Source organism: Castanea sativa, chromosome 8 (assembly GCF_040712315.1).
Source record: "Castanea sativa cultivar Marrone di Chiusa Pesio chromosome 8, ASM4071231v1".
In the NCBI taxonomy this organism is placed as follows: Eukaryota; Viridiplantae; Streptophyta; class Magnoliopsida; order Fagales; family Fagaceae; genus Castanea; species Castanea sativa.
Window position 1 is genome coordinate 13,476,263 of NC_134020.1, and position 72,089 is coordinate 13,548,351.

A 72,089-nucleotide genomic window follows, 5' to 3' on the forward strand; every position below is an offset into this window, starting at 1 on the left:
CTAGAGGCCATGTATCATTTGGGAACGAAACCATATGCACGCAACTTTGAAGAGCTGTCCTAGTGTTTTGGGCACTTGTTGGAGGAATCAGGACAGTAGACGCGTAAATAAAGATGAGTTAATTTGTTTATTAGAGCATCCACAGCAGTGGAGCTAAATTTTTAGCTTTTTAGCTACACACAAAGTTACTTTATCTATTTTCCCTTCTCACATCCTACAGCAGTGGAGCTATTTTTAGCTTTTAATAGAATAAAATAATATAAACACTACAATAAAATAATATTTCATTCATCCACCACCTTCCACCCACAACCACCACCTTCCACCCACAACCACCGTCAAACCCATAAAAATTACTGTACAACCACAACCCACCGTGCCATCAAATCCCATCAAAACCAGTGAAGAAGAACAAAACAAACACTTAGAAAAATCAACACAGCACCGAGGGGCACGATTTTAGTATCGGTGGACAAGACCCATGCCCGATACTCTGTCCGATTCAGTATCGGTGGACGATACCTGCACCGAGGGGCACGGTTTCATGGTCTTCACTGACGAATCGAGCCTTAACTGATACGGACCGCCCGATTTTGCTGCCAACGGCGTGGCTCTGTCCTTCACGATCGAAATCGGAGCAAGGCAACACAGTGGATTCAACACAGCCAAACCGAAACCCATGCCCGATACTCTGTCCGATTCGGTACCGGCCGACGAGACTTGCGCCAATCATCTCTCTTGGCTTCGATCTCATCGCTCTACTCGTGGGTCTGAGGCGGATGGCGGATCGGCGGCGTGGGTCTGAGGCGAATGGCGGATCAGCGGCGTGGGTCTGAGGCGGATGGCGGCGTGAGTCTGAGGCTGATCGGCGGTGGGTCGGTGACGTCGAGCTTCGGAGTTGAGAGAGATGAGGTTCAGAGATGAAAGCTTCAGTGCACAGAGCACAGAGATGAGAGTGACTGAGAGAGAGACAGAGACAGAGAGAGAGAGAGAGAGAGAGGCTTTGAATTATTTTAATCAAACCCGAATAAAATAGTATTTTTTTTTTATAACTTTCAGCTACAGTGCTCATGTATTGATACATGAGCACTGTAGCGCAAAGCTAAAAAAATTTAGCTTTGCCTCCACTGCTGTGTATGAGATTTTGTGGTTTGAGTGGAGCTAAAATAGCAATATAGCTATTTAGCTCCACTGCTGTGAATGCTCTTAGTATGCTCTGGAAGCCAATTCTGGTGTCAACGCCCTTTCTCGGTTTTCTCGTTCTTCTGTCAATCAACACCAAGCAATGGGCAGGAGTAGGAGAGAAATATATCCCATGCTCATAATACTGTGATAATTTCTTTTATCATTGAATAACTATTCTATCCTTGACTTAAAAAAGGAAAAAAATTGATTTAACGTTCGTTTAGGAACAATTTATTTAGTTGAAATTAAAAAAATTTCGCTAAAAATACTGTAGATAAAAGTAAAAGTTAGATGAAATAATACAGTAAGATCCAGAAATAGTACCAAAAAATAACTTTGATACTATTTATGATGATAGGTTATTCAATAAATATTGGATCAATAATTTAAAATTTTTAATATCAGATTAGAAAAATACTATTCTTAACATGAATATCAAATTTAATGTTAATTAGATATTTATTATTCATTTAATAAACTCATGTTTTGTGTAAAATTTTAAAAAGCAAAAGCATGAACTTTATAAATTTTATAATTAAGATATTTATTAATCTATAATCATCTTGAAATTTTATAAGTATATAGTGTAAAAATGTAATGTAATGTAATCGTTGTGTTATAGTGTGCGGCTACTTAAGTACTAATAGAACTTGCTATTACTCAAATCCATAACCTTTAAATTCACAGATGTTATGCGTTACCCACCCAAGTGGTACAAAGTATTGTAACCTAGTTTCAATTTTGTTGCAAGCGGCAACCAAATTAGAATTTAGGTATTTGCAATAAGTCCATTTTTTGGGGTTGTTCATTGTCACATTTGTAAAGTCCTCTTGATAATTGGAGTATTAATGAACATACTTGACCGCAATTCACTTCTTGAGTGGGTGAGGGCTGTTATTTTCCAGGGAAACTTTCATTATTGGGCTCACAAGCAAGGTGGTTGATACCATACTATACTGGCCAATATGGCCAATATGTATCGGTGCCGAAATGTCAAAATTTCTTACCATTTTAAATACCAGCCATATCGGCCGATTTCTAGCGTTTTTGATAGTACTGGGCGTACTGGCCGATACAGAAATAAGCTCTCTCTTTTTTTTCCAGTTTTGTAAATTTTGAATTTTTGTAAGAGTAAAATGGTAACTTATTTGCATTAAGTATTATTTGTTTTCTTAGTATGTTAAAGTTTAAATTCTGAAATCATAAATAATTTGTTTTCAATTGATGTAATGTTTTATGGTAAATTTTTATTTTTATTATATAATATATATATATATATATAATAAACCCGAAACGGTACACCGGTATTGACCGGTATCAAAATATATCGTTCCACTAGGCAAACGGGTATAGCCTCTGGTACAAAATTGACTCCCTCGCTCACAGGTCATGCATGCAAATGTGTCCATGCAACATAGTAGGCAATTGTCCTAGATGATGCCAAAATCGTTAGTCGAATTGATCATCCAAATAGAATGCAACTCAAGCTCGTCAGGGGTCTTACACGAGAGCAAAAAGAAAGCTTTGCTCAAATGGTCGCCGGTGTGGTGCTGGCCACTAAGCCTCCGATGGCAAAGTCAGATAAAGATAGAGTAGTAGTAACAGCAAGAGCTTTAATCTTAGTATGTGTGAAAATGAGTGAGAGTACCTATTGTTAGGATTTGACATTGTATATATGTTAGGAAAAACATAGTTTGTATTGCATACAAAACATACACAGCGGAAAATCAACGGATCTACTTCATTCGCGATAGATTACATGTATCATGTAAATTTCAGAATTTAAGAACAAGAGAGCGTACCTTGGGAACGAATAAGACTCTAGCTCCAATAGGTCTTGGGCTTATCTGTCAACTCTTGACAAGTTCAAAGTTACCATTAATTATATTTAATTCCACTATATAAATATAATTGCACTCTAGGCCTTATTAATAAATTATATCCCAAGACTTTATTATACATGCAACCCCTTCATTAAAATATTCGTAGCAATACAAAGTCATGAATGTTAACTGCCACTTTGAAGATTACTACATCTTAATCCTTGAGTATCTGGTTTAATCCTTTAAGTTATTCATCATGTATTTATGAGATCCAATTTCATAAATATATACTTTAGTAACTTCTTACTAAAGTAGTTAGGCATAACATTGTGAATAACCAAACCCATAAAACTTATCTCAAGAGAATATTTTATATCTCATTTAAGAGACTATGAATTCCATCTTGAGAATATATGTTCCATCAACATTAAATGCGACTACCCAATATATTGAGGTTTTAATCATGACTTAAGATCTCACTCCCGATATATCAAAGCAACCTACACTTCATGATTATGTTCATTATTCTCTTAGGATTGAGAGTTCATGTAAATAGAAGCTGTGAGATTTATTATTCATTTGACAGTCGTTAGTAGAATAATAAATCTCACAACGGTCGAGTTCAATATGTCTTAACTCTTAAAAGCTACGAAAAATTTTTCACCAGTAGCCATGCTTAAATCTACTAGAATTCTCATATTCATTGCTGGTCATTATGATTATGAGATTTGGCAAATGGATGTCAAGACTGCATTTCTTAATGACAATCTTGATGAACCATATGTGTACAAAAGACATCGAGATAAGGTAGTAATGTTCCTAGTGCTTTATGTTGATGATATTCTACTCATTAGAAATGATGTAGGGGTTATGTTATCAGTAAAGGTTTGGTTGTCAAGCCAATTTGACATGAAGGATTTGGGCGAAGTTAACTTTATTCTAGGGATCAAATTTTGGCGAGATCAAAAGAATAGGATATGTGCCCTTTAAATTCTATTGTATGACGCTATGTATGACATTATGTTATGATTAACAATATTTTTTTGCTATTATCTAAAATAATGGTAACATGAATATTTGCACATTATCATATAGTTCATGAGATGCATAGTATGTGATTTATGTGATTTAGTCACAGAAGATATAAATCACAAGTTCTTTGTAAACTTAAAATTTTAGTTTGTAATCGGTGATGAAATTGGGCATTTCATATGCGAAGACTATAACATATTAACTAAGATGATTTGTCTTGATCATGAAAGTGGAGACTTCTAGTTGACATAGAATCTAATTCAGATTTCATAGCTTTGACCCAATGATGTGCATCTATATCTTTCATTGCCTCTTCATAAGTGTAAGGACCAGATTCAACCTCTTCTAGGATAGCTTCATAAGTTTCTCCCAGACTTATAAATCTTATAGGTGGCTAAACAATTCTCCCACTACAACGAGACACCTGTGTACTAGTCATCTCATGAGTAGAATCTTGTGGTGTATCTAATACAACCACATCATCACTAGTTTCATCCATTGGTTGTTCAATTACAATGTCATCTATTTCAGCCACGACAACTTTACTTTTAGAATTAAAATTATTCACATAATCATCCTCCAAAAATTTGGCATTGCTGCAAACAAACACTTTGTTATCTTTATGATTATAGAATAAATAACCCTTAGTTTCCTTTTAATATCTTAATAACATGCATACTTTTGTTTTTGCTTCCAACTTATCAGACTTTTCTTTCAACACATGTGTCAAACATCCCCAAATGTGGAGGTATTTCATATTAGACTTGCACCTACTCCACAATTCCTTACGTGTGTTGAGAATTGATTTTGATGAAACTAAATTTAAAATATGCATTGCAGTTTTTAGTGCATATCTCCAAAAGGAAATTGGTAAAGTTGAATAACTCATCATGGACCTAACCATTTCTAAAAGAGTCCTGTCCTTTCTTTTTATTACACCATTTTGTTGGGGAGTTCCAGGTGTAGTCAATTCGGACACAATCTCATTTTGAGTTAAGTAATCCTTGAAATCCCCAAAAAGGTATTTGCCACCTCGATCAGATCGAATGACCTTTATGCGTTTACCTAATTGATTCTCAACTTCAGCCCCAAACTTTTTGAACTTTTCAAAGGCTTTGGACTTCCATCTCATTAGGTACACATAACCATATCTTGTATAATCATCCATAAAAGTGATGAAGTACTCATAACCTCCTTTTGCTTGGGTTGACATAGGACCACATACATTCGTATGAACTAATTCAAGCAACTCTTGGGCTCTTCTACCTTTTGCATTAAAAGGTCTTTTGGTCATTTTACCCTCCAAACAAGATTCTCAAATTGGAAATCCATCATAGTCCAATGGCTCTAAGAGTTCGTCTTTGATTAGTCTTTGAATTCTGTTTGAATTAATATGACCCAAACGCAAGTGTCAAAGATGTGCATCATTAGTAGAAGAAAACTTTCTCTTTAATGATTTTACATGAGAGTTATTATCTAATTTAGAATTGTATAATTCATGCTTATCAGGAGTTAAAATATAAAGACCATCAACAATATTGCCAGAACAGATAAACATTTTATCCTTTATTACCACATTGTCCTTTAGGATAACATAATATCCATGTCTACCTAAATAAGCTGCAGAAATTAAATTCCTACGAACATTAGGTACAAAAAAACAATCTTCCAATATTAAAACTCTAGAATCAAAACACAAATTAAATACTTCAATAGCTACAACTAAAATTCTGCTCCCATCAGCCAAAGTAAGAAACATTTCCCCCGCATTCAAATTTCTGGTCTCTTGGAACCCCTGCAAAGAATTGCAAATATGATTAGTACAACTTGAATCCACACACTAAGAATCCATGGGATTCTATACTAAACATGTTTCAAGAAGGAATGAACTTTTCATACCCATATTCTTGACAGCTCTGAATTTTGGACAATTCCTTTTCCAATGACCTTTCTTGCCACAATGGAAACACTTTCCTTTGGCGTGGTCCTTTTTCTTTCCATTGTTGGCAACTCCTAAGACAATTTGTTTACCATCTTGCTTGGTAAAGTCCTTCTTCTTTTTCTTTTTACCCTTGCCTTTCGACTTAGTTTGAGAAGAATAAGCTTCAACTATATTAGCATTAACATTGGATGTACCAAAAATGCCTTCCGCCACCACCAATTCATTCATTAATTCAGACAATGTATAAATCTTTTTGTTCATGTTATAATTAAGTCAAAATTCCTTGAATGATTCTGGTAGTGACTAGAGTATCATATCCGTTTGGGATTCTCCATCAATATTGGCACCTAAAACCTCCAGTGTATTCAGATGAGATCATCCTAAGACAATGCTCCCTTACTGAAGTACCTTCAACCAATTTAGTATTATAAATCTACCTCATAGTTTCTTGCCTAGCAGAATGACCTTGCTCACCAAACATCTCCTTCAGACTTAACATTATGTCCGAAGCTAGTTCTACATCCTGCATTTGATACTGTAGAACATTTGAAATAGATGCTAGAATATAGCACTTGGCCATCTCATTAGATTTCTGCCAACGATCATATCGTTGTTTTTCCTCAAGAAGAGCATCTAATGATGGAAAGTTAGGACAAGGTTGACTAAGTACATACTTGTGCTCTTCAGCAGTAAGAACAATGTCTAAATTTCTTTTCTAGTCAACATAGTTGGATCCAATGAGTTTGTTTTGATTAAGAATAGCAACAAGTGGGCTAAAAGATGCTATGATTTAAATCTGAAAATAACAAAAATGAATATAATAAGTAAATCGGACATTATCAATTTAGTATATAAACATATATTATGGAACCTTAATAAAACTATAACATAAAATGTGCAATGATAACCCAATCCTTGTCTATAATTCCTTGGTAGAAAGTATATTATAAACATCATGATTGATTGAGAACTATTCTCATTATTAGTGCTATCATGATAACTCTTATCATACACTAATAATATGCCATATGAACTTTAGCCTCAAGTTATAACGACATAGCTCCTTTGGGAGGTTAACATTACACTTAGTCTAGTGTACACCATTATCTACAATCAGGTGTATCCACATTTCATCTCCCTTATAGTGTTTGAACTTGTAGTACCATGAAACAAAACACCCTCTTTTGGGATCGCGAGACATATATGCCAAGACGAGGTGCTTGTTCACACGACTTTAAACGGGCAAGTTCAATCTTGTAGTACTATGAAGTAAACACACTTCCTTGGGATCACGAGGCATATACGCCAAGACGACGTGCTTACCCATACTACTATGAACTGATAATGGAGGTCGTGAGATCCAACCCTTGTATCTCTCTCCCACTAGATATTTGAAAAGAAAGGTTTTTAATTAGAAATCATGTATAATCTCATCACACATAGCCTTGCACTTCACCTATGTTTTAACACTTAGTGAAATTTAAAAAACAGTTCATTTCGATCGGTCAAAGATATTTCTCGATCGATCAAAATCTTCATCAAATCCATTTTAAGGTTTCTGGATGACTCGATCTGTTCTTGATTCCTATTCAATCGATCGAAAAAAGCAAATCTGATCAATCAAAAGGAAATCTCGATCGATTGAAAAATTGAAGTAATTCATCACAAAGTCTCGGGTTAACTCGATCGATTCTCGATCGCTACTCAATTGATTGAAAAAGAACATTTGATCAATCGAAACTCGTGAAACTGAATTTTTTCAAATTTTTCTAGTAACCATTTTTGACGTTTCACTTGAACAAAACATGGTTTCTTGATCACATCAGAAAGAGATTGAGATCAAAATTGAATTCCATTGATGATATAGCCTTAAAGTTCAATCTAACATATTTAATATCAAACTTAAACAACATCATAACATCAATATCAGTTTTTATCAAACAATACTTTCAATAACCATGTAGAAAATTGATTGTAGAATCTTCTAACATCATGAAATTACTATCTTTCATTCCAAAACTCACAAAACATGTTATACAAATTCGAAATTGAAGACTACTCTGATACCAATTGTTTGGAAAAACATGGTTTGTATCGCATACAAAACATATGCAACAGAAATTCAATGAATCTACTTCATTGACAATAGATAACATGTACTATGTAAATTTTAGAATTTCAAGAAAAAGAGAGCATATCTTGGTGCGGTGAAATTCAAAACCAAAGATTGAAAGTATTCGGGAACACTTTTAATCTTCACTCAAATTCCACTTATGCTCAAGAAGTGTGGTCTCTCAATTAGTTTACACGTATTTATCCAAGGGAGAATAAGATAGTGACTTACACTCACATACATACCATTTCATTCCATACAAAACTATGTAGCCTTTTGGGCCATTCCAATTGGGCTTTAGTATGTGGCTTGGAGTGGGACCAAAAGGGAACGAATAAGACTCTAGCCCTAATGGGTCTTGGGTTTATCTGTCAACTCTTGAAAAGTCCAAAGTTACCATTAATTATATCTAATACCACTATATAATACCACTATAATAAATTATATCCCAAGATTTTATTATACATGCAACCCCTTCATTAAAATATTCATAGTAATACAAAGTCATGAATTTTGGCTATCACTTTGAAGATTACTACATCTTAATCCTTGAGTACCCAGTTTAATCCTTTAAGTTATTCATCATATATTTATGAAATCCAATTTCATAAATATATAATTTAGTAACTTCTTACTAAAATAGTTAGGCCTAACATTCTGAATAACCAAACTCATTAAACGTATCTTAAGGGAATATTTTATATCTCCGTTAAGAGATTATGAATTCCATCTCGAGAATATATGTTCCATCAACATTAAATGTGGCTACCCAACATACTGAGGTTTTGATTGTGACTTAAGATCTCACTCCTGATATATCAAAGCAACCTACACTTCATGATTATGTTCATTATTCTCTCAGGATTGAGAGTTCATGTAAATAGAAGTCGTGAGATTTATTATCCATTTACCAGTCGTTAGTAGAATAATAAATCTCACAGCGGTCCAGTTTAATATGTCTTAACTCTTAAAACGTATCAACATATTAATTAGAAGTCTCCACTTCCATGATCAAGACAAATCATCTTAGTTGATATGTTATAATCTTAGCAGATGAAATGCCAAATTTCATCACCAACTACAAACTAAAATTCTGAGTTTACAAAAAACTTATGATTTATATCTTTTGTGACTAAATCACATACTATGCATCTCATGGACTATATAATAATGTCCAATATTCATGTTATCATTATTTTAGATAATAACAAGACAACTTTATTAATCATTACATAATATCATACATAATGTCATATAGCATCATACAATAGGATTTAAAGGGCACCTATCCTAATATATTATATATATATATATATATATATATATATATTGAGCTCTCTCTTCTAGCCGTTGGTGGCATTCAAGGGTGCCTTGAATGCCCTCTTGTTACATCTTTGGGTGGTTTTAAGGAGGTGATTTGATATCCTCTTCGGCGGCTATATCTCCTACATTCGTTGGCATGCGATGTTTCTCATTTAATGTACGCTTAATGGCTCTTTCCTTTGTCCAGTGTGGGCTTATATGGACGAAGAGATTTATTTGCTTCATCAGTTGCCCCTATTCTGTTATCGTTGTTATGAGTAATGATGATCTTAGGAATACGAAGGGTCATTCTTTGCTGGTTATGACTTTTGAGATTCCATCCCTTTTTGCATTTATTGTGACGTGATGGCACTGTGCGTGTTGTGGCCTATGTCATGTTTTGATCGATTGGTAGTAACATTTTTTTCGAGGAAACTCTTGAGCTTCCTGCAGTTTCCATTTTTCTAGGGAACTTTCTAAACTTCTTCTTCTTCTCTTTCATTCAACTCTTCTTTGTCTTACGTTTTTCCTAATTTAAGGTTGATTTCCCTACTTCTCAAGTACGGCCTTTTCTCCTTTTTTCTTTTTTTAGAAAATTTATTTTCCCTTCATTCTGATTAATGGTTGATTATTTTGAAGTTAGATGTTTTTCCCCTTCTGTTTTGTTCTTATTTGCTTGCTTAAGAGCCTTTCTTAGTTCTTCTAGTGGTTGTTGTCTCCAAATTGAGGGCTTTGCTTTAAGGAATAGTAATTTTGGTTTGATTTTGGCTTATTTGTACCATTTGTTGCATTAGTCTTTGAATTGGTTTCAGTCTTTGCAAGGGATGTTTGTGGAGGAAAGGATGGGGTCTGAGGTTAGGTCGAGTGATTTAGAAATGGGTTAGTCGTCTAGCAGCGACACTGTTGAGGCCGAGACAGATACCACTGCTTCGATGCCTTCATTTTCCCAACCTTCTATTTCAAAACCACCAAGGTCCTTCCACACTCTCAAGGAGGAGCGCTTTTTAAGCGAGGAAACTATTAGTAGGTTTAGGGATAGGTTTCAATTACCTGATAAGACCAGGGTTCATCTTCCCCATTTGGGTGAAAAATCTTGTGCCTTTGTCCATGGCGAGGTATGTTTTTATGAGGCTGCTTTTTTGTGCGGCCTCTAGTTTTCCGTCCATCCTTTTATGATGGAACTTCTCAATTATTTGAATATAGCTCCTAGGCAACTTGTGTTAAACTTATGGAGGATTGTCATTAGTTGTATGGAGATATGGACAATCGTTATTGATGGGGATATGATCAGGTTGGATGAGTTCGTTCACCTATATCGTTTGAATGAATGAATGAAAGGAGTTCAGGTATTATGAGCTCGTACCTTGGGACAGGAAATCTTGGCATATTGTCGATCTTCCTTTATCCTTCCGCTATTGGAAGTCTAGGTATTTCTTCATGTCAGGTGATGGTTGGGAGACACTTTTCGACGATTTTTGGGGTGAGGTCCCTAGGCTTCTCCATAGGTGGGAAACCCCTCAACTTAGTGCATCATCTTTTCATGAGAAATCTTTCACTAATCATTTTGGTCGTCCTTACTTGGTTTTGACCCTCCTCCTTTTTTTTTGCAGTTAAAAAGTGCCCAATGCTCAAGGGTAAGTTTAAGGGGTGTTTCCAGGAAGCCATTGAGTACGTGAAGACTAATGGCTACTCCATAGGTGGGAGACCCCTCAACTTGGTGTGTCATCTTTTCGTGAGAGATCTTTCACTGATCATTTTGGTCGTCCTTACTTGGTTTTGACCCAACTCCTTTTTTCTTTTTCTTTTTTGCAATTAAGAAGTGCCCAAAGCTCAAGGGTAAGTTCAAGGGGCGCGTCTAGGAAGCCATTAAGTACGTGAAGACCAATGGTTGCTCCGTAGGTGGGAGACCCCTCAACTTGGTGCGTCATCTTTCCGTGAGAAATCTTTCACTGATCATTTTGGTCGTCCTTACTTGGTTTTAACCCTCCTTTTTTTTTTCTTTTTCTTTTTTTCTTTTTTGCACTTAAGAAGTGCCCAAAGCTCAAGGGTAATTTCAAGGGGCGCGTCTAGGAAGCCATGAAGGACTTTGACGAACTTGTTGATCCTCGAACTTTAGCTCGTCACTGCCTAGGTCCTAAGCCTTCTCATTTCGTTTTGCGGGCCATATGAAGGGACGAGAAAAGTAAGTTCCTCAGGACTAGATCCTTTCTTCATTTCTATTTTCAGCTCTCTTCAGGTTATTTTTTTTTTAGATATGACAACGAAATTCAATCAAGAGATGTATGCTCGAATGAAAGCGAAGAAAAACAAGCTACTCTTTAGCATTGGCTAGAGGCAGGTTCGAGTCATCTAAAAGGAGGCCGTCGAGAAGACATTGTCCACTCCTACACTTGATAAGACCCGGACTACCTATCCTGCTATCTCTCTTGAGGAAATTACTCCTTGTCCAAAAAGATGTCGGAGTAGAGATAAAGGGAAGGAGAAGGTTGGGGCCAGCATTTGGGATGATGCCTGGATGGCCTTGACGAGGGCTCACAATGCTGTCATAGCAGAGGAGTGGAAGGAGATTTTAGGGGTACCTTCCCATGAAATGGTGAATCGCCACATCCATAATCTCGTCAAGATAGTCATTTGTTGTTCGTACTTTCTATTTTGGGTATCGCTTCCATCCTAATAGAGGTGATTGTCAGGTGCTGGGAGAGACGATTCACTTTACCTTGGAGTATTTGGCTCACAAGGAGAAGGTCGTTGTGGCTGGTTCTAAGGCAGAGGCACTTAAGGCCGAGGGTTCCTGTTTCATAATGGACCTCAAAATAGCAATGGATGATAGTAACGCTACCAAGGAGAATATCAAGGCTCTGGCCGAGGAGCTAAAATTTAAGAAGCTTCTGACGGTGTAGAAGGACGAATAGCTCTAGTCAGCCAACGAGAAGATTAAGACTATGGCTGCCAAGGCCATCCAAGCATTCCAGCTTACTGAAGAGTACAATATTGTTTTGTTCAGCTGGTACTACAAGGGCTTTAAACTACTGAGGAGGTATCTAGTGAAGCACGATCCGGAGGTGGAATTGGAGAACTTGGACTTTGAGTCCATTGATAAGGAGATGGATGCTAATGAAGCTGCCTAGACTACGGCTATGAACGATGAGAATCCAGCTAAGCCTGAAGGTGAGGCTCCGAGGCCTGATAAGGGTGAAGTTCCTGATGCCTGACTAGCTTTTACAGCCTTTATTCCTGCTTTTTTTCTTTTTGGTGGTGCCCTACATGTTTTTGAGCTTTTGAACAATCTTAGATAATTTTTAATGCTTAAATCTCACTTTACCTTTCTTGCATATGTCTACCTTTTCTTTTGCTTGCATGAATGTTCGCAAACCATTTGCCATCGTCACTTGATTTCACATATTTGGCTTCGTTAAGTGGCTTGCAAGAATTTTTAGGTATTCTGTGCTTGCCTTATTATTTAGCCTTACTGAAAAAGAGAAGGTCTTTTCGGTTAGTGAATCCCATTACTGGTCTTCGTCACGCGATTTACATCTATCTAGGGAATTTTATTGCTTTCGCTTCGTCAAGTGATTTACATCCGTTTAGGGAGTTTTATCACGTTGGCTTCGTCAAGTGATTTACATCTGTTTAGAGACTTTTATCACTTTGGCCTTACCATGTGATTTACATCCATGTAAGAAATTTTACCACATGTCGTCATCAAGTGACTAACATCCGTTTAGGGAATTTTATCACTTTGGCCTTCCCATGTGATTTATATCCATTTAAGGAATTTTATCACTTTAGCTTTGTTATGTGATTTACATCTGTTTAAGGAATTTTATCACTTTGGCCTTGCCATGTGATTTACATCCGTTTGAGGAATTTTATCACATGGCCTTGCCATGTGATTTACATCTATTTAAGGAATTTTATCACATGACTTCATCAAGTGATCTACATCCGTTTAGGGAATTTTATCACTTTTGCTTTGTCATGTGATTTACATCCCTTAGATTAGGGAATTTTATCACTTGCCAATTTTGTTTCGAACATTTATTTGAATGGATGTGCAATGAGAATTACTGAATAGTACATTTATTAATTAGCTTTCACATCACAAAAAATTGTTAATCATTTACAAAAGAATTTTGACTCCTTTTGAAAATACCTTTTTAGGTGTTCAACATTCCATAGGTGGGGCAGCTTCTTTTCGTCCAACCCTACCAGGTGAAAACTCTCTTGTCTCGAGTAGTGGACGACTCTGTATGGGCCTTCCCATGTTGGCCCCAGCTTGCCTTGTGCTCAATCTTTCGTTGCTGATGTCACCTTCCGTAGGATGAGGTCTCCAATGCTAAATCACTTGACTACTCTCTGAGATGCTTTGTCTCTTACTTCGTCCAGGCAGTCCAAGTTCAACCTCAATTGGTCGTCGTTACCGTTTTCGCTAAAATACTCTCATCTTAAGCTGGTGACTCCTATCTTGACGGGGATTACAGCTTCCATGCAGTATGTGAGGTTGAACAGTGTCTCTCCTATTGGGGTTCTAGCTATGGTTCGATAGGCCCATAAGACACTTGGTAGTTCATCGTGCCATGCCCCATTTTCCCCCTCTAGTCGAGCTTTGATGATCTTTAACAATGTTCGATTTGTCACTTCTGTTTGCCCATTGGCTTGAGGATGTCCTAATGAAGAGAATTTGTTCTTGATGCTGAGGTTCAAACAGAAAGAGCAGAAACCTTGGCTATCAAACTGACGACCATTATCAGAAATGATCATCTTGGGTATTCCAAACCTGCACATGATGTTCTTCCACATGAAGTTCTGGATCTTTGCTTCTTTGATTGTTGCCAATGCCTCTACTTCTACTAATTTCATGAAGTAATCAATTGCCATGAACAAGAATTTGACATGTTTCTTACCCTATGGTAAATGACCCATAATGTCGATCCCCCACTAGGCAAATGGTCAAGGTGAAGTTATGGCTATCATCTTTTCCCCTGGCAGTCGCTGAACGTTTCCGTACCTTTGGCACTTGTCACATTTCTTGACTAAATCCTTTGCCTCCTTCTGCATTGTGGGCTAGAAATAGCATGCCCTTATTATTTTCCCTACCAGAGACCTTGCACCCTTATAATCCCCGTAGATCCTTTCATGGACTTCCTCCAAGATATACTTGGACTCATCCTTTTCAACGCACCTCAAGTACGATACTGAAAATCCTCTCTTGTAGAGCACACCATTTAGGATCGTAAATCTGGTAGCATGTTTCTTGATTTTTCTTGCTTCCTCTGAATCAGAGGGTAATTACCCGTCCCTGAGGTAGAACAAGATTGGGCTCGTCTAGCAGGTGTGATCATGTATCAAAAAGGTCTGAAATTATTTGATGCTAGGGGATCTTTACATTTCCAGTTTCAGGTTTGGCAAACTTGTCTTATCTTCCGATGATGTATATCTGGCTACTTCATCAGCCTCTAAATTCTGATCTCGCGCGATTTGCACAAAGTTTACTCGTTCAAACTCTCCTATTAGCTAGTTTGTTAAATTTAGGTACTTCCGCATCATGTTTTCTTTTGCTTCAAATTCCCTATTGATCTACCCTACAATGAGCCTTGAATCACTTTTCAAGAGCGCATTCTTGGCTCCTAAGGCTTATGCAACCATGAGCCCTATCAATATCGCCTCATATTCGGCCTCATTGTTGGTTGCAGGGAATTGAAGCTGAACTCCATATTTCAGGGTGTCCCCTTCGGGGGTAGAGATAATGATGCTGACCCCTTCCATTTTTTGTATTGACGAATCATTTGTATGTATCTTCCATAAGGTTAACTTGTTTTGGATTTCCTTTTAGGTGTGGTGAACTCCATGATGAAGTTAACTAACACCTGGGCTTTCATGGATGTTCTGGGCTTGTACTCTATGTTGAATTAGCTGAGCTCAATAGCCCATTGTACCATTCATCCTGCCACCTCGGGTTTGTTGATTGCCTTCTTGATTGGTTGGTCTATCATTACTAGGATGGGATTCACATGAAAATATGAACGAAGCTTTCAGGAAGCTATGATTAGGGAAAATGTCATCTTCTCCATGCGTGGGTACCTAGCTTTGGCTCCTTAGAAAGCCTGGTTGATATAGTACACTGGGCATTGTACCCTGTGCTATTCTCGGATTAATGGCATGCTTACGGCGGTTATGGATACTACCGGGTATAAGAGATCCTCGCCTTCCTTAGACGGACTCAAGAGTGAATGGTTGCTCAAATAGCACTTCAGTTCTTTGAAAGCTGCTTCACACTCGTCCGTCCATGTGAAAGCCCGTTTCAGAGTTTTGATAAAAGGAAGACACTTATTTGTGTCTTTAGAGACGAACCCATTAAGGGCTAAAATCATTCTTGTGAGTTTCTATACTTCCTTGATGGTCTTTGGTGAAGACATCTTGAGGATAGTTTTTACCTTTTTTGGGTTGGTTTCTATCCCTCTTTATGATACCATGAAGCCAAGGAATCTTCCCGAGGAAACTCAGAAGGCACATTTAGTTGGGTTTAACTTCATCATGTACTACCTTAGTGTTTCAAAGGTCTCTTTGAGGTCGTCCAGATGGCTCTCTTCTTCCTTGATCTTGATGAGCATATCATTGACATAGACCTCCATGTTTCTCTCGATCTGTTTACTAAACATTTGATTTACCATCCTCTAGTATGTGGCCCCTGCGTTTTTCAATTCAAAAGGCATGACCCTACATAAATAAAGTCCCTGATTGGTTATGAAGGTTGTTTTCTCCTGATCCTCCTTGTGGAAACAACGGATAAAGTTGCCACCTAGTTTTTGCAATGGTCTAGGAACCATGTATATAGCATTCTCTCGAGGAAGGACCTTTTAATCTTACTACCAGAGATATAGGTTCGAAGTTTAGGTACGTTCTTAGGAAAGTGTTAGACAGCCAAGATTTCCTAACCTTAAGGTTAGCCTCCCATCATTGTGTCTTACGTCTTAACCTCATTAAAAACATGTTCAACACTTGTATCTATACTCTCACACACACACTAGCATACATCTAAGCATACAACATGACATTATTATACCTAAACACATACACATCTATCCTGAAACAGAGAGCTAAACCCACATGCACATAAAAAGAAAAACCCTCGCATGTAAAACCCTATCATACCATTCATCTCAAACAAAGGCAACAATAAATCAAGGCAACAACTCAATCATGGCAATCATAAGATCATATAAATGTTTATATTCAAGATCAAACATCATACAAACATATTTATCACAAAAGATGCATGTTCATATCAATGCATGACTTACCATTACTTACCTTGCAACAACACAGCACCTATGTCATCATGTATGAGCATGTGAATGCATGTACATAGCATCTTAAACAAGACAACCCTAATTTAACATGTTAAAGACAAACAAGCATGTGAACAAAGCAAACAGAAAATTATGAAGCATAAAACATGTGAAAAGAAACTAAATAGAACAAACATGTGAAAGCCGAAGCAAAAAAAAAAAAAAAAAATTAGGGTTTTTGAGCAGAGGCTTGTGCATGCAAGAACAAGCTTGCGTGTGAATAATCAAGCCTAAAAACACAAAAGCGGGGCAGAACCTTAAAATGGAAATTCTAACAACATAACTAGCATTTTAAGCATACAAAAACATAAACCTAATTTAGGCAAGCATATTGAAACATATTATAACAAAAAGATAAAGCAAACAGAAAGATTTAAAAGTAGAAAAGAAAGAAAAGAAAAAGAAAGGTTTAAAACTAATACCTCAAAGAAAAGCTCTTCAAGCTTGATTTTGACCGTTGCCCTCAGTCAAGTCTATTCATAAACCAACAAGAAAGTGATTAGCAATGTTAAACTAAAACAATTGGGGCTAGAAAAGGTCTTCATTAAACAAAATTGACTTGAGGGTGTTTTGTAAAAAACTCCCTTTTGATTCACTATTTTCTACTGAGTCTTGTATTTTTCCTATAGGATTTCTATGTGTTTTGAAAATGTACAATATAAGGTTTTTTATAGTGGAAAAAATGAGGTTTGGAACGACTCTCAGACGATGTGGGATTCATTCCAAACCTCAGCCTTTATTACAAAAAATTTGCATTTTTTATATTTCTAAAAACCTAGCTGCGTGCGCAAGAGTGTGCCTACGTACGCATACTTTGGCCCACGTATGCAGGCCACTACCCACATACGTGGGCCGAGGACCACTTTGGTCTTACTTCCAAAAATAGATTTTTGCTCATTTAAAAGGTTATATTTTCCATTTTAACACTCCTCAAGTCAATTTGATATCTGATTAGACATTAAACTGGCCTTTTGCTTTAGAGTTTGAGCATCATTGGGGAACGAGGGCCCATAAGGGGTTCAAAATGTGGTGTCTACACTCCTTTGACATCTAGATTTGATTGTAGCCTGAAAAAGAGTCCATGAATGTGAGTAGTTTATGTCCTGCTATTGAATCAACAAACTGGTCGATCCTATGTATGGTGAAGCTGTCCTTGGGGCATGTGTTATTCAGGCCCGTGAAATCCACGCACATTCTCCATTTTTTGTTTGCCTTCTTTACCAAGACAACGTTAGCCAACTAGTCCGGGTAATACACTTCTTGGATGAAATAGGCGGTAAGCAACTTGTCCACTTCATCCATGATTGCTCTGTTCTAATCAGTGGCGAAAACCCTCATTTTCTAGACTGGTTTTCTTTCAAGATTCACATTTAGATGATGCTGGATGATGTCTACTGATATGCCAGGCATATCCTCATGGCTCCATGCAAAACGTCTAGGTTTTCTTTCAAAAAAGCTATAATTTTTCCCTCATTGAGATAGCTAGATTCGTCCTTACCTTGGTTACCTTTATCGGTTCTCTTTCCACCAACTCGATTGTCTTTAAGGCCTCCATGACTTCCGACGTCTTTTCCTCGATCATCCAAGTATGGTTTTCCTTTGAGCCAACACCACCTAGTAACATTCTTGGGCCAAAACCTGGTCTCCCTTTATTTCTCCAACCCTATGTTTTGTTGGAAACTTCACCTTCAGGTAATATATGGATGTAGTCGCTTTCCACTAGTTAAGGGTGGGTCTCCCTATGATGACATTGTAGGACGAAAGGCAGTCAATTACTAAGAAGTTAAGTTACTTAGTTGTCTGAAAGGGGAACGAGCCTGCTGTGACCGTCATTGTTACTATCCCCTTTAGGTACACCTTGTCCCCACTAAAACTAATGAGGGGGGGACTCAAATGGACGAAACTTCTTCAAGTTCACCTTCAGCTGCTGAAAGGTGGAAAGGTAAATGATTTCAGCTAAGCTCCTATTATCCACCAAGACTCGACTGGTGTTGAACCCTTCTATCATAAGCATAATGACCAGGGGGTCAACATGTGGCTGCTTCATTCCTCAGGCTTCTTCCTTTAAGAAGACCATATCTAGATTTTCCCTTCTTTGGTGCTTAGATGGGGGCACCGTATGGATGCTGTTAACTTGTCTTTGCTTAGACTTTTTGAAGGACTTGAACGAGCCTCCTGCGGTGGGGCCTCCGTTGACCATCCTTATTTCTCCTACAATGTTCCTTGGACAGTCTTGTGACTGGTCCACATCCTGGGGCTTTTCTTTTGATCTTGCTCGTTTGTCATGCTTATACTATCCTAACACATCTTTCTTCACGAAAATTTGTAGCTTCCCTTTTCAAATCAGCTCTTCTATCTACACTTTTAAGTCCCTGCAATCCTTTGTATAGTGCCTATGATCTTTGTGTAAATGGCAATACTTCTTCTTGTCACAAACACTAGGTGATGAGTGGAGTGGCTTTGGCCACTTAAGGGTGTGGTTGTCCTTAATCTGCATCAATATTTTGTCAACAGGCATTACTAAGGGTGTGAATTTTACCGTACTCGAGGCTTTGTTGTCTCTCCTTTTGATGTTGTCACGACTGGAAAAATGATCTCCTCTTTCTCTTTTCTTCCCTTTCGGGTCTTAACGAAAGCTCCTTTTTTCTTTCCTTGCATCCCCTTGTTTAATTGCGGCAAAAGTGTCTTCCACGTTCATGTATTTCTAGGCTTTTAATAGCATTTCTGCCATTGATCCGAGAGGACTCTTTGCGAGGGCGATCACAAATTCTTTGGATTTTAACCCAGCTTTGAATGTGGTCAGTTGCACTTTGTCTTTAGCTTCGTCTACTTCCAACACCTCCCTGTTAAACCTTTTCACATATGATCACAATGATTCCCCTTCTTCCCACTTGATTGTAAGTAGGTGATCTGCTGGCCTATTCTGTCATTGACCGCCAGCAAAGTGGCGCATGAAAGAATTACTGAGCTGCTCGAAGTTGTCTATGGACGGTTAAGCGAGTTTACTAAACTATGTTCTTACGGCCCCCTTAAGGGTAGTGGGGAAGGATCTGCACAAAATCTCATCGAGAGTCTACTGCAACCTCAGAGTCATTTTGAAGGTGGTTATGTGATCCAAAGGGTCCCTTAAGCTGTCAAACGAGTCAAGTTGGGGGAGACAGAAATTTGGTGGCAAGGGATATCCTAAAACCTTTGTGGTAAAGGGGGAATTAGTCCTTTTGACCATTTCGTCTATGTTCTTATCCGTCTTTTCCCTCATCGCATTCTTTAGCTTGTCCATCTCTTTTTGCATGCTTCTAAGGAGGTTGTTGCTCGCCCCATCAGACGGATCTGTCTTCCTTGAGTCATCTTTTATGTTGCTGTTCTCCTTGTCCTCATTCCTATTACCTTCACGATTCTACTCTTGTTACAGCTGCAATCTCATCTCTTGGTTTTGCCTGTTGAGCTCTTCTATATTGGCCGTGAGTATTTAAACCTGTAGGCCTAGTGCTACTGAATCTTGAGGTGTGCCAGACTCCATCTGGATATTAGAAAGGGTAGAGTCACGTTTTCAAACCAAGGTTTGAAGTTGTTTTCCACAAACGACACTAAATTGATGATGCCAAAATTATGAGTCGAATTGATCATCCAAATAGAATGCAGCTTAAGCCCGTCAGGGGTCCTGCACGAGAGAAAAAAGAAAGCTTTGCTTGAGTGGTCAGTGGTGTGGTGTCAGTCGTTGAGCCTCCAATGGCAAAGTTAGATAAAGACAGAGTAGTAGTAATGGCAAGAGCTTTAATCTTAGTATGTGTGAAAATGAGTGAGAGTGGCTTTTGTTAGGATTTGACATTGTATATATAGGGCTTTCTCTTCTAGCCGTTGGTGGCATTCAAGGGTGGCTTGAATGCCCTCTTGTAACGTCTTTGGGTGGTTTTATTGAGATGATTTGATATCTTCTCCAATGGCTATATCTCTTGCATTTATTGGCGTGCAACGATTTCACATTGAATATACGTTTAATGGCGCGCTCCTTCGTCTAATGTGAGCTTATATGGACGAAGGGATTATTTGGATCAGTCGTTTCTCTCTCTCTCTCTTTTTTAGAGAGAGGATGCAATTGTCCTTTCTTAATTGATCAACAGTGACTGAAACAGAAACTCTTTAAAAATCGCTTTGCTTTCATTTATTCTTCGTCGCAATAATTTACAAAACCAAATTCTACGTGTTATTATATATGAGTGCTTGCCTACCGTCCTTTCTCTTTTTCCGTCTTTAATCTTTGTCTCTATAAAAACTATTGTTGAACACGTTTCGGCTCCCAGATTCATCTAACGATCATTAGTTTAAATACGTTGGTATGGACAATCCACTTTTTGGAGCACGAAAAAGTAGGGAACAAATACGAGCAATTGCAGTAGTGGAGCTAAATAGGTATATAGCTATTTTAGCTCCACTCAAACACAAAAAATCCTCCTACAGCAGTGAAGGTAAAGTAAAAAAATTTAGCTAAAGTGCTACAGTGCTACAGTGCTCATGTATCAATACATGAGCACTGTAGCTGAGAGCTATAAAAAAAAAAAATTTTATTCACCTTTCCAATTAAATTGTGGTTGAATATTTTTTAGGTAGTGAGATATATTATTTTATTGTAGTAGATATATTATTTTATTGTGATGTTTATATTATTTTATTGTGTTGAAAGCTAAAATAGATCTACTGCTGCAGCATGTTTTGTAAAATGAGTAGGTAAAATAGATAAAGTAACTTTTTGTAGAGCTAAATTGCTAAAATTTTAGCTCCACTGCTGTAAATGCTCTAGGAGTAATTGCTAATCATCTCCCTTTTTGAATACATACAGTGAACTCTCACATTAGGTGGGTTCAAAAATGTGTCGAATCTACCTATTGTGAGAAGGCTGCATGTACTACCGTATAATTATTCGTTTAAGATTTTATTTTATTTTATTTTTAATAGTTTATTTGTATAGTATTTGTTAAAAAAATAAGGGTAAATTACGTATTTGGTCCCTTACTTTTACGTTGAATGTCAATTAGGTCCATACCCTTTAAAATATGTCAATTTAGTCCCTAATATTTTGGTATTGTGTTAAAATGCTAACCTGATTAACAGCTAAAATAAAAATGACACGTGTACTGCAACATGAAAAAAAAATAAGAATAATAATTAAAAAAAAGGAAAACCACTTTATGTTAAAATTAGGATCTCATCCTAAACAATCAAAGTTTCACGCTGCTAACCTTCTACAAAGGCCAAAAATTAACAAGTTCCTATTTGGTTGGCGAGAAACCGTAAGAAAAGGAAATAGAGAAGCAACTGAAACGCTTAAAATCAATCCAAAATAAAAATTTTCTATTATTTCCGATGCAAATTGTAACAAATAAAATACAAGAAATAACAAAAAAAAAAAAAATCTTTTGTTTATGGTTTTGACACAAAATCCTTTATAGCCAAGGTTTTGTTCCCATTTTGTCTTTTTTCATTACTAACGAGTAAAGAAAGTAGTGGAAAGATCTTGCCACCTTAAAAAATATGTTGTTGTATTACCATTGAGCTTCGGAAACAAGCAAGCGTCAGTCTTGATTAGAGACCATGGCTTGTTTTATCCTAGAAGAACTCGAGGTTCCCAGACAACATCGTTTTATTTTCTACACCATATTCCCTGACTTCTCACTAAATTCTGATCATACCCCTAACCCTTCACAATCCTCTTCTCGGCTCTCTCCACCTCCATCTCCTATAGTATCAGAAAATTTTTATTTTGAAATGATTGTAGGTCTTTCAGTTGCTATTCTACTTCCTTTTCCTACAGTTTCTCTGTAACTAAATAGGTTTTGTTAATTTTTGGTTGATGGAGCACTATGAAATTTGTTTGTTCATGATGAGATCCTAATTTTTAATATAAATTTTTTATTTTACTATTATTCTTTCATTTTTATTCTACATGGCAGTACACTGTACACGTATGTGTCATAATTTTTTTTATAAAGTTTTTGTTGTTAGTCATGTCAGTATTTTGCATCCATCACTTAACCGCAAAGACAAAATTGACACAGTTCCAAAAGGTTAAAGACCAAATTGACACATTTAAAAAGTTAGGGACTAAATTGACATTCAGTGTAAAAGTTAGGGACCAAATACGTAGTTTACCCAAAAAATAATTTTTGATAAATTTTATAATAAATGTGTTAAAAAACTGAAAGGTAAATCATTGCAAAAAAATCTTGACACAAAAGCAAAAAGATTTTTTTTTCTTTTCAATAATTTCCAAACTCACATCCAGTTGTGGAACATATCATCTCTTTCCATATATAGTTTTTTTTTTAATAGGTCTTTCCATATATAGTTGATTTGATACTGTGACATAAATCTATTAGACATAAATAACTCTATTTATGGTGATGAAATTATTCAATTGAATGATTGAATTACACATTCTTCTTATATAAGAATGAATCTCTCACATGTAGATTATGTATATGTGACTCACATTAATATAAGAGGAAAGTGTAATACAATAGGTGTATGCAATAATTTCTCATATTTTTCTCAGCACTAAGATACACAACATGGTTTATATTTTTTGGCGGGTTAGTGTTTAGTGTAGATGGGTTTGTATAATGTGTTGGTGCTTCGACATGATTAATAAATAAGTCAATTTTGTGCTAACCTATTTTTGACCCACAATCAACCTAACTAGATTCATTATTCGTATTGTCCTGTTTTGATAGAATCCTATTTAAACCATGTAAATAAAAATCATTTTTGTTTAGCGTAAACTTTAATTTTAAATATATATTGTATAATTAAAAGAAATTTTAATGGATCCCATATTTCACTTTTATAACAATCTTTCAGGCATTTTGATCTTTATATTGTGGCCTAAAAACATCATAAAGTTATATTTATCAATGTAATACCAATGAAATATAAATTAAACTAGCACTTGAAAGTCAAAGATCAAGGGCTTGAGCTGAGCCACAGAAATATTTAGGGCTTGTTTGGTAGAGGAGTTTGAGTAATGTTGTTTGTAATTTTTTGAAATACGTATGGGTGAAAAAGTGTGTAAAAATGCGTGTAATATTGTTTAAAACTGAAAATGTGCACATCAAATGGTCGATATACACGCATACCAAATATATATATATGATGATGCAAGGAAAATCAGTTGGCTGGATGCTCCGGATTTGAAAGGACCACTCGCTCTCTAATGGCCTGAAAAACAAAGGAAAACGATCAAAGGTGACCGTGATCGCCGGGCAAGAACCCTCTGATGGTAAAGTCAGTTTTCTCTCTATATCTTTGGAGTTCCAGTTTCTTGGGAAAAATGTTCAACGTACCTCTCATTGGTCTGAATGGTTGTTTATATAGTGTTCTAGGGGCAGTTATTGAAATTGTAACCTCCCCTGGACTTCAGGAGGTCCGGGGTTCTTGGATAACTCCCATAACCACCTGATAGTTGCATTTTCTCATACAACGGTCATCGGAAGTTATGCATGTATTACGGAATGGTAAAATGTGCTTAATAATTCTTAAGTGTAAAAGCCTCGTCCATGAGTCTTTACGTGGACGAGTCCTCTCGGGATGGGCTGTGCAACTGATGAGGGGTGAAGACGCTCAAACCGTCCCTGGATGGTCATCACCTCAGCAGCCGTCCAGGAGTTAGCATCAAGACAAGGCTAACGCGCAAGGCTGTCCTTGGGTGATAGCAAAGCTACATCCCTCGTCCAAAAGATGCGCACAGTCCATCCCGGGAGGACTCGTCCACGTAAAGACTCATGGACGAGGCTTTTACACTTAAGAATTATTAAGCACATTTTACCATTCCGTAATACATGCATAACTTCTGATGACCTTTGTATGAGAAAATGCAACTATTAAGTGGTTATGAGAGTTAGCCAAGAACCTTGGACCTCCTGAAGTCCAGGGGAGGTTACAATTTCAATAACTGCCCCTAGGACACTATATAAACAGCCATTTAGACCAATGGGAGGTATATTGAACATTTTTCCCAAGAAACTACAACTCTAAAGATATAGAGAAAAAACTAACTTTACCATCGGAGGGTTCTTGATCAGCGATCCTGATCACCTTTGATCGTTTTCCTTTGTTTTTCAGGCCATTAGAGAGCGAGTGGTCCTTTCGAATCCGGAGCATCCAGCATACTGATTTTCCTTGCATCATTAGTTGGCGCCGTCTGTGGGGAAGAAAGACAAAAAAAAAAAATCAAGCACCGTTCACTGTTCTTTCATTTGACTGTGTTTTTTGTTGTCAAGGATTAGCCTTTCCCAGACAAAAGGCTGAATGGTTCGTACGAGATCAAGGGCTACTAGCCCAGGCCACCAGGAGAGTAGGGATGCTTCTAGCAACCCCCTTCGTGATCGCAGGTCAGCGCCTGTCATGCAATCGCCTTCTATTCAACATATACAATCCATGGCTGCCGCTATGGAAGAACTGACACGTCAGAATCAGGAGTTGAATAGGGAGATCAACCTCAGGAGGCAGTGCCAAGATGGGCACGTGGATGGACGGGCGTCGATTCAGGAAGGTGAAGGAGAAAATGTCGAGTCCGAAAATCAGACAAGAGGTACTACTTCAAGAAGAGTGCCACACTTGGAAAAAGAGATGGACCAGATGAGAAAAGCCATGGATGAGATGAGGGAAAACATGAGGCGGGCGAACCCAGTGGATGATATGGTTCACCGAACAGACTCCCCTTTCACGGCTTCCATCAACAGTCACCCCCTACCTCCAAAATTTAGAATGCCTTCTTTGGATTCGTATGATGGAAATCGTGACCCGTGTGATCATATTGCTACGTTCAAGACAACCATGCACCTTCAAGGGGTCTTAGACGAAATTATGTGTAGAGCTTTCCCCACCATACTTAAGGGGCCAGCACGGGTGTGGTTCAGTAAAATACCCCCAAACTCGGTGGGATCATTTGAAGAGTTGAGTAAGTTGTTTGTCAATAATTTCATTGGAGGACAGCACCACAAGCGTTCCTCTTCTAGTCTGCTGACTATAGAGCAAGGGAAAAATGAGAGTTTGCGATCCTTTATCACCCGGTTTAATAGGGAGGCCTTAACGGTGGACGAGATGGATGACAAGTTATTGCTGGCCGTTTTCCACAATGAGGTCAATTCTGACTTGTTCATTCATAAGCTCTACGAGCAAGAATCACAGACTATGGTCGAGCTCGTCCATTCGGCCCAGAATTTTATGAATGCTGAGGACGCTATCATAGCCAAGAAAAGAAAAAGGGCAGAATGCTCGGAAGCGGGTCACCATCGTTATGCAGATCAAGGACCTTGTCAAAAGAAAGCTCGGGTGGACGAGAGGAAAGATAAGGATGGTAAGAAGGCGAGTTCCTCCTCGAGGAATCAGCAATACACGCCCCTGACTATGCCACTAGAGTAGGTTCTTATGCAGATCAAGGATGATCCATCCTTAAAGTGGCCGGATAAAATGTAGGGGGACCCCAACAAGCGTAATAGGAGCAAGTACTGGCGCTTTCACAGAGACCACGGCATGATACGGACGAGTGCTTTGACTTGAAGCAGCAGATAAAAAATCTCATTAGACAAGGAAAACTGAGGAACTTCCTTGGACGAGACCAAAGAGATGAGAAAATGAAAGCCAAGGTGGAAGAGTCATCACGTCCCCCACTAGGAGAAATAAGGGTGATTATAGGAGGAAACTCGACAGCGCAGTCATCCAAGTCAAGGAAGACATACCTGAAGGTGGTGCAGAACATCCAGCTGTCCGGACGACCTCCTAGGACGAGGGAAGTAGACCAGCAGGCCGTTACGTTCACGGACGAGGACGCAGGACGACTTCATCACCCCCACGATGACGCGATAGTCATCACCCTACTCATCTCTGACTACATGACCAAGAGGGTGTTGATAGACAATGGCAGCTCTGCAGACATTCTCTACTACCCTGCATTCCAGCAAATGAGGCTAGGACGAGATCAGCTTCGGCCAGTGAACTTGCCGTTGGTAGGATTCGGAGGAATGAAGGTGCAACCGGTGGGCACCATCACATTACCAGTGGTCGTGGGAACATATCCACAGAAGATAACCAAAGAGGTAAATTTCCTTGTTGATTGTGCATCGTCATATAATGCAATTATTGGAAGACCAACTTTGAATAGCTGGAAGGCGGTAACCTCTACCTGCCACTTGTCCATCAAATTTCCAACCGAGCACGGAGTAGGCCAAGTACAAGGAGATCAGTTGGCTGCCAGAGAATGCTACTTAGCTATGTTGGCAATGGACGAGCACATGCAGGCAATGAGTATAGACGGGAGAAGGGTCGGGGCGGAGCCCACTGAAGTATTAGAAGACGTCCCTTTGGATGATAACCAGCCTGAGAAGTTTACTAGAATTGAGGTGAGCATGGAAGAGGGGGCAAAGCACGCTTTGGTCCGGTTTCTGAAGAAAAGCCTCGATATCTTTGCATGGAGTCATGAGGACATGCCTGGCATTGATCCGAGTGTCATTACCCATAGCCTGAACGTGTGTCCCTATTCAAAACCAGTGCGTCAGAAGAAAAGGATTTTCGCTCTTGAACGAGACAATGCCATTAAGGAAGAAGTACAAAAGTTGGTCGCCGTGGAGTTCGTCCGAGAAGTTTATTATCTAGATTGGTTGGTGAATTTGGTCATGGTCAAGAAAGCTAGCGGCAAGTGGCGAATGTGCGTGGACTTCACTGATTTAAACAAAGCTTGCCCCAAGGATAGTTACCCATTGCCACGCATTAACCAGTTGGTGGACTCGACAGCAGGTCACAGAGTGCTTAGCTTCATGGACGCTTTCTCAGGTTACAACCAGATACAGATGGATGAAGGGATCAGGAGAAGACCTCATTCATTACGAGCCAAAGGTTGTATTGCTACAAAGTAATGCCCTTTGGTTTGAAGAACATAGAGGCGACTTACCAAAGGCTGGTTAACCATATGTTTCGTCCTCAAATTGGGCGAAATATGGAGGTTTATGTAGACGACATGCTAGTAAAGAGCCAGGACGAGGATAAACATCTAGACGACCTTCAAGAGACTTTTGATACATTGCGTCGGTACAACATGAAATTAAATCCAAGCAAGTGTGCTTTCGGAGTTTCATCAGGGAAATTTTTGGGGTTCATGGTGTCGCACAGGAGAATTGAGGCAAATCCGGACAAAATCCCAGCGATACTGAATATGGAACCACCAAAGAATATCAAGGAAGTCTAATCTCTTACCAGACGCGTCGCCGCCCTTAATAAGTTTGTCTCGAAAGCTACTAATAAGTGTTTGCCTTTCTTTAAAGTCCTTAGGAAGGCATTTGAATGGACGGACGAGTGTCAAAGGGCCTTCCAAGACTTGAAGACATATCTCATGACAGCGCCACTGTTGAGTCCATCTGTACCTGGGAAAGAGTTGTATTTGTATTTGGCAGTGTCCCCACACGCAGAAGCTCAGTGTTCGTCAGAGAAGAGGGGAGAGTCCGAAAACCGGTCTAGTACACAAGCCATGCAATGAGAGGAGCATAAGGACGATACCCGATGATGGAGAAACTAGCCTTTGCATTGATCACGGCTTCCAGGAAGCTAAGGCATTATTTCCAGGCACACATCATCAACGTCCTAACAGACCATCCCATAAAGAAGGCAATGAACAAGTTGGAAGTTGCTCGATGGCTAGTATAGTGGGCTGTTGAGCTCAGTGAATTTGACATCAAATACCTCCCAAGGAGTGCGATAAAGGCGTAAGCATTAGTAGATTTCATCGCAGAGTTCACCCCCAGCCAGGACGACTTGGACAAGGATGAAGGAAATGATAGGTGGGTGATTAATGTAGATAGATCGTCCACATTGTATGCAGGAGGGATTGGAGTTATACTGAAGTCCCCTGAGGGCGATAGGCTGGAGTATGCAGCCCGTCTGTAGTATCAAACTACCAACAACGAGGCGAAGTACGAGGCTCTACTCAAGGGATTGGAATTGGCTAAGCCCTTAGGGCAAGAGTCGGTAACAATCAGAGGAGATTCTCAGCTGGTCATTAACCAAGTAAATGGAATGTGTGATACTAAGGAAGATCGAATGAAGAAATACCTCAACAAAGTGAAACGACTTGCACGAAAATTTTCAGCTGTAAGTTTTGTTCAACTACTCAGGGAGGAAAATACAAAAGCAGACGCCTTGACAAAAGCAGCTTCGGTAGGGGTTACAGACGAGTACGAAAACATCCAATATATGCCGAGCATAGACATCCTTAACATACAGTAGATAAGAGGAGAAGAAAATTGGATGAGTCTAATAATGATTTATCTCAAAGAAGGAAGGCTTCACGAAGACAAGGATGAAACGAGAAAGTTAAGGGTTAAGGCAGCCAAGTACGTCTTCATAAATGAAGTTTTGTACAAGCGAGATTTTTCCCAACCTTACTTAAGGTGCTTGGCTCCTGATGAGTCAAACTATGTTCTAAGGGAAGTTCACGAAGGAGCATGTGAAAATCATTCAGGAGCAAGGTCACTAGTCCATAAGATCATCTGTGCCGGCTACTACTGGCCTACAATGTAGGCAGACGCTAAAGCCTATGTCAAGGTATGTGACCAGTGTCAGCGCTATAGTAATGTACCTAGATAGCCGTCAGAGTACCAAACCCCAATGATGGCCCCATGGCCCTTAGCACAGTGGGGACTGGATATCCTAAGCCCTTTTCCCATGGGAACCCGGCAAATGAAGTTTTTGGTGGTAGGAATTGATTACTTTACCAAGTGGGTAGAAGTCAAGCGTCTTGCAGCAATCACTCAGCAAAACGTGAAAAATTTTGTATGGAAGAATATCCTATGTAGGTTCGGAGTACCCAGGGTATTAGTATCAGACAACGGACGGCAGGGGGGAAGGAGATTCAGTCCTGGCAGCCTCGGGCCTAGACGACCCATGCTTGGCCTTCTTCCCCCAACGGCTGGGCAAGCTTCCCAGATCCAAATTTTTGGACAAGCTTTTTCTCTTGTCTCCAGTAGCAGGACGAGTTTCAGGTCTGGCCACTTCCTCGACCACCTCTTTTCCCTTATTTTCCTTCATGGTTGCCATTCCTAAAAATAAAAACAAATAAATGAATTATAGCAACAAATAAAAATAAAAATAAATACACACGTCTTAAAGAATAAAAATACACACATCTACGGACGGTTAGTTCATGCGCGAGGGCTTCGACGGACGGGTCAGGGCCAAGTCCCCACCTATGTAGACGTCGAAGGGTCACCAACGAGTGAAAATCTCTCTCGGGGTGTAGACGAGCCCTGTGGACGCGATCACGGTGGAACTTAATCAAAGAAGGACGCCTAGCAGCTGCAAAAAGAAAAGGAAAATTAAGATTAGACCACTGTTTAAAGATAAAACACAACAAAATCAATAAAAAAAGAGAGAAGGAAAAACACGACATACCTTCTTGACGAAGGTTCCCTAATTCTCCGGTATAAGGAGGGAATGTATCTCTACCAACCTCGATAGGATGCCCCGCCCAGAAACCAGAGACAAAGAAAAACTCTGTCTTCCAGTTTCTGTCAGACGAGGGCAAAGACTTAATCAATCTACAGTCATTGCCCCTAGCTGTAAACTGATAGAAGCCTTGAAATTGACCTATCTCGGAAGGTTTATAACAATACAGGAACTCGTCCACGGTGATAGGACAGTTGCCATCAAACACCTCCCTCCACAAGACTTGCATAGAGACAATAAGTCTCCATGCATTGGGGTTAAATTGACAAACCCCTAAGCCCAGTCTGGTAAGCAATTTCCTCGTAAAGGCATTTAAAGGAAATCTAAGCCCCCCTAACAGGTAAGCTTCGTAAACACCTATCCCAAAATAGGGTTGACAACACCATTCCCCTCGGACGGCTAACCTAGGGTTCAGATCATCTGGAATCTGGAACCAACTCCTAAGAGCGTCTAACCTCTTCTCGTCCGTCTTTGAAGGAATTTCTATGGCACAACTATATACTGTTTCTTCTTTGTCTAAAGGAGAGGACGATGGGATGCTTGTCGAGGTATCAGCCCCAGAGGCTGTCCTCGTCCTAATACTCTCTTGAAAGGTTTCTACAGGAACTTCAGGAACACCAGATGTGTATTCCTCAGTTGTATGACCACTACTACTACTGACATCGCTGGAGGTACTATAATTAGAGGAGTCGTGATACTTGTCTATGGCCTTGACCACACTGACGCTAGACGAACAGGAGGCCATTGAGAACGTCCTAGCACTTAAAAGGAAAGCTTGAGTTAGAGTAAAGAGAGTACCTGGCTCTAGACGAAGGATACTAAGGACGATGAGGATACTCTTAGACGAAGCGATGGACGAAAGTGTCAAAGCAGAAAATTTGAAAAAGTGAAAGGGGCATGAGAGGGAAACCACTATTTATAGGTAGAAAAGTCTCGGTAATCGCAATGACGGAACCGATGAAAAAGCGACACGTGGCATATGCCTCGAAGAAGTAAACCTACATGACCAACCCCCTATGAATGTGTGACACGTGGAACGCTTCTAAAATTTATGATAAAAAAAGAAGAAGAAGAGACTCGTCCTAAAGTCTGTTGATACGCTGCATAACCCCTGGATGAGGGGGCAACTGATGAGGGATGAAGACACTCAGACCGTCCCAGGACGCTCATCACCTCTGTAGCCGTCCAGGAGTTAGCATCAAGACAAGGATAATGCGCAAGGCTGTCCTTAAGTGATAGCAAAGCTACATCCCTCGTCCAAAAGATGCGCACAGTCCGTCCCGAGAGGACTCATCCATGTAAATACTCATGGACGAGGCTTTTACACTTAAGAATTATTAAGCACATTTTACCATTCCGTAATACACGCATAACTTCCGATGACCTTTGTGTGAGAAAATGCAACTATTAGGTGGTTATGAGAGTTATCCAAGAACCCCGGACCTCCTGAAGTCCAGGGGAGGTTACAATTTCAATAACTGCCCCTAGGACACTATATAAACAGCCATTCAGACCAATGGGAGGTACGTTGAACATTTTCCCAAGAAACTGGAACTCCAAAGATATAGAGAGAAAACTGACTTTACTATCGAAGGGTTCTTGGCCGGCAATCCCGGTCACCTTTGATCGTTTTCCTTTGTTTTTCAGGCCATTAGAGAGCGAGTGGTCCTTTCAAATCCGGAGCATCCAGCTTACTAATTTTCCTTGCATCATCAATAAATATATATATATATATATTTATTTATTTATTCATTTATTTTTTTGAGAAACCATACCATAATTTTCATTAAATCAACAGAAACTTCTAACACTAAGTACAAGTTGGGTTACATCACTGGGATGTCATGAAACCAACTACATGGGGCAAGGGAGAACTTTGCTAGCTTAGCAAGTTTGTCAGCTACACCATTCCCTTTACGTCTTACGTGAGAAAAGGAGATAGACTCAAAATACAACGCCATGCTTTGCGAATCTTCGATGATATGACCAAAGGGTGCTAGACACGGTGGGTCCATATTCATGGCCTTTATGACCTTTTCAGAGTCCCCTTCCACTATCACAGACTTGATTCTGAGTTCCTACGGCAAAAGACACCGCTCTTCGACACGCCAGAGCTTTAGCAACGTCTACAGTGTGTGGCAGAGGTATTGTTTCCGATAACGCACCAGCTACCTACCTGATTCATCTCATATCACCACTCTGATACCTGCAGTTTGAGAGTTGTGGAATATGGCACTGTAAAAATTTACTTTGAGAGTGGGGCGTCGAGGAGGTATCCAATGGACTGGTTTTGTTGGCTGGACCGGAATGGCCGGAAGGTCCTGGGCAGATTGGAATTCTTGGAGTCTTTCTAACATGTCTTGATATATCATTGACAGGGGTATGTGGGTGTTGTTTATTCGTGCTGCATTGCGATTGCTCCAAATAATCCATGCAACATAGGCAAAGTGTTCAACTAGGTTGTGTTCCTTATAATTTAACATACCTATCCATAAATCCCTGAAATCCACAAAATGAGATGTTAGCTGATTCCTGAAACACTGCTCTTCCCACCAGATTTCTTTAAGCGGTTGGCAACCCCATATTGCGTGGACTGTATCCTCTGTTTCACTTTGTCATCTCTCACAGATAGAATTCTGAGTGACCTTCCTTACAAATAGACTCTTCTTTGTTGGCAGAGACTCACGAAAGGCACGCCAAATAAAGTGTTTGACTTTATTAGGCACATTCAGGGTCCATATATTGCTTCCAGGACGTGCTGTTTGCCGCTGGGTTGGAAGTACCAGGTACAAGTGACGTTGCATGTGTTGACAAAAGCTTGTATGCACTCTTCATGGAATATTTTCCAAAGTCAGTTTCTACCCAAATAAGTGTGTCTTTTCCCCTTCGCGAGCTTAATGGAATGCTTAGGACAACTTGAGCTTCATGAGGGAGGAAGTCATCCTGAACTCGGTCTAATATCCAGTTTGGCCTTTCTTCGTCGATAAGTGCACACACTTGCGCATCACTAGGAAAACTTTTTTGTGGTGAGACAATACTACTTAAGTGTTTGGTAGGCAACCACTTGTCCCCACGGATCCGAACCGTTCTTCCTATTAAATATTAGCATTGATACACCATGTTGAATATGCTATTATGGATGCGGAAGTGAAAGCATAAAGTATAGAACACAATAACACAAGAAGATTACGTGGTTTAGCCTAACGGCCTACATCCACGGAGGAAACCCTAAAGGGCTACATCAATAATATATTAGAGTGTAGAACAAATCCCTGTGTTACAATGAACCATAACATGTGTATATATAGTAGACTAAACCCTAAACTAATAGACTTCTAGTACAAGTAGGAAACTTGGCTTACACACAAAATAGAATTAGGCTTGGGCTTATGCTAATGGGCTAATATATCTCTAACACCCCCTCTCAAACTCAAGATGGAAACTTGATGAAATCTTGAGATTTGATTAGGTTGAAAAGATCCCTTGAATGAAGTTTGGCTCTGTGACGGTGGCTTGAGAAAGGCAATGGTCTTGCAGTGTTGATGCAACTTCTAACGGTGACATGACTATACCGAAGAATTTTGACGGCAGTAGTGGAAAACCAAAGAAGATGAACGCAGCGAAAAAACACCGAGGAAGACAAAGATTGCTCTTAATACACCGTAAGGACAGAAAACCATGGCCATAGGAAGGCAGCTCTGATACCATGTTAAATATTAGCATTGATACACCATGTTGAATATGCTATTATGGATGCGGAAGCGAAAGCATAAAGTATAGAACACAATAACACAAGAAGATTACGTGGTTCAGCCTAACGGCCTACATCCACGGAGGAAACCCTAAAGGACTACATCAATAATATATTAGAGTGTAGAACAAATCCCTGTGTTACAATGAACCATAACATGTGTATATATAGTAGACTAAACCCTAAACTAATAGACTTCTAGTACAAGTAGGAAACTTGGCTTGCACACAAAATAGAATTAGGCTTGGGCTTATGCTAATGGGCTAATATATCTCTAACACTTCCATCTCCAATACGCCATATTGCCCCCATACGTATACACTCCCTGGCTTTCAACATGCTCTGCCATGCGTATGAACCATTAGTTTTCACCTCACTATTCAGTACTGAGCAGTTTGGAAAAAATTTTGCTTTGAAAACTTTGTGAAAAAGGGACTCGGGGTTATGAATGAGGCGCCATAGTTGTTTTCCCAACATTGCTAGATTAAAACTTTTAACATCCTTGAAGCCCAAACCTCCTTGATTCTTTGGTAGACAAAGCTTATTCCAAGCAAGCCAATGGATTTTCCTTTTATATCCTTTGTATCCCCACCAAAATTTACGGATCATTGCTTCAATGTTTTTGCACAGACTCTTGGGTATTTTAAAGCAACCCATTGTAAATGTTGGCATGGCTTGTAGGACTACTTTGATAAGGACTTCATGGCCTGCTTGGGATAAAAGTTTCTCTTTTCACCTCTTTATTTTATGCCAAATTCTTTCCCTTAGATAACCAAAAAAATTTTTTCCCTCTCCCCACAAAGGAGGGAAGTCCCAGATACTTTTCATACTGAGTTACTACTGCCACCCGAAGCATTTCTTTTATTCTTTCCTTGGCATTGTGATCCATATTTGTGCTGAAGAAGAGAAGCATTTTTCCTTGATTAATCTATTAGCCTGAGGCTTGCTAGTACATATCAAGGATATCCAACACCGATCTGCACTCTTGTTCATTTGCTCTACAAAAAAGCAAACTATCATTGGCAAAAAATAGGTGTGAACTTTTGGCCTATCTCTGCATAAGGAGGCCCCATGTATCTTTCCCAAATGCTCATCCTATTTTATTAGGGAGTGAAGGCCCTCTGCACATATCAAAATTAAGTAAGGTGATAGAGGATCTCCTTGGCAGAGTCCTCTACTAGGGTGGATCAAACCATGAGGATCCCCATTAAGCATTATAGAAAAATAAGCTAAACGGATACAACAGTTGATTAGAGATATCCATTTAATTGCAAACCCCATTTTTTCCGATACTTTTTCAAGGTAATCCAATTTGACTCTATCATATGCCTTACTCATGTCTAGTTTTAGTGCCATGAATTTAATTTTTTCTTTTATTTTATTTTTGAGGTGGTGGAGAGTTTCAAATGCTATCGGTGATGAGGCGATCAGACATGAATGCACTCTGGGATTCTGAGATTAGTTTAGGTAGGACTTTTTTGAGGCGGTTGGCAATAGCTTCTGAAATGATTTTATATATAAAATTGCAAAGGCTAATGGGGCGAAAATCTTTTGGGCTTTCAGGAGATTTTACTTTAGGGATAAGGAATATAAATGTGTGGTTTATGTTTGATGGCATAATTCTAGTGTTAAGAACAGATAAGGTAGCATCAACTACATCGGGACCAACAGTGTTCCAATAAGTTTTATAAAAGAGAGGGGGCATACCGTTCGGTCCTGGGGCAGTCAAAGCCTTCATTTGTTTTAGGGCTTGTTCAACTTCATATGCTGTGAAAACTCTGGTTAGCTCCTCATTCATCTGATCTGTCACCATCGCCTCTATCACTTGTAATATCGGATCAAAGTTGGAAGTGGCTGTTGACTGGAAAAGTTCGTTGAAGTGGTCAGTTAAAGCCTTTCCAATGTTTTGCTCCTCCTTTAATGTCGACCCATCATCTATAACCAATTTCAAGATGTAGTTTCTCCTGTTTCTTTGGTTTTCTCGAATGTGGAAGTAACTCGTATTGAGGTCCCCTGCTTTCAGCCATTCCACTCGTGATCTTCGATGCCATAAACAGTCTTCTTTCACCATTAGATCATAGACCTCCTCCCTTACGGTTCGAACCTGATCATGGTTGATACCAAACATAGATAAAGCTTCTGCCTGGGCCATGAGTTTTTTCTTTTGTTGTAGTAACCGTCGTATATTCCCGAAAGATAACTTACTCCAAGTCTATAGCGAGGAACGGAATGTGTCTACTTTCCTAACAAGTCTTTCCATTGGATTACCTAGTGCATGTCTTCCCCAGGCATTTTTCACTACCCCTTCCCACCCTGCATCTTTCATCCACACCGCCTTAAAACGAAAAGGCTTTCCTTTTCTATAGAATCTCGCATTCTCATCGTTCGAGCAAATCCACAATCAGCAGTGATTAGAGAGGGAGCTTGAGATGTGATATACGTAAACCGATGGAAACATTTGGGACCAGGGTATGGTAGCCACCCCTCTGTCAAGCCTGATCCATGTCCTCACCCTCATATTGATTGTTACACCAAGTAAAGGGTGCACCCACATAGCCTAAATCACTAAAACCACAGAAATCTAATACCTCTTTGAAATCCACCATCTGCCTTTCTTTCCGTGGTGCATCACCCATCTTTTCTTCAGCTTTAGTTATTTCGTTAAAATCACTAATGCACAACCATGGAAGATTCATTTTGAGACTTAGACGTTTTAGCAGTGCCCAAGAGTGTTCCCGGTTGGCGGTTACCAAGTTTCCGTAAAAACCAGTGAACTGCCAGGCGACATCCACTCCTGGGTTAACTACTGTGTCAATGTGCGATGGTGACGAGTCCAAGATGTGTAAGTCAATCCCGTTTTTCCAGTATAAGGCTAACCCGCCCCCTGTGTTGAGTCTTGGTACTATGTGCCATTGTCCAGTCCGAGCTTGGACCGAAGATTTTTGAGGAAGCTTTCTTTTGATCTTGTTTCCATTAGGAATATGATAGTGGGGGATTGTTTCTTCACCATCTCGATGAGTTCAAGAACTGCGCGTGCCTGCCCCAAGCCACGACAATTCTAGCTTATGCAATTCATGGTGACCGGCGAGGCTGGATGTCAGCCTCCATCGTTTTGGTTTGCTCCGGTTTTTCTTCATCCTTTACTACTTACCTCTTCATAGGTCTATTGTCTTCATGGTGTAAAGGTGCTCTTCTAGGTTCTGCCTCCAACATTAATACCTCTTGTGGGCCTTCTTTTGTAGATCGGGTTATTCTCACCCAAGTGGACTTTGATGGTTTTTTGTTCTGTGGGCCTCCTGTTTTCGGAATGGGCTTTATTTTTGGCTCAGTAGTCCGTATGGCTAGTTGACTTGGTTGGACTGGGCCTATGCTAATTTTGGAAACCTCATTAATTTCGAACACCTCATTAATAGTGCCATTATCGGAATAAATGCCAATATCTGAGTAGAGAGGGGTATCAATATTTGACTTTGTAACCATTTCCTTAATGGCTTCCTGATGAATTGCTTGTAACGATTCCCTGTAATTATTGTCATTAATGATGCCTGCTATCACCAACAATCTGAAATGGTTGTCTTGTTTGCCTCTTCATCAGAAACTGTGGTTTGGATGTCTGTTGTCAAGTGCATGCATGTCTATGGAGTTTTTTTTTTTTTTTTTTTGGTGGGGTCGACCTATGATATTTGGGTTTAAAGCTTGGGAAAGTGATGGATGTTTTTCTAGTGGATAGTACGACTTTTGCTCTCATCCAGTTGCCAAAATTTTGATCTTTCTTTTGTAGGGAACCTTTGCTTCTAAGCCATTTTTCGTAATCTCGGTCATCATGGGAGACAAAGCCACACAAGTAGCAAAAATTTGGAAGCCGTTCATATCTTAGAGCCGCCCATCCTATGACTTTTCCTTCTGACCAAATTTTTCGAACTCGGCTGAGAGGTTTGGAGATGTCAACCCGAACATGGACCCGTAGGTAGCTTCCCTTCCCTCCTTCTTTTGAGTCGGTCATATGGAGAAGAGTCCCCAGAGAGTTGCCAATAAAATCTCGAGTCTCAGGGTTTAAGCAATGGATTGGTAAGTCGTGAATCTGGATCCAGAAAGTGGTGTATTTGAATTCTAGTGTTCAGACCAGGACATTTTCCACCACCCTTTCAAACACCACAAGGTGTTTGTCGTATGTCCAAGGCTCGTGCTCAATGACTCTGTCGAGATCGTATTCATCTTCAAATTTGAAGAAGAGGATATTATCTCCCATGTCATTGATCTGAACTTCTTTTTCTAATCTCCACAATAGGCGGAACGTTTGAGCTACTGACTCGATGTTAACCACTCGCTTGGTTAGGAACACTGCTGCCAGAATATATCTGAGAGAGATTTCATCCTTTGTGATGAGTCCATAAAAATTATTAAGTTCGTCCATCTTAATGGACGGTCTTTGCGTCATTAGTAGGCCATCAAAGATAGATGAGTAACCGCCCAACTCATTCAATAACGATCATCAAAGGCCTTAAACCCTCTTATCAAGACAAAGAATGTTACAAATAGGGTAATAATCACCCTCATTTATGTCCAACGGCTACCTAAGTCACCTATAAAAGGGACAATTTGTCCATTTGCAAAGGTACGTCAAAAAAACTACTACAAAACACTGTCTATATGCACAATATATGAGTTGATACTAACTTAAGCATCGGAGACTCCCCCACCGGGCACAACCCTGTGGTCTCTTCAATCGGTCCCTCCTTTATTTTGCAGGTCCTACAAGATTGTCTAATGCTCCGGATTTGACGAGTGACCCAATTGATGATTTTGGCTTCATCAGTTTGGCGTCGTCTGTGGGGATCGATTTTCCATTGAGTTCTTCCTATGACAAAGGGTCACTCACTTCAAACTCATAGACGATGATGTTAGAACCCGTATCCAAGAGAAACAGAGCATGCAATTGGATTTTCAGTGAAGAGGAGATCAAAAGGCTAAGCCTTCTTTCAAGATCCAATAAAGCAAACCCATTTAGCAAAATCGTCTTCAAAGAACAAAACCTCAAAATTTCCATCAAATCACCCAAAGGTGGCTCGCTGTAAGGCTCAGACTGAACATGAGACAGACACGGACTTTGGAAGAACATGAAAGGCCTCAACGACATGGCCCAATTCTTGGGTCTTGAGGTAAGACAAGTTGTTTCTCATCCTATCGAATGGTTTTATCACATGTTGTTAAATGACCTAAAACCTAAAAACACAATAACCTCTTCTAATGCTTTACAAACATAAAAAGGAGTTTATTATGTTAAATATTCTATTGCTGAAAATAGAGAGATAATTGTAGGTGGTCATGTAATTTCGGCTACCCAAGTCAAAAGCTATGATGAAATTACCGTCAAAGAGCTTTTCTTTCTTGGTTTCACTCTTCCCTATTTTTTTAATTTGCATGAAAGGTGAAGTCAAATTTCATTAAAACATAATTACCTTACCAAAATTATGATCTTAAATATAGGCATTAAAAAAAAAAAGGTAATGAATACCTTGATTGTTATAAGCTGCACACTTCAAAGAAGATCAGTGACTAAGAAGTCAAACCGATCTCTTTGAGATCCTTACCATTAAAGCCGAATATAATTATATATTAAGGCCTAATTGATATCCTAATTATAGCCAAAAAAAAGGGTTTTACACCTTTACTACATTTCCTATTATAACACGAGGAGATCATTTGTGTCTCTTTATAGCATTAAACAATTGGTATACTGATAGTATCTTGGTTGATATTCATACATTATACCATTAACTATGGCTTTTTATTTCACTACTTTCAAAGATGATAAATCATAGTTTTCAATGCTAGAGAAAGTTGAAGCCAAAATTTTGTCTTACCAAAATTATATTATAATTTTAGAGTTTAGACACTGAAGAGGCTAAAGTCAGATTCTACTATCTTACCAAATTTAAAAACACTAAAGTTGGAAATAAGAGAAAATCCAATCAGCCCGGCTAGGCCAAACCTAATCAGTATTAGGTAGGTAGAAGCCAACGATAATGAATATTCTATTTTTCTGCTACAACTGCATCTTGTGAAAACTGTCATGATTTATGTATAATTTACGTATGTTTGGCAAAAACGTTATATATACATGTCCAAGAAAACTAATCTTGTAGCAGTCACCTATGAGATTGAAAACATTCACAAAAGAGATGTATAAAAAATAAAGTTGATTGCAAAACCACATATGGTGACGATATGCGGTCTAGAGACAATGAACAGTTGTTAAAGAGAACTTGTCAAGAAGTACCTACCAAAAAGGAGATCAAAGATGGAAACGTTCTCTTCAAACCGGTATATTGCCTGGTATGTTATCTGATAATCTCAATTCGATTGCTTATGATTAATAAATCTAGGTAGTCCATCTGTTAGAAGATGGGGGAACCCTGAAGCTAGCCCATATGCATGACTCATAAGTCATAAGGCTAAATGGGTAATAAGATGAATGGGCAATATGCCCATACACCATGTTATCCACCAATAGCATGTGTCATCATGTACCTCTCATACATGTTTAATTTAGTATTAATTCCTATGTCAATTCAAAGGATTAGTAAACAAGAAATTGACTAATATATATTGAAACCATATAAAGAAAAAATACAGGAGATAATATTTCAGTTACGAATTAAAATCCCTGATTATCTTCTTTACATGGTGAATAAATCTACCTAGAAACCCGTCAATTATATTATCGGGTAAGGTTATGAATTTATGGTGCTTAAGTATTGCAATTAAGGACCACTTAGGGTAAAGGCTCTCAACCTCCATTATTTTTATCAAATTTAAGTATCTTAATTTTCGTTATTAAAGATGGTAAAAGTCAAATTTAATTAATTGCTTTACCAAATATCAAAATCTCGATCTGGACAATTAATAGCATGGAACCAGATTTTATTAGGATTGAAATCCATCTAACAAGAGATTCTTGCTCCCTTTAAATTTGGAACGTGACATGCCTAAATTATATCTTTTAGCATATGCACATGCACAACTAAATTGGTTACATGTGTGAGAAGTTATTTTCTTTTTGATCAACAATATCACATATGTTATACACTAGTGGATGCAAGTAGTGGAACTATGGAAGGAATAATTCTCAACAGAATTGTTTTTAGTAGAAATCCTATAAGCGCATAAATGATTACCAAATTCACGCATAATGATCATGAGCATATACATGCTGCCTTGACTTTGAGAATGAACATGCTTCGAATTGTCATCATACAATCTGCTCTCAAAATAGTTTCAGATTATATCCATATGAATTCTTTAAATGAAAAAGATATCAATAGTAGGAGACAGCATTGTTCACATAGCTTAAGATATAACATGTTGTACCAAAATCTTTGGCTACGTATGCATTTGAGGTTTTGAGTTTTCCTCCTGTATACTTGTCTGCTTATTAAACATGCTTTTACAATTGATACATAAATCCACCACATGGTTTCATGAAAACTTTTGTGGTCTCTATATATTTGAGCATCATACTTTCACAAATTGAGCCATTATATTAGTGTTCAGTATGAATTAAATTACATTTTTTTTTTATGTTATGCACATGCATATTTGTGTTATGCAAACATGCTAAGGTATACTATGCTAAAGACTATGTTGTGGACGCATCAACCGCCCATAAGCCACAACAAATTTTATATATTTGTGGTTAATAACATTTGTGATTTCTTGCTTGACAATGTTGCTCCAAGCCAAATGTTTTACGCAACAAGAATACATGTAGTACAACAACAAGACTAGAGTATCTAGACTATCTCGATTGTACATATACTCTCAAGTCCACAGGATTAAGACTGAGAACTCATCAAGAAGAGCTTGCTAAAAAGGAGATCAAAGGTATGTGACATGATAGCATCATACCACCCCATCTCTATCTATATATAATTGTTGAGACTGCTATAAGGTAATTTTGTACCAAGGCCAAAAATCATGGAAAAGCCTAGAATCTTTCCATAGCATCATGAATATTTCTTTCTTAAAAAAAATGCTATATCAATATGCTATATGGCTCACACAATGATATGTAAGAGACATGGTGTTAAAAATTTAGCTTGAATATTTATTGAATGTGAAAGTATGATGATAGATCATGTATCAAGCATAAGTACTCTTTTTAAATTGTAGTATATGCATAACCAGTGGGATCACCCCTTAAAAGAAACTGGAGCAAAGGCAAAACGCCTATAAAATCTTACCAGTGGTCTCTTTACTCATATTACAAGTGTTTAATGAAACAATCTGCAAGTACATGTATAAATTGCAGAATAACAGGACTTTAGATAGTCGATCATAACAGTCAAGTGAATAGCCCGAGAAGAATAAGAAAAGAAATTGGCCAGCTAGGCCACTATCTCAACAAAGAGACAAAAAGCAAGGGTCATTTCACTAGTTGTCATCAAATGATAAAGGAAGTAATAATAGAAGCCCCCGAGAGAGCCTTCGTCCCTAAAGGAAGGAAATATAATCGTGAATGGTCAACATGCCCTAGTCCTTGCACCTTCAAAAGAACGAAGCAAAAAAGATCCAAGCCTCAAACATGAAAGTAGCATGTTAAGCTTAACAAAAGAGATCTTAAAACTTGTCAAGAAGGCTACAACAATGAAAAGATCAAGGTATGTACATAATAGTATCGTAATTTAAGGTCTCTTGTCGAGGTAACTCATTTATTTCTTTCTTTTTAATTAGCCATGCCAAATATTATCTTATTAGAATTAAGTGCATATCAAGCTTGTATGATTATCTACAAACATGTACATATAAATCATGTTGAAAACATTGCTATAAAATTGTTACAACTATCACAGCTAATATGACTATATTATTAGTAGCATATGTTCCATCGTCATGAATCTGAGAAATTCTATTAAGTCTCCTAGACTTAAAATGTTAGATTATCGTATGGTCATGAGTTTAAGTCTCAATAAATTCCTGCTATCTCTGTCAACTCATCAAAATCTTTTTAAATTGCTTTCAAAATTATATATGGTGCAAGCACCTAACAAGGCTTAGTTTAAAACAAGCCTATAGTCAAATAGCTTCAATTTTTATATATCATAGAATACTTCTCTATGATTCATATGGAATGCATTTCGTTAACTGACATCCATAATTGTATAGTAAGCAATTGCATATTTGTACATTGTCATTACTAACAAAATGCAGCTAGCATTAGTGAAGTGACTTAAGCGTACAATTAAAGAAAATGGAAGAGGAAATTGCTATTACAAACAGCAATGACCATAGTTGTCAAAGCACGTATAAAAAAAAAAAAAAGGTTCCAATCATGATAAACCACTCCTATAGTCATCAACAAACAAGAATTGCATTTTTCATGTTTGAACAGGAGCAACGACGTGGCCTAGTTTTTACACCTTCAAAAAATTGAAGCAAAAGAGATCTAGGCCTTAGACATGAAGTATCATGTTGAGCTTAAAAATTCTTGAAAAGAGAAGAGCTCGTCATCTTAAAAAGGGAAGAGCTTGTCGAGAAGATCCCAGCAATAAAAAGATTGAGGTATGTGACAAAATAATGTCGTCATTTAAGGTAACACATTTATCTGTCTCTTTTATATTCGTCTATAAATATTTACACCTAGTAAGGTTTCATGCAAAAATGTATGTACTACTAGATAGATCACAAAAGAGGTAAAACTCTAGGGTTACAAGAAAATAAGAAAAAGGCCCACTTAGGCCACTGGTGACTTATTATTCATGTATGCATTTTTCTAAAATTTTTGTTTAACCAAGTCTTGGCAGGTGCATGTGCTACTTAATGCAAATATCAACATGACCTCAAGAAGGTCCAAAATGACATGGCATTAAGGAATCTTTCCAGCAAAAAGTGATAAGATTCCGCCAAAACGGATGTAAATCACTAATGAAGCCTAAGTGACAAGATTCCTTAAATGGACGTAAGTCACCAAAAAATGGCTAAGTGATAAGATTCTGCCAAGATGGATGTAAATCACTAACAAAGCCTAAGTGAAAAGATTCCTTAAATGGATGTAAGTCACCAAAAACTAGCTAAGTGATAAGATTCCGCCAAGACGGATGTAAATCACTAACAAAGCCTAAGTGACAAGATTCCTTAAATGAATGTAAGTCACCAAAAAATGGCTAAGTGATAAGATTCTACCAAGACAGATGTAAATCACTGACGAAGCCTAAGTGACAAGATTCCTTAAATGGATGTAAGTCATCAAAAAATGGCTAAGTGATAAGATTCCGCCAAGACGGATGTAAATCACTAACGAAGCCTAAGTGACAAGATTCCTTAAATGGATGTAAGTCACCAAAAAATGGCTAAGTGATAAGATTCCGCCAAGACGGATGTACATCACTAACGAAGCCTAAGTGACAAGATTCCTTAAATGGATGTAAGTCACCAAAAAAGAAAAAGGATAAGATTCCGCTAGACTGATGTAAATCGCTGACGAAGTCTAAATAACGAAGCTCCGTAACTGGATGTAAGTCACCTAAAAGTGGCTAAGTGACTAAATACCCTTAGACGAGTGTAAGCAAACAAGGATTCTCACACAAACGCAAGTCACACGCAAATCAAGAATATCAAACATGACAACCAAAAAATGAATGAAAGAAGAAGCATCGAAGTGATCAAAAATGGTCATCCAAACAAATCACCTTGCTCTTCAGCAGTGATAAAAAATGGTCATCCAAAAGAAATCACCCCGCTCTCTAGCAGTGATAAAAAATGATCATCCAAAGAAATTAGCTCACTTTCAGGATCAAGCTATAATCCCTCGAACATCCAAAAAGACCTTCAAAAGGCGGATACTAAGAAGTCGTCGCAAAAATACTACCGTTCTTGAAGGAGAAAGTAGTTGAAGATAAAGAAGTTTGAATCTAAACAAGTCGAGAATATTCCTAAAGTCTGACTAGCACAAAGAAAAATCAGACTTGGGAATGGGGGGCAATTGATGAGTCCATAAAAATTATTAAGGTCGTCCATCTTAATGGATGGTCTTTGCGTCATTAGTAGGCCATCAAAGATAGATGAGTAACTGCCCAACACATTCAATAACAATCATCAAAGGCCTTAAACCCTCTCATCAAGACAAAGAATGTTACAAATAGGGTAATAATCACCCTCATTTATGTCCAACGGCTACCTAAGTCACCTATAAAAGGGACAATTTGTCCATTTGCAAAGGTACGTCAAAAAAACTACTACAAAACACTGTCTATATACACAATAGATGAGTTGATACTAACTTAAGCATCGGAGGCTCTCCCACCGGGCACAACCCGGTGGTCTCTTCAATCGGTCCCTCCTTTATTTTGCAGGTCCTACAAGATTGTCTAATGCTCCGGATTTGACGAGTGACCCAATTGACGATTTTGGCTTCATCAGTTTGTATACGATACTCCTATTTCTTCGGCTTCAGATTGGGAGAGTTTGTTCCATAAATCGTCAAGAGAATCCATGGAATATTTAGGTACAAGTAGTGAGAAATATGGGGAAAGGAGGTGGAGGACAATGGTTTGCGTAGACCCTACCAGTCACTAGTAACTAGAGGGGACAAGGAAACTTGTACAGAGAAAGGACAGAAAAGCTCCACTGAGAGACTCAAAGAGCGACCATAATTTTTTTTTTTATAGAGTTTTTACAGTACTCTACTCCCAAATATTTCTGAGTTCAAAAATTCGAAGGAGAAAAGTTAACATTCGAGTATAAATTCCATTATCAAGTTCATTAAACAGGGGAGTTAGCCTTTAGCCGGTTCATTAAAAAATGATGTTTAGTATCCATTTATATAAAACTAGTCACTAACTCGTGCGATGGACGGGAAAGTTCTTAGAGGATAGGGTTAACCTGCATGGTGGAGTTGTACCATGGCTACCAAAGTTTGTTCCTAAGGTTGGACTCAAAATTATCAAAAATGGAATTTTGAGCTTTTCAGGTGCCAATATTTTAGAGCATCTTGCTAGCTCTTTCATTGAGGCAAAATAATCAAGTGAAGATTATGAAAATAAAATGCCTAAAAATGAGTGTAAATATTAAAGTATGTAAATGCAGAACTGAAATAGGAAGGAAAATTTTCTAACATGTTCCCAATTTTTCTGAAGTTCCAAAATATGCTGATAATATGTGAGACACTCAGCATGATGTACAACAACTAACTTTCTTTTATCAAGGCCTTTGTTTTAATAATGCCAATCACTTCAAAGAAAAATATGTCATTTGTGAGATATAGAAAAAGATGACCATAAGTTAGGTTAAATAACATAGACCAAAGTCTAAAATTCGCTATAGCAAAAACTTAGGTGCCAAATCTATTTTACTTGGTACTATTAAGCAATGACCATTCACCAATTTAAACTCTAGCATCAAGATTGATGCAACCAACATTTAAAATGGAAATTTGACTTTATGTTTCTACCGTATTAAAATCTACTTACAAACCACTCTAAGACAATTTCTTTCAAATCAAGGATTTCATCAACAATTTGCAATTATGATTGAAGATAATATGACTAAACAACATCAAGATATAATATATACTGATATATACAAATAACAAAGAAACTGAAATTTAGCTCCACAAATAAAACCAAATTTGGTTACCAAATAGAAAAGTAGATGTGCGAGACCAAAGTGATTGCAAAGGTATTTTAAAAACATAGCCAAGTAAGGGATAGAGACTTTAGAGTACCTTGGTGTCATTCTCATTGTTGTTATTGTTGATGCTTGGATAGGTTGTGAGTACAGCTCATGATCCATTGTAGCATCCAGACTCATTTTAATCACAAATACAAACATAAAAACTATTTAAAAATCAAATAGATGAACCACAATACAATGAAAAAGTCAAATTCTCAAACTTTGATGGTAATTTTACAAACGCAAATTGAATTCTAACTTTGTAATTCAAGAATAATATCAATACAAATTAATTGAATTTCAAATTCATATTCACATTTTTGTACTTTTTATTTATAATTGCCAAAAATGTAAAAGGTTTTCCCAAACTGCAAAATTTTGTCAGAGTTAACAAATTTTATATACCTAGTGGAAACCCTTGGTTCTTTATGATCACAGAAAAAGTTCATTATTTACTACCTTCATGAACAAAGAATATTCAATTAAATGTCATCAATTTGTTATAAGATATGCTCGTTTAGTTATGACCAAGCCAATTTTTACAATTAGGAAAATCAAAACACAAAAGCTTCTTTTAGCCAAAATTTTTTATTTATGTATTAATATATTTTTTGGCTTGTGGCAAATCCAAGCTTCTTTTTAACTGAAATGCTCCACACTAATCTCAAAAAGATTTAAATACAAAAGCTGCTGCTCTTGGCATAATAAGTGGAACTTTTAAATTACATTAACACTTATCTTAAATAAGTAGGTTGCTGAATTAAATAAATTCTACTCAGTTCAAGACACACCAGCAATTTTTATAGTGAGGCTAAACTGTCTGCTATACAAAAGCTAATTGGAAATTATGTTTCAAACAAAACATATGTATGCACATTTATGTTACCAATATCAACATGTAATACAAAGTTTAAAGAAAATCAAACCAACCCATCAACAAAAAAGTAAATAATCGCTATGTTTTTTCTAGAACAATTAGGTAAACAACCATTTCACTATTTCAGTAAGGATGAAAAATTTTCTATCAGATTATCCTAAATACTTACTCTGAAGCTTCCTTCTATCATAGTGATTTACATATTCAAATGGCTTGTTAAATCCTCTTCACTAATTCAAAACTGAGGCATCCAAACCTGTCATGATCGCCACATTTCAGATAAGTACAGGCCTTAAATTTATTTAATAAAAATATGCACTTTTCCTCCCACAAAAGGTTAAATACTCCTAGATATAACCAAAGGGCTAAAGACTTTTCAATTTGATCTAACCAATCAAATCCAACACCTCTTAGCACAACAATTTATATCAATTGTATCCATCACCTATTTGGTCCCTCAAAATAAATACAAGTTATAGAAAACAAAAAATTTTCTAGCATGACATACTTTGCAAAACATAAAAAACATGTAAAATCTACTTTTTCTTCTTTGTATTTTCTTTTAATTCCAGAACCCATCATAAAATTAAAAACAAAATTTATTGTTTAAAAGGGAAATACAAATCAATTATTGGTATATCTTTGAATCTGTGACCTTTACCTACCACACCATATCAAAAGATTCATAATCCAAAAACACATGCTTAGGCATCCCTGACAATGAACACCTCTCTATCTTGCTATGATCAAATCAAGCCTACTTCATTTAGTAAAAGCTGAAATTTACGATTAGCACACATGTTTCCACAATCCCACCCCATGACAGTTTATAATCCAACCTAGATTGCTTAATGTGCAGGTCACGCTTTTAGACTCAAACTCAATACGCTATAATGTGGGGTTGATTCTGATGCCAAAACCCATATCCCCAATCCTGTAGTAAAATTTGATATATTAAAAGGAACCAAAATTGAGGGAGAACCTATATTAGGGTTTCAAGTATTGATAATAACCAATTCTAAATCAAAACAAAATCTGAACCAATTTCTTAAATCAAAACCAAACAAAATAGCCAAACCTAAATCCTATTAAACACCCAAAATTAATATAAAAGATTTTACCTGTAGCCATTCCAGCAGTTTGATGTTAGGTTTACTTTCACTTTCTTCAATTGAAGCTTACCGTCGCTGGAGAAGAGAGAAAGCTCTGCGTCTAGGTTTTCCATTTTTGGGTTCCTGCGTATGGGTCTTGCAGTGTTTGTTGGGTTGAGTTTGTGTTTGCATTTGAAGGAGAGACAGAGAGTCAGAGATTGAGAAATAGGGTTTTGTATCGGCATCTATTTAGGAGTTGAAGAGAGTAAATTTTATTGGGATTGTTTTAGGGAGAAATAGTTAAGGGTTTTAGTTTTTTCTTTAATAGTTTTTTTTTTTTTAAATAATGCTGATATGTAAAAATGTGGAAAACTATCTATATAGATAGTTTTCCTTTTCTATTGAACATTTTCCTTTGTTTCAGTCAATGAAAAATGTGGAAAACTATCTATATAGACGTGGGATATCAATTTCTCTTTTCGATCTAACTCTTTTCTCTTTTCAATACAACACATTTAAACATGCATCATATGCTAAAGTAGCTGAAGCAATTACTGAGAAATTTATGACTAAATGTACTCCAAATCATGTGGAACATCGCTTTAAAACACTCAAAACCAATTGGAATACAATTGCATTACTTCGTAATAAGAAAAGCGGGTTTGGATGGAATGATGATTTGAAAATCATCACCTGTGATAGGACAGTGTATGATGAAGAAGTCGTGGTAAGAAACTTTTATTATTTTTATTTTATAGGTAGAAACTTTTTAGTTTGTATCATTGTAAAATTTAAATTTTTTTCATTATTTTTATTGCTCTCATATTAGTTTTTGACTCTTTTCCTTTCTTTCTCTTTTTCATTGTTTCTTTTCCTTTCTTTACACAGGCACATCCAAATCATGCACAATTTCTAAACAAGAAAATTGAGATGTTTGATGAGATGGCTTTGGTTGTGGGTAAGGATATGGCTACAGGAGGTTTTTCCAAGGGAGTTAGTGATATAGGTGTAGAAGCATTGGATGACTCACCTCCGCTTGTTGATGCTAATGATGATGACATATCCAAAAAGAAGCAAGTTGATCCCTCACATGTCGCTTCAAATGAAACAAGGTCTCACAGGAAACGAAGTCATGCTACTATGATTGAAGATGCTGTTTACCAAGATTTGTCTATACAACTTGGTAAGGTTGCCTCTGCAATAGAAAAGATTTCTGAAAATCAGCTAAATTTTGGTAGTCTTTATGAAGAAGTTATGAAGATGGATGGGTTTGAAGAAAATATGCTTGCGGCTGCATTTGACCATTTGAATGGGGATGAAAAACAAGCAAGGTCATTTATGTTGAAAAATGACAAGCTTCGTAGACAATGGCTACAGAACTTCTTTGACAACTATTTAAGCCAATTTTGATTATGTAGGTGCATTTTTGTTAGAATTTATGCTTTTCTATTTGGACAATTTGACATTTTTGGTATTTATCAAACTATTTGGTGTCTAGTTTGTAGGTTTCAAGATCATTTTAATAAGCATTGGTTTTCAACTTTTAGTTCTTTTGTTTCATGGGTATGTGAATCTGGAAGCAACTTTTAGTCCTTTTGTTGGCTAAAAATTATTTTAATATGGAATGATTGGTTTGCCATTGTTACTAGTGGATATTGATTGCATAATTTTGGTGGTTAAGAGTGTAAGTGCCATGCTCAATCATGACAGAAAGCTGAGAAAGTTATCTGCTACAAAGGTGTAGGATGGTAAAACTTAAGCACTTCTTGGCAATATGTGTATTTCTATTCACTTGGTATTGATGCTTAGAGTTCCAGAGCCACAAAAATTGCAGTGGTATAGTTACAATGAGATAGTTTTCTAAAAAAATGAGATAGTTTTTCAAAAAATATTTGTGCATACCAAACACTAGAAAACATTTTCAAACTCATTTTTAAGGTCGTTACCAAACACTAGAAAATTAAATAATTTTTCAAAAAATATTTTATGAAAAATGACCAATTTTTCAAAAAATATTAATGCTGAAACAAACAGAGCGCTAGTAATTAGTACTACTTCCTTATCATCTTTTTGTTAATAAAATATTTGACAGAATAAAGTTCATGATAATAAGTTCTGAAACAAATAATATCTTGAAAAAATACCTACAATAACTAACTGATAATAATAATAATAATAATAAAGATATTCCACACCATCGATCATCTTAAACAAGGTTTATCCTAGAAAATAATCAGTAGCAGTGAGTATAATTTTCTTTCAATAATTTAGACTGCTTTTCATTGCTTTCGCTTTCCCTAGTATAAAGAGCCAAGACAAGTGAGTGTTTTGGCAGGCGCAAAGTTTCAAACGTGGCCAATGTTGAAGACTTAAAGAGCAGATATATATGAAAATCTAGCAGGCGCAAAACTCCAAGAGCACCATAACCCAATGATAGGAGGTGCGCCCATGAACCATAATTTCTGTGTGATTGACGTAAGAGATGACGAAAGCAAAGAGAGTGAGAACAAAAAAGAAAGGTACCCAGATATACATGAACAGCTAGCAGGCGCAAAACTCCAAGAGCACCATAACCCAATGATAGGAGGTGCGCCCATGAACCATAATTTCTGTGTGATTGACGTTAGAGATGATGAAAGCAAAGAGAGTGAGAACAAAAAAAAAAAGGAACCCGATTCCATTTACTCATAAAATTTGGAGTAATTCTTATAAAAAAAATTGGAGTAATTGGTATAAGAGTTTAAATACATATTTTTAATTTTTAAACAATATTATATGTATTTTTATAAAAATTTTATTCACACATACTTTTTAAAAAATACAAACAATATTACTAGAACAATATTACCAAACTACCTTTAATTATCCCATTTTACCTTCCATTTTACCGTAAAACTGACCAACACGTATCTCAATTTTGCAAAATAATAATTCCATGATTTGGTCTTGCCCACAGGTTGCATGTGACATTTCTCTCTCCCGCAATTCTAGTAATTTCTTACGCTACTCTTTTCTTGTCGCAGTGCCAGTGTGTACACGGTGTCTCTTTTGTTTTTTCTTTAGACTATGAAATAAAATTTTTCCACAAACTAGTTTGAAGAGCAACCATCTAAATTTATTATATATTTTTATATTGAGTGTAAAATTTGAAAATCTAATTATTAAATTGCATTTTTTTTTAAAACATTAGATTGCATGTTCTTATTATATCCTTCATGCCTATAAAATTTCAAAAAGATCAAAAATCAATTACTATGTCATCAAACAAATGTTAAAAATTCAAGTTTTTGTAATCTAAAATTGTATATAAAAAATAAATTTATTGATCAAATAGTAAATAAAATCTTATTTGAACAAAATTTGATATGCATATTAAGAACATAAGAAACATGAAATTTAACGATTATATTTTCAAAATTCATACCCGTAAAAAAGATATATGATAAGTTTGAAGGGTTTTCCCCCAAACTAGTTTGAAGATAAACTTTGTTCATTATTGTGTCTTCCTCCCATTTATGGAAAGTGTAATAGTACTCACATGGAATTTTTGTTACATTTGCAAATTTTAATAAACTAATCGCTAACCCGTGCGATGCACGGAAAAGTTCTTAGAAATGCTAAATATTTTTTTTAATCACATTACATGCATTTTTTGTCGGGTTGAGAGAAATTTAGTCAACTTAAATGAACCTTTTTGCTTTGGATTTTAAGGAATAACTCACACAAAAAAGAATATACAAATTTCATTAGGATTTGAGCTGGTCAACCAAGGCAGGAGTGTGTGCGTGTTATATATATATATATATATATATATATATATATATATATATATATATATATATATATATATATATATATATACCTTGTCAAATATTTCTTAATCTACCAATAAAGCACCTTGTCGAATATTTCTTAATCTACCAATAAAGCAAATTATTGCTCATTTGAAGCAATTTACAATGTTCATTCTAGGTAGAAGCTTACATACTTTTTGTTGTTGTGATTTACAATTTGAATAGATGAAAAATAATATGATGTTCTATCACTGGTTATTGTGCCTTCACAACAAAAAGGGTAAAATTTCAAATCAAAAGATTACATATCACATTTAAAAGAAACACTAACAGAAAGTAAAATATATGACATGCACTAATAACTAATGATCATACTATTCAAAGAGTTTTGTAAATCAACAACAAAATCTTATTAAATTGCTGGGGACAGCTTCACTAACTATATTTTATCAATAAAAATAACCTTCTTCATAATACTTGTTTAAGTTATCATATTAAATATGAGAAAATAGGTGCAAGCATATTGTTGTTGACTCTACACTGTATCACAAAGAGTCTCTCTTGGATTGCTTCATTCTTCTCTCTACTCTACAACTAAAGCTCTCCCATCATAAGCTTCCTGCCTTGCAAAACTGTGCAAACAAAAGTAGAATACCAGAATTTTCATTTCCTACTTTTGCAACCCTCAACAAAAGTTTAGATTCATGATTTTATCAAAATCTTCCACGCCTTTATTATTAAAATTCTCAATATATACACCATTAGCATAGATACAAATTGATTCAAAAGCAGCCTTGTTTTAAAAACACCATAATGCAGAAATATCACCAACAAATAATCATAATATTTGAAGAGGGATGAATGAAGCAAAATAAAAATAATTAAAATTCACAAAATGAAGAACCAAATATCAAGAACATAGAGGGAGATTGTTGGAAGCAGAATTTACAAAGCTAGCATAAATTGTTAAGATTTTAGACTCGATTGGAAAGGAAGTAACTCTAAAAGTTTTAGCTCGCCGAGCTTTCTTGTGTTGTTTTATACCTCCTGGAGCAAGGATATCAAGGGAGTTACAAGATGAGCAGATAACAAACCAAACAAATCCGCACATATATCAACCATCAATAACACGCCCAAAATTATAAAAATCTAAATAGATTAAAATGTTAGATTGAGAAAGAACTTAACTGTTTGTTTATGACTGTCAAAAATGTTTTAAGGATTTCCAAAACTACTAAAGTTTGTCAGGGTTAACAAATTTTATACACCTATGGGAATCTAATTCTTTTCAATCCAGTCAAAGAATTAGATAAACAAACAAAAAGAATAGAAAGATATAATACCTGTTTTTAAAGTTTTCAAGGGCTTTAACTAATTCCTCATACTTATATTCCTTTATCTCCACCTCTAACTCTACTTTCTCCACCACTCCTGCACCTTTTAAAATGCCAAAATAACCCAACAACGTCGTTTAATGCAATATCTTTTAAATTAAAGCATGGATATAAATGAGTGAAAAAGATCATAAATTTATGTAAACATTCAAAATTTTGGAAATTTAGATTTAGATTCTGTAATAAGAACAAAACAGTCAGGTATATTATCTTAAAGGTGCTGTCTAACACTAAACAGATTGGGTTGTCAAGCAGTTTGGTTTTTCCTTTACAGATGATGTACGGTAGCTGTTTTTTCTTTCTTTCCCACTAACAAAAGTAGTATTCTTTATGAGAAAATTTTGAGTTGAAGCCAAGAGAAGAATTTTTATAGATACAAAATATTCAAGGGCGGGTTGTATGATTGAAAACAAATATTTTACCTTCCAACCATTTAAAGGGAATATTTTACCTTCTCACAATGAATTATTGGAAAAACAACTAAAAACAATTATAATGAGTATAACAATCGCAATAAACAATATGTTCCGACCGTTTAAAATAAATATTTCTTTTATTTTGTATAACAACTCAGCTGATCAGTTAAATATACTTTTTAAAAATTTTTAAAATGAAAATAGTCTAAAAACAGAAGAGTGATTTTTTTTTTCTCTTTTTTCTTTTATTTAGCAACTAAATAGAATAATGAACAAATATAGTTTCCATAAACAAAACTATCTACATCAGACAAATAGTGCAATACATTTATTAGTAGCAAAGCAGTAAATGATCTGATTAATGGTTTTATATTGACTATTTATATATAACTTTTAGTTTTTTTTAATTAAATAGTCAATACATGTATTAGTAGCTGTTGTTTTTGCAACACACAACCCATACATATCACTGAAAATTCTAAAACCACAATCTACATCAATATGAATTATCTTAGGCCTTTCAAAAACACAGAAAAAAAAACCCATTAAGTTGATACTATCTCCACTATGAAACCCATCGATATTTACAATATTTTCTTACAAAACCTATAGAATTTGAAATCCCTAAATCGATAAAAAAAAAAAAAAAACATAATTGAAGACATATAATTAAAACATAACTTTGAGGCTCTGTTCCATTTAAACATATTTCAATATGAATTTTAACCCATATCAATCAAATAAAATTGAAACTTCAAAAAGATCAGATTGGAATTCTTCATTCCTGAAAAATTGTCCAACATCAGAAACGGAAAAGGATCCAAATTCTTCAACTCAGTCTTGAAAATCAAATGCCCAAAAAGGGGGCCAAAAAATAATCAATGCCCAGATGATAAAAACTCAAGAACAAAATAACCATGAATCAAAATTGACATCAGCTAGAGGAGTTGTGGCTGAGAAAAAGAGGGAGTTGCATTGAATAAGAGAGTTAGAGAAGAAGAAGGAGATGGGAGTGAGTTTGAAATAGAGATAGTTTGATCAAGGGTTTTGTTAAGGCTGATTTTGTGTTTGAGAGAGGTTTGAGAAGGTTGCGGCTGAATTATGCGTTTAGGCTCTTTTTGTAGTTTTTTTTTTTTCTTTTCTTTTCAAGGAGAGGCTCCTTTTATAGTATTTTAATAAGAATGGGGTTCTACCTTCTTCAGTCCAAAAAAAAAAAAAGAGTCCGGTTTGTAATTTGTATTTGGTGGAAAAAAAAGATTTATTATTATTTATATAAGTATTGATGACGTGGAAAATTGTGGAGCAAGCAGAGCTTCGGTTTTATATATATATAGATAAAATAAAAGCCTAAAGTGGGGTGGGCTTTGGGGAGTGGAGACCGACAAAGGACCGGGTGGACCATGCGGTTTGAAGTTGCTTAATATCGATGTTTACTTTTAAGTATTAAGCAATGTGACTTGCTTAAGTAGGTATAAGTTAATAGTTTTATGAGTCACCACCTATTAGTTTTGGTGAATATTCTTTTATACCAGTTTTGAACACAACTTTGTCCTTATTTAGATAGGAAGGTGCTAATTATAATTTAAATAAATTTTATTGATCTTTAGGGATTTTAATTGAATCTCTTTTAGCATTTGATGAAGTATAAGGTAGAATACTTTTTGTAGAATAAAATGGTTTCTACTCAAATATTGACACTCTCTATTTGAAAAAATTGTGAGCAATTATATTGAAGTAATAATGCCCATTAGCTTGTAGGTCGATTGGTAGCTACCCATGTGGAGTTCGAGGTTTAACTTGCCTCCTCCATCTCCTTCCTAAAAAAAGAGAAAAATGATACTGTAACTTTTAATATCATTATCTTTTGATAGGCCAAGAATATATTGACCCCTTGTGATAAATTAATCAATTAATTTAGCCAAATTAATTAATTAATGGCGAAAACCAAATTTTCATCTCTGCATTTTTAGGCAATTCCCACTTTGGTTCTTATCTTTTATTTTCACCGCTTTTAGTCTTTATCTTGGAAAACGCTTCTCATTTTTGTCCTTACCGTTACATCAGAGATGAAAAAGTCCTAGGTGGCAGACGAAACTATTAAAATAATAATAATAAATTTTATTTTAGCATTAAAAAATGCCACAACAGCATTTAAATTTTTTTTAAAAAAATTGTACGTTTTTAGACCCCATAAAAAAGCCAGATTAACCTAGTTATTTAGCCAAGTTGTTAACTTAGGTAAATTATGCAAATCTAGGTTAACACAAATATATCATATCATACAAAGCAGCAGAAATATAAAGAACAAATGATATGATGACCCAGGAAAAGCAAACCGGTAAAAAATCTGGGGAGGATTTAACCTAGCTATCCTCAAGGTAAAACTGAATCCACTATGAAAGAATTGAAGTTTACACAATAGCGACTTAGACCACTAACATCCTATTGCTACCTCGAGTAGGAAACTTACTACCACGACCACGTGACAGCTCCGAGTTCACGAACTACTTCTTTCTTGGATTCCCAACAAGCACAAGCACTCCTGCTTGTATATCTTTAAGCTCTTAATGTAGCAACTGAATCGATCATCAAATTCTTGACATAATCTTGATTCTTGATAACCCTAAGTATATGTGAAGGCAAACACCTCTAGATCTCATAAGAGATTCACACATACAGCATAAACAAAAATACTCTAGAGAGCTTTGGGTATAAAACCCTAGATACAAAAAGAGGCACTCTCTTCTCTCTCTTAGAAGCCTTTAAAAACGTGTTTAGGTTTTCCTTTATATAGTGGAAGAAGTAAATCAGAAACCCTAATCCTTAATGGAAAAATCTGCAGAAAAAAAATTTGCACAATTTTCGATCGGTCGAGTCTAGTTCTCGATCGGTCGAGCCAGGCAGAATTGCATAGTAAATTCTGCAGCAACTCGATTCCAACTTTACATATAAGACACATACTTTGAGCAGTCTAAACAAGACTAAAACGTTTTGATCATGGTTTGCCAACATTACACATTAGAGTTCTAATACATTTAAACCTAAAAGTCTTTAGAATCTAACAAACTCCCCCTTTGGCAATCCGTGACAAAACACAAACACAACAAAATGCTCAAAGTTTACATATAAATAGCCCATTACAAAAACAAAACCCAATATAACAAATTCAACCTAACTACTATCCATCAGTTGCAAGTGTAGACAGCGACACGACTGAATCAACCTGTATATTCCTGTAACACTTAACAAACACATTAATGCATGTGTGGAAAATACAAATAAACCAATATGAAACACAATATAAAACAAAAGTAAACTAACTCTCCCCCTATGTTAGATACATCAAAAAGTTTTTATATTCTCCTCCATTCAAAAACAATTTCATCTCCCCCTAAACAAAAACAAACTTTTCCAAATTTCCAAATTTCTCCCCCTTTTTGTCACGTATTGATAAAGACAACTCAAATAAAGAGTAAACTGAAAACATATGCAATAAAGGATAAGAGAAAATAGAGAATAAAGGTAACACAAAACAATTCAACTCTATAGAAAATAGAGACAGCTCCCCTAAAGAAGAGCAACAACTCCCCTTATGAACAACAAAGGTTTTAAAAACAGATTTCTCCCCTATAAAAATAGAAAAAACAAAACAAGTTTTGGGAAAAACAGTTTTGGGGAAAAATAGAAGGTGGGGAAAAATTAAAAAGACACAAACCAAACTCAAAAAAAATTAAGTTGAGGATACACATGAAGGAAAATATTCTCTCTTTTAATAAAAGCAAACTTAACACTATGTGACCCATAAACAGTTGTATGAGTAGAGAAAATATTTGCACATTGATTATCCATCATATCTCTTAAAAAAAATATTTTCTATAGTTCACACATAAAAATAGCATATACAAGAAAGCACAAAGGACTCAAAAAATAATCAATCAATTTTTAAATAAAGTTGAGTACCCAATTTAGCAAAGTGTATGCATGTTATGTGTGAAAACAATGAGAGATATGACTGCAAAACTGCAAGATGGATACAAAAATCAATGCAATGCAATGCATGTGAATCCTAAACACATGATGCATGCAAAAAAATTTGGTCAAATACTTAAAAACTGAAAAATTTCAGTTTCGATCGGTCAAACATCGATCGAATATCAATCGAGCCAGGCAGATTCAAACCAAAATTTTTATCGCAATTTCGATCAGTTGAGAAACAGTTTTGATCGATCAAAAATCTGGAAAAACAAATTTTTGAAAAACAGAGCATTGTAATGCAGAAACTCCTCAAAGTATAATGTTTCATGAATGAAATGCATGAGTATGAGATTAAAAAGTTTTTCAAAAACACTAGAATTCAACCCAGATTTTCAAAACAAAGTTTTTAATCATCAAAAACACAATTTTTGCCAACCCTTAAACATATTTTGCATTAAACACCATAGAAAACATAATCTTGAATGGCCACAACAAGATCACACACCATATAATGTACTAAGTTTAGCAAAGAGTAACTTGTGTAGTGTGTGCTACTAGTAAGAGCTTGAGATACATGTGAGGTGATATGTGAATAGTAATCAAGCATAATTTCTACAAAATTCATCACATAATTTGAAAGAGACTATCACATAAAGAGTTACATCATATAACTCCTACATCTCCTAGAATAAAAGCTTGCAATCATGTAAGTTTCTTGAATTTGCCTCATAATGTACACACCAATGTTTATTTGATCAGAAACTTATTAAGAATTAGCCGGGATAATGTACACACCAATTTTAATTTATTGAAATTATTAAAGTCCAATAATGTACACACCAAAAGCATGTGATGATTGGCCAGTAAACAGTGGTGAGATGGTTATTTATGCCTTTCTCAATAAGTTCAAGTTCGGCAATCAAAAGCATGTGATTTCAAGATCAAGATCATTTGATCAATAACTATAAACATCTTTCCACACAACATGCACTACAAAGCTCAAATTAGTAAAGTGCAAGAAAATAAGCTCATCCAAGCTAAACAAGGTACATAAATATGTTATGTAAAGATAATATGACCAACCTCAATTACATATCCATGATGTGTAATACAAAAGAAATAAAAATATTTTTGGTTTAAAAAAAAATTTATGACCAAAACTAAAAGCACACATTATGCTTAATGTATAAAATGCAAATGCAATGCATGACAATGCAAAACTAAGCTATAGAGGGTACACAAACAAGAAATATCAATTTCTTAATTAACCCATGAGTACATGTACAAACTAGTACATACTCATACAAGATTAGAAATAGATTAGCAAATATATAACACATACTATTCAAATTTCTCCATAATGTCAAGCATGTTCTAAATCAAGAGAGAGATATCTAATTCATGTAATCCTCAAAACAATAAAACAAGACACAAAATAAAATATTTTTGTCTTTTTGAAATTTTCAATGTTTTTGAATTTTTGTTTTAAAAAAAAACAACCTAAGAAAATAGAACAACCAAAAACTAAAAGTAAACATGTCTACAAATAATTGAAAGAATTAAATTAAGGACAAGTAAACAACACTCATCTTAGAGAATCTTTTCTCACCTATATAGCACGAGTCTTTGGCTTTGTAGGTGAAAATCCATGAGAAGCAGAGTGTATTTGAGGGATTACACAAATCTTCTGAGAAAGATTAAAATCCTGCAATTTCCTTTCACAAGCCAACAAGCTTAAATTTTTCAAAAGCATATGAAACAATTTATTTAGACTTATGGCAAGAGAAATATCATCACATATCCTAGATTGAAACACAGAATTTTTAAATTTCAATTTATGACAATTAGGACAAAAGTGACCGGAGACACCACAAGTGACAAATAAGAACAAATTTAGGAACATCAGTATTCTTAACAACAAATTTAGTCTCAGATTTTGATTTTTGCCTCATCAAAGAACAATTTGGTCTAATATGACCAACAACACTATAAAGGTGATAGGTAGGCACAAAAACAGATGTATTATGCTCTCTAATAGTAGGTTTAGACATAGGTTTAGAAACTTCAGCGTCTACATCAGAACTTTTACCTTTGTATAACCTAGCAAAATAAGCATTTTCTTTATTATTCCTCTTGAAAGGAGGGATATAAACTTTCTCAATTTTAGGCTTAAGAGAAACAGAAACACTTTTGTTATCAACAGCAAGCTTGGAACTAGTCAAATTTTCAAGTTTAACTTTAGACCCAACTAACTCTTGTTCCAAACTTTTCATCTTGAGAGGAAATTTGATTTCTCAAAAATTCATTCTTTTTATTAGATTCATCTAATCTAACAACCAATTCCTTTTTTTCAAGATTAGCCCATTTTAACTCTTCCTTGAATTTCTTAGCAATTTTCATAGATTTCAATAATTTCTTACGGAGAGTTTCACAGGCATCAATAAAATCAACAGAAACAACAGTGTCCTTTTTATTCAAATCATCACAATCAAAAACAATAAGACACTTAAAATTATCCATGATAATAGGGATCAAGGATCAGCTCTTAGATCAAAAGATCTAAAACAAAAGAGCTACCCGCTCTGATACCACTTGTACATTTTTAGACCCCTTAAAATAACTAGATTAACCTAGTTATTTAGCCACGTTGTTAACTTAGGTAAATTATGCAAATCTAGGTTAACACAAATATATCATATCATAAAAAGTAGCAGAAATATAAAGAACACAATGATATGATGACCTAGGAAAACCAAACCGGTAAAAAACCTGGGGAGGATTTAACCTAGCTATCCTCAAGGTAAAACTAAATCCACTATGAAAGAATTGAAGTTTACACAATAGCGACTTAGACCACTAACATCCTATTGCTACCTCGAATAGGAAACTTACTACCACGACCACGTGACAGCTCCGAGTCCACGGACTACTTCTTTCTTGGATTCTTAGCAAGCACAAGCACTCCCTCTTGTATATCTTTAAGCTCTTAATGCAGCAACTGAATCGATTATCAAGTTCTTGACATAGTCTTGATTCTTGATAACTCTAAGTATATGTGAAGGCAAACACCTCTAGATCTCATAAGAGATTCACACATACAGCATAAACAAAAAGACTCTAGAGAGCTTTGGGTACAAAACCCTGGATACAAAAAGAGGCACTCTCTTCTCTCTCTTGGAAGCCTTTAAAAACGTGATTAGGGTTTCCTTTATATAGTGGGAGAAGTAGATCAGAAACCCTAATCCTTAATGGGCTTGGGCTGAGTTGGAAAAATCTGTAGAAAAACAATATGCACGACTTTCAATCGGTCGAGTGTAATTCTCAATCGATCGAGCCGGGCAGAATTGTACAGTAAATTCTGCAGCAACTCGATTCCAACTTTACATATAAGACACATACTTTGAGCAGTCTAAATAAGATTAAAACGTTTTGATCATGGTTTGCCAACATTACACATTAGGGTTCTAATACATTTAAACCTAAAGATCTTTAGAACCTAACAAAATTAATTTATTAATTTTAACTAAATAAAAAAAATTAAAAACAGAATTAAAAACCATAAATCACATGAATTGAGATCTAAGTGTGTCTTGAACAAGAACAACAAGAACACAAATTTCTAAATTTCTAATTTTTAAAATTTTAATTAAATTAATTTTTTTAATCTTAAATCTAAAATTGTGGTAAAAAGTGGTCAGAAGTTTTGATTCTTTAAATAAAAACACTTCTGGGAATGATGTTGCGAGAGAGAGAGATATGGGTTTAGAGAGAGTGTGTGATCTAGGACTAATATCGGTGACCATTACTTTATCAACAGCTTTAGCCAACTTCTGAAAATTGCAGTGGATGAGGGAATCACTTGGGGGCTGACCAGAAAGGAGAGAAGAGGAATAAAAGATGATCTGGGTTTAGAGAGAGAAAATGATTTGGGTTTAGAGAGAAAATGATCTGGGTTTAGAAAGAGAAAATTATTTGGGTTTAGAGAGAGAGGTTGAGATGTGGCTGGCGGTGGTTCGGTTTCTCCCTCGTTGACCAACAGCGAGCAAATCTACTCATCCCTTTTTAGGGTTTTGATCATGGAGGCTTCGATGCTTGGTGAGCAACATGGATTGGAGAAAATGATGGGCAACACAACATCTCTCCCTTGTGTGTGTTGTGAAACTAAGATCGGTGGTGGTGATTATGGTTTCCTTCCTCACCATTCACCGCCACCAGCCACCATTAAGGTAGCCTCCTTGAACAACACCGCTCGGACCCGCCTCGGCGAGGTGGCGATATTCATATTTTGTGATCTCGAGAACTCAATCAAGGCCGATACTGTGAAAACTCCGATTCCTGGTGGTGCAGTTCATCCATTGACTCACTATGGTTGAAATTGGTTTTAGGGTTTGGTTGTGATGGATTGGGGTTTGGTAGTGGTGGATCTAGGGAAGAAGAGCAAGAAAAGGAATTTGTATTTGAGCTACATTTTGGGGTTTTTTGTGTGTGTTTGTTTCCTAAGAAAATATAGGTTTATGGGTTTGTTGGAGATTGGTTTGTTTACTGGGTATATGGGTTTGATGATTTTGTTTGCTTGTTTTTTATTTTTAATTTCTGGGTTTGTGTTCTTAGATCTGGGTTTGTGTTCTTGTTCAAGACACACTTAGATCTCAATTCATGTAATTTTTGGTTTTTAATTTTTTTTATTTAGTTAAAATTAATATATTTTTTTTAAAATTTAGATGTTGAAGTGGCATTTTTTAATGTTCAAATAAATTTATTATTATTATTTTAATAGTTTTGTCTGTCATCTAGGACTTTTCCGTCTCTTATTTAACAACAAGGACAAAAACGAGACGTGTTTTTCAAGATAGAGACTAAAAGTAGTGAAAATAAAAGATAGGGACCAAAGTGGGAATCGCCTGAAAATGTAGGGACGAAAATGTGGTTTCCGCCTTAATTAATTCAATTAACATGCAAAACGCGTGACAGCACAAACAAATCACCAACAAAGTTAAATGTAGCAGAAAATAAGTTTGACACAAGTGATTTATTTATGAATGGGGAAAACCTCCAAGGCAAAAACCCTACTGGGTGAATTTAAGGTGACCACTCCCGAGAATTCACAATTATCACAACAAGCGGTTACAAGTAAAGGAATCCCAGTACCTTATACCAACCTATAGTTGAACCCTTACCCCAATACATAATTGAATTTGTTCTTTAGTGACAATCTCCCATTTTTAATGAATGGCTCCTAGTACGTGATTAAAGAATAGATAAGCGGATCCCAGGTTGCGACTTAATCACTAACTTGAGAAAGATGTTGGCTGCAAAGTTCTTCAGTTCATCAACACGATGAAGATCACGGAGCTCCTTGGTCACAAAACCCAACGACATACAAACGCAATAGCTTCAAAAGAAAGATGAATTAGGGCAAATTATGTCTCCAGTCACAATTTGCATGAACAAAACTTTGCTTCACACTTGTGCACTATGCAACCTTTGACGGCCCTTAAAATAATCCTTATATATGTTTAGGGTTGTGATAAAAGAAATCCTAAACATGTACACACGGATTGAAGTGAAATCAGATCTGAAAAACTGATTTTCATAAATCTCGATAGATAGGGTATCTATCGAGTAGTTGTCGAGCATCAGGCTAAAGCTACCTTTTAAACCTTGATAGATGCTATCTGTCGACCTAGCTGTCGAGTTTTAAAATATAACACTTCTTCATTTGTTTCTTGGATAGATTTGCATGGCTTTAACACTTACTAGACTTGAAACCTTGTTCCTTGAAGTATTAAACATATTCTAGATCTACCAAGTTACAAGTAGAGTGCGTTTTGTCAAAGGATTAGCCAATTCTAAATGACATATATTCCTAACATGAATCACATATGTCCTAACATTTTTTAAATTCTTTATATAATGAAAACTTTAAAGATATAAAAATGGGAAAATTACATTTTAAACTCTATATCTTAAGAGTGGTTTTAAATTAAGCAGAATAGTTTCAAATTCAAACCTAAAGTTAGAGATTGTTAATTTGTTACAAATAAAACCTTATGGTTTTGGTCATTTTAAATTGAACATTGAACTTTTAAATTTGTATCCATATAAGGGTATTGTAAGTTAACTTGTTGGCACCTTTTGGTGGGTTCATAACACTTATGGTTCGCATTCCCCTATCTCGGTATAACTATCAAATTATCAATTTTTTTTTTAAATGTATTGATATGATTATGAAACCTCCAATTAAATCCAAAATCAAACCCCAACTCAAATATGGAAAGTGTAAGATTTAAATTGATACGATTTAAATTTTAAAAGTTTAGTGTTAAATTTGAAATTAGCAAAACTATAAGATTTAGTGTATAACAAAGTTATGCATTATAGATTGATTTGAAACATTTACTATAATAGAGTTTAATTTGAAACGCCCTTTGAATTAATACAAACTTTTAAATTATATCAATTTAAACCTTCCAATTAAAACCAAAATCAAACTCTAAATCACATCTGAATAAGATTCTGAAAGTTCAGGATGAGATTTGAAATAAGCAAAAACTATAAGATTTGATTCCTAGCAGTCTCAAACTCCATAGAATAATTTGAAACTTTTACAATTATAGACTAATTTGAATGCCAGCTAAAATGTGGAGTTAAAATGTAATTTACCTTATTGATATATTTGGGTTTGTATATATGATTAGGTGTTGGGAAGAAGTGAAAACTTTATACATTTTAACTTTTGAGTATGAAAAATAACATTGAGAGAGCAAAAGAATAGAAATGTAAATTACAAATACGAGATGAAGACAGAAATAAGATTTCACTAAGATAAGATAACGCCAATTTGATTTTTAGAGCCAAATAATACATGTGTAATAATAGTCGCTAAGGTCCTCATTATTATTAGGGTAAATTACAATTTACCTATTTGTGGTTTGACCAAAATTTTAGTTGCCTACTTGTAGTTTAAAATTTGACACTTTACCTTACTAAGGTTTGATCAAAATTTAAGTTATCAAACTGTGGTATGAAATTTCATAATGCAAGTGTTCCGCTAGATTCTTTTTGATTTTATTTGATCATGTATTTTTATGTTTTTGTGTTTTTGGAAAAGAGAGACATAAAAGTGGAGCAAAATTACATATTTAGCCATGTTTTTAACATAAGTGGGTTACGAAACTCTAACTAAGTTAACTTCAGGTGGGTAAAGTGTCAAATTTAAAACCACAAGTAGGCAACTTATATTTCGGCCAAGCCATAGGTGGATAAGTTTTAATTTGCCTTTATTTTTATTATTGTTTGGTGGAAGCAAAGGTCCTTAATCCTTATCTTTGTGAACGGTGACTTTCTACCAGACATCCGACTGAAAAAATATAATTTCTAGAAGACCTTCTGTCGCATGATTTTATGAGATAATTTATTGGTCCAAACCTAACAAAAGTGATGGCTAGTATGTACCTTTTACAAAGAATGTGATCTTAGACATAGAATGGTCCAGTTAATGTATGCCCTTAGGGCATACATTATACATTAACTATCTATAATAGGAAACTTTTTATGAAAAATTGAAAAAGTTGTCAAATTAGTTAGTTACTTTTTCATTTTTTTCATAAAAGTTTCCTAAAATGGTTTACTAACTTATGCTCTTAGGACATACGTTAATAAAACTTGAGGTAAAATATGAATAAATGTTGTCGTGGTGCAAATGTTAAGGAGCTTTCAATCTTGATATAGAGGAAAATTCTTAGGTACTTTCAAAGTGGATCTCACCATAAATGTGAGAGGAGGGAGCACTATTTTTTATAATTAAGGAGTACCTAAGAATTACTCTATGATACTCCATGACACTTGATTAAAACCTCCTTTGTATTCAAATTGGTCTAGTGCCTTTGTCTTTCAATACACGTGCGTATGATTATCCCAAAAAAAAAAAAAATCAATACACATGCAGTTGCGGCAAAAATTTCTTCAAGGGTCAAGCTAAATATACATAGACAAAATAAATTAAATTCAAAGAATAATCTACACAAAATATGTTTGTACGAGCACTAATATCGGGTGTGCTAAATGCACTAGCACACTAAACACTAAAATACATGCTGCATGAGATGTTTTAAATGCCATATATTTTTAGAACATGCTATAGTGCCGTTCTAATAATAGAATGACATTGTAGCCAAGTTATAAAAAAATTTATTATTTTTTATTTGCCCCTCATATATTTTATTCTTTCACGCTTTTTTTCTCTCTCTTCCTCTCCTTACGCTTCCTCTCTTCTCCGCTTGTTGTCTCTTTATCTCTTCCTTCTCCTCTTTGCCTCCCTCACCGATCAAAGTTATTTATTTATTTTTATTCCAATTTCTCCTCTCACACACACTCTCTCTTGTTTGGTTCCCTTTCTTGCTCTCTCCTTCTCATTCTTAGTCATGTCGCTGACGTTGCATGTCGTCCACCATGCCACCTTGCATTGGCTCTGTCTCAATTGGCTCCACCCAAGTTCATGTTGTCGTATTCCTACCATATCAATATTGATCAATGTGCGAGTGGAAGATCAAACTGCTGAAGATGGGTTGTGTTAGTGGTTATTGTGTTGATTGTGGTGGTAGTTTTTTTGGCTTGTTGCTATGGGTTTTTTTGTGTGGTTGTGAGCTGATTTTTATGGGTTGCAGTGGTTAAATTTTATGGGTTGTAGTGGTTGTGAGTGCAGTGGCTGGTGGTGGTTGTAGTGGTAGTTTTTGGGGTTGTTGTGGGGGTTTTCTGTGTGGTTGTGGGCTAAATTTTATGGGTTGTAGTGGCTGAATTTTATGGGTTGTGGTGGTTGTGGGTACATCGGTTGGTGGTGGTTGGGTTGATTTTGGGTTGCAATTATGGTGGATGGTTGATTATGGGTGGTGGTGGGATTCGGGTAGTGGTGGGTGGTGGTGGAATGTGGGTGGTTTTGTGTTTTGGATTTATTATTTATTTGTTTCTTAATATTGTAGGAGTTTTTTAAAATTATTGTATGTATTATTTTAATATGTTGTATGGAAGAATAGAATATTTGATGTAGAGTGTAATGTTAAAATGGAATTTTGTGTTAAAATAACATTTGGGATGTCAGAGATGATATTAGTGCTCTAACATGATTTAACAAATGCTAATTTCTTACATATAACAAAGTACACATCCCCTCAAAAAAAAAAAAAATACACATATAACACTAATAAATACTAAAAGATTTTTAACTCCTAACTATAAAATCAATCCTTCCAAAAAGAGAAAAAAGAAAAAAAGAAAACCTATGAAATCAACATTTATTATGTTTTTTCTTAATTAAAAAAAACATTTATTATGTTTTTAAAAGGAACATCTAGGGTGTGACTAAATTAAGTTGTTTTTAATCGATTTTTACCAAAGGTAGTGAAGTTGCCACCAATTATTGGGTTTTTTTTTTTTTTAAGGTGTGATTGGTTACCTGACTTTATTTGATTTTGTTACTAGTCCTAGGCTAAGAAAAATGTCATTTCTCCTAATGTAATTGGATGGTAAAAAATCTTGATTCTTGAGTTCGGAAGTCTAGTTATGTGTGGAGAAGATGTTAGGCACCCCATAACGCCTGTTGTGAGACAGTCTTTTGTTTTGGTAAATTCTTACTTTTCAATCATTGGCAGTTAAAAACAAGCTATTGGCATTAACTTTCGAGGCTTTAAATAAATTGGGCTTTAAGGTTTGACTTGGGAAAATTGTGTGGCCTTTATCAATGCTTTGCTATCACATTTGAATTATTGCCAAATTTTCATTATGAAAATTCGGCAACATTTCGCCTTATTTTCGTGGCAGAAATTCAGCAGCATTTCAAGTCAGGTGATCATAGCACATAAAACACTATTCTCACCAAGTTTTCACTGTGAGAATATGGCAAGAAGATGCCACATTTTTATGACAAAAATCTGGCTGAGTTTTGCGTTTGGTGCATTATGGCCCATTGGCAGGGTTTCATTCCTGTGTCTATGGCATGTGTCACACATGATGCGTGTCCCATACAAAGGAAAACTAATGTCACCAGTTGACATGGATAGGGGCAATCACACACATTGTAGGTCATGCACACAACGTAGCATGAATATGCATTTATAGCACAAGCCTTGAATGCATACCCACACTCCAAGGTTAAAAGCATCCATGATTTGGAGAGGGTTGCCCTCCTAACCACATATGTCCATCATCCAAAGTGCATGGCTACCTTTTCAACAACCCACACCCCCACATAATGCAAAATGCAAACACACAAAGCGGGAAAGAAAAGCATACATTTCCACAAATAGAGGGTGTAACCAAAGCAAGGTACAAGCAAAGGGAATCCTAGTCTAAGAAAGCTACTGGACATGGTTCTAAAAAAAAGGTTTAGAAAAGAAAGGACCTCCCAGAAGGGATACAACCCCTAATCTACTAATCTTTGCCATTTTGCTTGCATTTAGAAGATGTGCCCATGCTCCGTGCATACATGCAACAAACAAATAGAACACAAAGCCAGTAAACAGGCATAGGAGCAAAAAAAAATGACATGCAAGTAAGCGAACACACAATGGGAACAAACAAGCATGTTAGCAAATAGAGTGAACATGTGAATAAGCAAAAATCAGAGAAAGCATTTTATCAAACAAGCAAACAAAAAGAGATGGTATCCTCAATGGACAAATGGGGGTTTGGATTTGGTGTCCATAGATCCATTAGATTGGAGTGCAGATGACACATGTGCCATCAAGCAAAGCTCCTAAAAGGGACTCAGGATTTCATGTATAAAAACGAGTTTGAACCCACACAAAATCAAAGGTAGCAATGATGCTTGATGACACTGAAAAACAAGCAAAGACAGTGCATGAACATGTTAAAAAATATGCAAAGATGCAACTAAAGCTAGGAGACCATAAAAGATGACATAAAGCAAGGCCAAAAGGCACAAAAGACAAGGCTAAGCATGTTATCACACAAGGATAAGAGCTAATCTTCTTATAAGGCACATACAAGGCTAACAAGAGAAGCTCTAACAAGCAAAGCTAAGCAAGGGAGAGAGGGGCAAGAAACAAGCATGCCAACATCATCAAGATGTGATCTCTCCTATATGGCTGCACCCAAACAAGCCACAAAAGGGGAAGAATGGAACCAAACAAAACAAAGAGGCGCAGAAGGCCGACAAACACATACCAAGAAGGGAAACAAAACATGTGAAGCAAGGCAAAGATGCAGGATGCTAGAAGTAAGCATGCAAGCATGGATCTAAAGATGGAAGCATGGTTCAAAGATGGAAGCATTCAAAACATAGCATCACAAAGACAGATTTGAGAAAAGGAACGCACAAAGACATGTAAAAATACCAAACAAAGAAAAGAACATTAAAAAAGGGAAATTATCCAAATCCTTTATTGAACTTGGGTGTTTGGATATAAGCCTAGACCAATAGATCTAGATTCATACCCTACCCAAAATCTGTCAGGATTAGTGCCCTTAAATCCTATTGTATAATGCTATGTATGATATTATGTATTTATGTATGACATGATGTATGACTTAATATTGTGATTGATAAAGTTGTTTTATTATAATATAAAATAATGATAACATGAATATGGGGCATTATCTTATAGTCATGAGATGTATAGTATGTGATTTATGTGAAAAGTCACAGAAGATATAAATCACAAGTTCTTTGTAAACTCAGAATTATAGTTCGTAGTCGATGATGAAATTGGGCATTTCATCAGCGAAGATTATAACATATCAACTAAGATGATTTGTCTTGATCATGGAAGTGGAGACTTCTAGTTGATGTATTGATATGTTTTAAGAGTTAAGACATATTGAACTGGACCGCTGTGAGATTTATTATTCTCCTAATGACTGTCAATTGAATAATGAATCTCATGACTTCTATTTATATGAACTTTTAATCCTGAGAGGATAATGGACCTGATCATAAAGTGTAGGTTGCTTTGATATATCAAGAGTGAGGTCTAAAGTAACGGTCAAAACCTCAGTATGTTGGGCAACCACATTTAGTGTTGATGGAACATATATTCTCAAGATGTAATTCATAGTCTCTTAACGGAGATATAAAATATTCCATTGAGATAAGTTTATTGGGTTCAGTTATTCAGAGAGTTAGACCTAACCACTTTGGTAAGAAGTTAATAAAGTATATATTTATGAAATTGGATTTCATAAATATATAATGAATAACTTTAAATGATTAAACTGAGTACTCAAGGATAAGATGTAGTAATTTACAAAGTAGCAGTCTACATTCATGACTTTGTATTACTACGAATATTTTATGAAGGGGTTACATGTATAATAAAGTCATGAGATATAATTTATAAATAAGGCCTAGATTGCAACTATATTTATATAGTGGTATTAAATATAGTTAATGGTAATTTTGGACTTGTCAAGAGTTGATAGAAAAGCCCAAGGCCCATTGGAGCTAGTGTCTTATTGGTCCATTTTGGTCCCACTCCAAGCCATATACTAAAGCCTAATTGGAAAGGCCCAAAAGGTTAGCCCAATTAGATAATCAGTTATAAGGAGAGAAACATACAGATTTTATATGTATGAAAAAGAGAGACATCATTGTGAAATGGTGTGTATGTGAGAGTGAGACACTCTATCATTCTCCATTGGAAACTGATTGAGAAACCACACTTCTTGGGTGTAAAGTGGAATTGGAGTGAAGATTAAAAGTATTCCCGAGTACTTTTGATTCTTGTTTTGAATTTTACCGCACCAAGGTATGCTCTCTTGTTCTTGAATTCTGAAATTTACATAGTATATATTATCAATTGCGAATGAAGTAAATCCGTTAATTTTCTGCTGCGTATGTTTTGTATGTAATGCAAACATGTATTTTCCATCAAAATAAAGGCACAAGAAAAAGGCATGAACAAACAATATTTAAAGCTATAAAGCACTTAAACATAGCATCCAAACAAGGCAATTAAACACATAAACTTGGCAAAAGACATAAGCAAGAAATTTAGACATACCCTAGCCGAAGAAGGCTAGGCCAACAACATCAAAGCAATAAAACATGCTAGGAAAGCAATAAAATGTGCTAGGAATTTAAAAGAAAGCAATAAAGAGCTAAAAGAAGATTGGTGTAGATTGCAACTAAAAAGCTACATCTACACCCCCCACACCTCAAAACCAGGGTAGATAGACCAAGGAGAAGGAGATGGAAGCAAGAACATTACCTCTTAATTTTTGAAGATGGGAGTATCAAGATTTTGTTTTGTGTGTGTTTGGGAGAGAATTTAGGAGTAAAGAATGCTCTAGAAAATTACTCTGACTGCCCTTTTTTTTTTTTTTTTTTTTTGTGTATACCTGCGTGCACTTAGTGCATGCCAGTTTACTTTTGCTTACGTCAGCAATCTTGTCTTTTCCTCCAACTTTCTAGTTCTAATTTCAATTGATCATATAAAGGCCATTCCCTACTCTAATTGATTTGATCTTAGTATCATTGGAATTTCTAGTTTCCAGATCACTTGACATTTCGAAAATCAAACGGTCTAAGCAAAATTTATGGCCTCTAGAAGTGAGACGATGCACCCAGAATGATTTTCAAGATATCTCAACCGTTTTAACTCCGATTTTGACCCATGAGTTGTCATCGGAAATGGAATTAAATATTCTTTGAAATGGTGGCAATTTCAAACTACTCCAATGGTTGGATCAAAATTAGATTTTCGGTCACCACTAGGAGTCAACTTCGGGTCAAACTTGGTTAAAGTTGTTAAAAAGCTCCAATAAGCTTGAATTTGGCATAGAATAATAAAAAATGTTGTTTTGGTATGGTTTTGACCAATTTTGACCTTCATTCAATCTTGACTTGATTAGGGCCATTTTGGTTGAACCTTGA

General features: G+C 36.2%; 1 protein-coding gene and 1 long non-coding RNA gene across 2 annotated transcripts; one reads left to right on the top strand and one right to left on the bottom strand.

The window, feature by feature from the left end:
• Positions 1 to 46,709: 46,709 nt before the first annotated feature.
• Positions 46,710 to 48,756, bottom strand: LOC142605511 (uncharacterized). The gene is made up of 3 exons (XR_012839071.1): positions 48,653 to 48,756; positions 47,701 to 47,787; positions 46,710 to 46,787 (listed from the first exon to the last, which is right to left on the bottom strand). It is a non-coding gene; the product is annotated as an uncharacterized LOC142605511 (long non-coding RNA).
• Positions 48,757 to 49,049: 293 nt separating this feature from the next.
• On the top strand, positions 49,050 to 50,066 carry LOC142605510 (uncharacterized). The gene is made up of 2 exons (XM_075776906.1): positions 49,050 to 49,349; positions 49,511 to 50,066. The coding sequence occupies exons 1-2, from the start codon at positions 49,050 to 49,052 to the stop codon at positions 50,030 to 50,032; spliced, it is 822 nt and encodes a 273-aa protein (XP_075633021.1). The 3' UTR covers positions 50,033 to 50,066.
• Positions 50,067 to 72,089: the final 22,023 nt, after the last annotated feature.

Coding starts and splice junctions, on each gene's coding strand:
- LOC142605510 (XM_075776906.1), top strand. CDS start 49,050: ATGAAAAATGTGGAAAACTATCTATATAGACGTGGGATATCAATTTCT. Junction 49,350..49,510: donor TGTATGATGAAGAAGTCGTG/GTAAGAAACTTT, acceptor TTCTTTACACAG/GCACATCCAAATCATGCACA.